General features: G+C 34.6%; 1 pseudogene; it reads right to left on the bottom strand.

The window, feature by feature from the left end:
• Positions 1 to 33864: 33864 nt before the first annotated feature.
• Positions 33865 to 50837, bottom strand: LOC149560009 (proteasome subunit alpha type-1-A pseudogene; annotated as a pseudogene).
• Positions 50838 to 72089: the final 21252 nt, after the last annotated feature.

Raw genomic sequence — 72089 nt, 5'->3', positions numbered from 1 at the left:
TTCATTGTTTTCAACATTGGGAAGGAGGTATTTCATGCAGCAATTTGTTTGTCATGCTTGTTGTTATTTTCAACTGCCTTCATGCATGGAAGAAAAAATCAACTTGTGAGGAAGGATAGCTATTTCAACAAGCCATTCAATAACTTTGTTTCATTTTTTGCATTGTGAATAAGTTGTACATAGTAGAGTAGTTTTTGTTTTTAGTTCTTTCTTGTTTTCAAAGAAGTGCATGAGCACATTTTCTCCTTTTCTAGAGTTGTTCTAAGCTTTCCAAAGCTCCTTGGAACTTTTTGTTCTTTGTTGGTTGCTGATTTTTCATTGGTCACAAGTGGGATAACACATCAATTCTTGGTAGTGACTCTATGCCCAATAGATTTGTTAAGGCTACTAGCCTATGCTTAGTAGGAAAGCATCCCCTCTGAGTCACCAAGAATGTTGGCCAATTTTTCCCCCCAATCAGCCCATCATTAATAACCAATCTGAGAGATCTTCAATGGGCTAGATTATTTGATGTGGGTTAACACACTTTTTGGTTGGTTTAACATCTTGTGTTAACACGGTTTCTTCATGTGTTGAGTTGGCTTTGTTCCTTCACGTGACGAGCTAGTTCAATTTCTTCATGTGTCAAGTTGGATCATTTTTTCTTCATGTTCTCAGCTGGTTCAATTTATTCATGTGCTCAATTGTGGGTTAATGTGCATTTTCAGTCAGGGTTAACATTTCATGTTAACCATTTTTGCTATTTCGAGAAGTGACTTTTCTTGCTTTCGTGAAATCACAAAATTGTATATTGTCTGCTCTACCATGTATTCGGAAATGTACCAACAAATGAATTAGTGCCAAGTGGTGGGTCAATTCCTTCACTACATTTTACTCACCATCAAATCAAGGATCATCTATGGTTGTTGCTATGTCGCTACACAAAGCTGTGAGGGATTTATTTCATGTGACATAGCGATGGTTTAACCTTGATTTTTCGGTGGAGCCTTCCTATCAAAACAACTAGACAATCATCAAAATATATTGGCATCTTCTTGGTTTCTCATTGGTCAAGATGTTGACTCCACAAAGAGGTGGGCCAAATTATGTTTTGTCATTCAATACAAATAGATCAAGGGTGGTTGCTTTGTCACTTTGGTGAGTTTCTTGATCTTTAGTTATAGCGAAAAAGTGATGAATTGACACATGGCATGTGGGTCCTTCCATTTTATGGGTTGTAGTGTGGTGGATCTTTACCTTTCTAGGTTTCTTTTAGTTAGATGGTGGTCGTATTTTTGCATTATTGTCCTTTTCTCTTATGAAGATACAATGGCCATTGGATCTGGGTTGCATGCCATGTGATGGGTCCTTCTTATGTAGGTTTTCTTTAAATGGAAGGTGGTCATATTTATGCATAATTGTTTGGCTCTCTTGCAAAGATATGATGGCCATCAAATTTAGATGCATCTTTGGAATACTTCACTTCATCTCAGTCATCTATGGTTATAAAGGAAGATCTTTGATCTATGGTTGTGTTTTATTCCTTGGTTAGGGATACTTTTGCAGCATCTAAGCCGTTCATTTTTAATGAAGATCTACATCGAAAATTTGCATCTTTTCTAGGAAAATCAAATTTATTCCACAAGGGTCAACTCTATTTTTTTGTGGGAAATTAACTTTCATGTCATCCCATCCTACATTTTCTTTGACAACAATGCAGAATTATTCATTACGGCCATGACCTGTTACAAAGATTGTTTCCCCAATGCTAACCAAATTTTTGGGCCTTGTCCCATGGTGTTAATGCACCTTTATGCCTCTTAATTATTGTAGTGATCAGATCTTTTGGGATTTGATTTATTATAGCTAGATAAATTGATTTTGGTCACTATTTCATCTTGAGTTTTTCAATGATCAGATTTCCTCTAAATTTGCAATTACTACTAGGTTTATTGGTTGGGTTTATGTTTAGGGGAAAAATTATCTTAGTTATGTCTGATTTATAAAGGCATATTTTTTAATATTTTTTAGTGGTTGGACCCTCTCTATTTCTTTGGCATTGCTCTGGCTTGTCATTGTAAATCCCCTTTGCCTCTAAATTGTATGACACTCTACCTTATCTCCTTTAGCCATTGATGTATTGTACAAGAACTATTTGCCTCTCATTGGTGTATTGTGGATATCTACAATCTTGGATGATTGTATCTCTTTTTAGCCAATGAATGATATATAAGTGAATTCTCTTCTTCCTTGTGTCATTTATTTGGTTTTCTGATTTGCATGTGATTGTTTGATTTAAACAAGTTTGGATGTGTATATCTTTTAGTTTTATGATGGTTCAATAGTGCATATATGGGTCGATACTGGTTTGAACATTCTATTTTGGTGCATTACCTCCTTAGAATAGATTAGGTAGGTTTTTTTTCTTGCATCTCCTTCTCCCTTTTCCTCTCAAGAGTAGTTAGGTGCATCCTGATAGCAAAGGAACCTTGCCTTCTTTGGAGACTCAACCTCACAGTTCAAGTCCCATAACTTGTGGGTTGTTTCCATGCTTCACAAGGTTGTCCTTAGGTAAAACTTTGGACAAGGGTGCAAAATTTTGTGACAAAAATTTTTGGCATGCCCGGTGGGACAAACAATTTCAACTACATAAGTTTGCTAGAAGCAAATCCAATCTTCATGCATTGAGAATTTGGGTGTTATTCTTAGTGAAATCAGCTTTTGGAGGCATTCAATCAAACACCATGGTGACTCTAATGTAAATCCACTAGTTTCAAATAGACCCAAAGCTGGCATGTAAAGATCATTCTTGATCTTTTGGTGATTTTCATTTTTTTCTATGAAATTGTAGTTTTTATGAAACTCTAACCATGGACCCATTTCATAGAAATAGCTACTATTCTCCAACCCCCCCCCCCCCCTTATCATGAAATAATATTCCTCAGTGCTCATATAGCCAATTTCAACCTGAGACCCAAGCTAGTTATAGCTAGTATGCTCAAAATTATTACTCCCCTCCCACCCTTGTTCCACTAGTCCCAACATCTTGATATGAGAAGCTTAAAGATATGATGTTGGAGTTTGAAAGGTAGATTGACTCCAAGTTCCAAGAGAGGAGTGAGAATATGGACACATGGAATAGGAAAATGGATGAAAGTCATGAGAAATTGTTGGACCTTGATAGGTGGCTTGATGAGATTTCAAGGCAACAAGAGATTCAAAGACAATAGGAGGAGATGGCATATTAGGCCTATCTTGAAAAAGAAGAAGAAGAGAGCAAGAGATAGAGACATTTTGAGGAGAGTCTTGCAAGGGAAGTTGTTGCAGCAAGAGAGGAGGTAATGAGGCTACATTTGGCTTATTTTTAGACCAAGGAAGTAGAGGAAACCCCTTCTCCAAAACATGTCATTCTAATCTTTTAGAAGCCCACTCCACTACAAAAGCCTATTATTGCAACTTCTCCACTCCCTATTTGAGAAAACTAGTTGGGTCATGAGCCTTCCACACCTATCACCATTTCACTCTTTAAGGGTGGGCCAGTTGTATGGACTCCTAATGGCCCAAACATGGAGCTTTGGGAGAGTGAAACAAAGCCCAAAATAATGCCAAGGGAGGAGTTATAGCCTGCTCAGGATGAAAAAGGATTTCTATTGAGAAGAAGGAAGAGGATCCAATCCTCTTATTTGAAGAGTTTCCTTCTTTTGTTGAGGAAGAAAAAGAAGAGAAGGTTGTTCTTTTATTTGAGGAAAAAAATCATAGCTTTTGAGCCTTTAAAAGAAGATGTGGATCTATTGTTGGAGAAGGAAGAAGATCATTTGTTGCAGCAAACAATCCTCCATGATTCGGAGGATGGAAAAGAGACCCTCAAGGATAGCTCTATCCTTGAGGAGGAACATGTTGATATGCATGAGGTTGTCCCTCAGCCTATGCATATTATTGTAACAAAGCAAGAGGATTCTAATGAGGAGACTTTTTGGGATGAGCTGGAGATGTTTTGTTCATTCTTGGACATGAAATAGTCTGCTCCTTCATCAAAAGATCATGAGTTGTTGTAGCAATAAGTGTGGATTCACAACATACTAGAAGCTCCCAAGGAAGTGGTTCATGAGCATCTTAAGCAAGATGTGGAGATGAGTTCTACACAAAAAGAGGAGGTGCCACTTCCAACTAGTAGGATACCAAAGTTGCAAAGCATAAAAATGTGGTCAAGAATAATTGCTCAGACTCAATTCCATTAAGAGGATGCCCCATAAGGCATCTAGCTCTACAAAAAATCAACAAATTGTCCTCAATCATTCTCATTCCAAAGCATGAGGACAAAGATCAAAAAGAGGAGCAAGTATGTTTTTCTCCAGAAAGTAATGCCCCAGTGCTAGAAGAATTCATTGTTTTCAACATTGGGAAGGAGGTATTCCATATAGCAATGTGTTTTTCATGCTTGCTATTATTTTCAACTACCCTCATGCACAAAAGGAAAAATCATCTTGTGAGGAAGGGCAGCTATTTCAACAAGCCAATCAAAGGATTTGTTTAATTTTTTGCATTGTGAACAGCTAGTACATAGTAGAGTAGTTTTTATTTTCAGTTATTTCCTATTTTCCAAGAAGTGCACACACACATTTGCTCCTTTTCTAGAGTTTTTCTAAGCTTTCTGAATCTCTAGGAAGTTTTTTGTTCTTTGCTAGTTGCATGTTTTTTGTTGGTTTTAGGTGGGAGAATGTGTCAATTATTGGTAGTGACTCTATGCCCAAAGAATTGCTTAAGGCTACTGGCCTATGCTTAGTAGACAAGCATCCCCTTTGAGTCACCAAGAATGTTGGCCAATTTTTCCCCCCATTCAGCCCATCATTAATAACTAATCTATGAGATCTTCAATGGGCTCGATTCTTTGATGTGGGTTAACATTCTTTTAGGTTGGGTTAACATCTCATGTTAACATAGTTTTTTCATGTGTCGAGTTGGCTTGGTTCCTTCATGTGCTGAGCTAGTTCAATTTATTCATGTGTTCAATTGGATCATTTTTTCTTTATGTGCCAAGTTGTGGTTTAATGTGAACTTTTTGTATGGGTTAAAATTGCATGTTAACCATTTTCACTATTTTGAGAAGTGACTTTTCTTGCTTCCACAAAATCATGAAATTGAGTGTTGCCTCTTCTACCACATATTGGGAAATGTGTCAACAAATGAATTAGTGCCAAGTGGTGGGTCAGTTCCTTTAGTGCATTTTACTCTTTGTTATATCAAGGATCATCTATGGTTTTCACTATGTCACTACGCAAAGTTGTGAGGGATTTATTTCATGCAACATAGTGATAGTTTGACCTTGATTTTTTGGTGGACCCTTCCTGCTAGAATTGTCAGGACACATTGGCATCTCATTGGTTTCTCATTAGTCAAGATGTTGACTCTACAAGGAGGTGGGCCACTTTATGTTTTTGCAACCGATGCAAAAAAATTAAGGGTGGTTGCTTTTCACTTTGGGGAGTTTCTTGATCTTTAGTTATAGTGACAAAGTGATGAATTGACACATGGTAGGTGGGTCCTTCCCTTTTATGGGCCATGATGTGGTGGATCTTTTCCTTGCTAGGTTGCTTTTAATCGGATGGTGGTCATATTTTTTCATTGTTTCCCTTTGCTCTTGTGAAGATACGATGGTTGTTGGATCTGGGTTGTGTGCCACATGGCAGGTCCTTATGTAGGGATGCTTCTAATTGCATAGTGGTTATATTTTTGCATCATTTCTTGGGTCTCTTGTGAAGATACAATGGCCATAAAATTTAGATGCATGTTTGGAGATTCCTCACTTCATCTCAGTCATTCATGATTATAAAGGAAGATCTTGGATCTACAGTTGTGTTTTATTCATCGATTAGGGATATTTTTGCAGCATTTGAGCCATTCATTTTGAATGAAGATCAACATTGATGGTTCACATCTTTTCTGGGAAAATCAAATTTATTCCACAAGTGTCACCTCTATATTTTCATGATAGATTAACTTGCATGTTATCCCATCCTGTGTTTTCTTTGACAATAGTGTAGAATTGTTCATTGTGGCCATGAGATGTTACAAGGATTGCTTCTCCAATGCTAACCAACATTTTGGGCATTTTTCCATGGTGTTAATGCATCTCCATGCCTCTTAATTATTGTAGTGATCAAATCTTTTGGGATTTGACTTCTTATAGTAGGATGCATTGATTTTTCTCACTATTGCATCTGGATTTGTTCCATGATCAAATTTCCTCTAGATTTACAGTAACTGCTAGGTATAGTGGTTGGGTTTAGGTCTAGGAAAAAAAATATCTTAGTTATGCCTGATCTATAAAGGTAGATTTTGTAATCCTTTTTAATGGGTGGACCCTCTCTACTTCTCTAGCATTGCTCTGGCTTGTCACTTTAAATCCCCTTTGCCTCTAAACTATATGACATTCTTCCTTATCTCCTTCAGCCATTGATGTATTCTATAAGAACTATTTGCCTCTCATTGGTGTATTGTGGATATCTACAATCTTGCATGATTGTATCTCTTTTTGGCCTATGAATGATAAATAAGTGAATTCTCTTCTTCCATGTGTCATTTATTTGGGTTTTCTAATCTGCATGTTATTGTTTGATTAAAAAAAGTCTAGATGTGTATATGTTTTGGTGTTATGATGGTCAAATAGTTCATATATGGGCATAGATTGGATTGAACATTCTATTTTGGTGCATCACCTCCTTAGAATAGATTAGGTAGGTTTTGTTTCTTGCATCTCCTTCTCCCTTTTCCTCTCAAGAGTAGTTAGATGGATCCTAATAGCAAAGGAAGTTGGCCTTCTCTAGAGACTCAACCTCACAATTCAAGTCCCATAGCTTGGAGGTTATTTCCATGTTTCACAAGGTTGTCCTTAGGTAAAAACTTTAGAAAAGGGTACAAACTTTCATCGCAATAGTACCTTTACTCTGATTACCTCCATTATCATCTATGGAATGAGCTTCTTCTAACCTACTTGGGCCTTTTCCCCTTCCAAATTTACCTCTGCCTCTGAACCCCTAGTGTTTGTTCATCTTTTTTTGGAATCATGTCTCCTTGTATCCTTCTCCTCTACTCTTAATGCTAATTGAAAGAATTTTTTCATGTTGTCAAGGGCCATCATACTGATCTCATCTTGGTCTCCTTGCCTCAACCAATTAAGATACCTTGCTACCTTTCTATTTACTCCTCCTATCTCCTTACCCTTAGACTCAACTTGTTGAATTCCTTAATGTAGGCACTTACTGTCAACTCTCTTTGCCTTAGGTTTTGCAACTTCTAATACATTTGTATCTCATAATAAGTGGGAAAGAATTGTGCCCTCAACCTAATTTTCATCCTATCCCAAGAAGCTATTTTCTTCTTCCCTATTGTTACTCCATCATCTTTCAGCCAACCCCTTGATCCTAGCCTTGGCATAATTTAATATATTCTCATCTAGCACTTCTTTATAATTAAATTGATTTTCTATGGCCTCTGGCCAATCCAACAACTCTTCTCCATTCAAACTGCCATGATAGTAAGGAATATGTTCCATATTTTCCTTATTATAGACTTGAAGGAATCTAGGAACACTTTCTAGTCCTTTTCCATTTCCACTTATTTTCCCTTGTCAGATGTTTCTCATGTATGACTTCATCTTCTTCCTCACTCTCATCTCCCCATTTAGTGAGTCTCCTCTTACTCTTTGCTTCTGCCATATTGGCCTTTTTCTAATAGTTCTTAGACCAATTCCATTATGGCACCCTTCATTATTTCCTTGGGTAGCATACTATCAACCTCTTGACTCTCCTCCTCTTCAGACATACACCAGATTAAACATAGTTCAGGCTCTGATACGACTCTAATGTAGGGGGTCTAGTGTTCTAGAGCTTATCTACTCCTAGTTAGGGTTTAATCCTTTGAAGCATCCAAAGGTTCTTTCCTTCTATGTCCTCTCCACCAACCTTGGTTTCCAAGATCCTCACTTCAGCTTCCCTCCTAAGTATGTTGGGTTGATGCAAGAACAAAACCTCCTTATTTAGGAACTAGTCCTACTAGCCCTTGTTTACCTTGTTCCTTACACTAGAACTCTAAACCCTTTCTTAGGATCTTTTCCACACACTTCTTAGGTCCTTACTAGTGCATTTCTTACCTTTCATACCCTTTCTAGACCTTTCAAAAAATTATGGTCAATGTTAGCAATCACTTAGCTATCACCACCCATGAGTAGGACTAAATAGGCATAATTGTATTAGGTTTGTTTTCACTATTCTGGTCAATTACTCAAAATTATTTCACACAACTACATGGAAGACCATATCATTTTAAAATCTATCACCTAGCAGTTCAATAATCCCAAATTACAAAGCTCCAAGTCACCCACAACCCTATTTTCTCTTAGGCCCTTGTATCTTTTAGGCCTTTGGACTAGTCTCAAGAAAATGCTTCCTAGAAATCTTCAAAATTCATACCAACCCTACCCTAAAATCACTTGGTCCTTCAAGGGGACATTCTAGGGCTTCCAATCATTCCATTAAATTGATCATGTCAGATCATAGGTGTGCTCTTCAAATACATCTTCTTACTATTCTAGCTCACCTGCACTAAGCAGTTAGCCTAGGGCATCACTCCACAATTAAAAAATCATTTACAAAGACAAAAATAAATATAAAATGAGTATCTACAAGTTCTAACCTATCATTCGACAAGGTTTCATATATTTTCAATTGTGGATGATCAGTTAGGGCCATTTTATTTCCTGCAACTCTATAAATAGAAACCACAACCTAGTCACCTAAAACACAATATAACTCTTCAACCTCACAACTTGGAAATAGATGTAAATATATAAAATAAAGATAAACCAAAACTCTACATTTCCATCAAGTCATATTATGCAATCCAATCTATACACAGTTGTACAAGAGTGCAAAAACTCTATAAATGCAAGGAAAAACTCCAAAAATGTCCATATAGGTTATTCACACATGTGGTCTAAAATTGAAACCATTCTAAATTCAAAAAATCTTCATCCCATGCTAATATACCCGAGCATGGGTGGTTGCAACTGCCCATTTCTTCATTTGCAACTTTCTTGAACTAGTTTATTGAGCAACTTTTGAGCATTTTTGTATTTTTGGGTGTTTTAGCTATGTGGGTGCTTCTAGACCTATCCTAGGACTTTATTTAGGACCCTTAGGATCCTATAGAAGACCAAGTATCCTATTTTCTCAATCTTAGAAACTTTTGACCAACTTGACAATATTTTGACCCTATGAACAACTTTTTCCCTTACAAAAAAATTAGGACAAGTTTGGATCCAAAGACCATTGGATCTTATTAAACTCACAGAAAGACTCTTAACTAACCCTGAAAAACATCTAAACCAACCATCAAACCAAAAATGGAGGTTCTTTACACCACTCATGGGCCTATTCTATGTACATTATTAAAGGATGACAACCTTTTATAATGAAATGTTGACTCTAACATTATAAGGTGATGACTTTATAATGATTAGTTTACTATCATGATGAATAACATGTGACTTGATATTTATGGACAAGTCATGATAGTTAAAAGGACATATTGATAGATATCATGTGACATGGTATATGTAGAACATCATTATGTTCTCTTATCATGGTGGATATTATGAGATGTAATATCTATGGATATACCATGATCTCTTATGGTAGACATCATGAGACTTGATGTTTGTGCACACACCATAACTGAGAATAATATCATGAGAATTGATGTACTTGATCATATCCTCTTATATCACAATTTAGGTGATATAATTATTCAAAATAAGGAGAACTTATTGATATATATGTATTTTGTCTTCCCTAGCTAAGATGATATATTCAAGTTTGTAGATTTAGTTAGACAATATCTCTAACCAATAATAGAATCTATACATGTCTGTGTGTGTATGTATGAGTACATACTGATATATATACACATGTATATATCATCTAAATTTATTGATTCTTTATTTGTTGATCTCTACATCATAATCGATATCATATATATATATATATATATATATATATTCTGATTGTATCATAGTAGTATCTTACTTGTACCAATCCTTATTTTGAATCAATATTAATTTGAATGCTTCAAATCGGGTTGCAATCAACACCATATTGGTTATTGATATCGTTATTGATGGTAAACATGTAATAATCTTTGATTGGTGATTATTACTTGTTAATTATGATCAAGTATGACCATGAATGGTCATGTCTCTAGTCAGAGACATGCCCATTTACTATCACACCCTCTCATGATATATGTATATTCAATCACTCTAGTCTTGATAATTATCGAGATATATTAATACAAGGAAGAGTTGAAGGAGTGTAAATCAAATTTGAAGAATATTATGACATGTACATTCTGAACCAATTCATTGCCATTCAAACCTACAATCAAATATATCAACTATTAGCATTACACTAAAATTAAATAACTATTATGAAATATAATAGATACTTTATAGAGAATGTTACTAAAAAGAGAAAATCCCCTTTCTAGCTTGGGATTAGGAATATTCTCCTTAAAAAATTAAGATTCCAAGGTTACAAATTTGGATATGCAAACAAGGCTTTAGGTGCAAATATTTCATGGGAAATATAAAGTCTCCTTCTCTTAACTGGTGCAAACTTATGAGGGATAAATATCTAGATAATTTTGATACTAAGTATATTTTTATATTATCAAATCTCCCTAAAGAATTTAAGCCCTTGGACTTTATTAGTTTATGTCAAGATGTTATTCTTGGCACTTTTCTTGGTTGATTCATGATAGATCTCGAGCTCTTTTTTGGGAGGATTATTGGAATAATCATCTACCTTCATCCTTCATTATTAAATTGTCACACATTTCTAAGGTTTTAAAGGTCCTTTGGGGTAGTAAATTGAGGGATTATTGGATTCTAGATTGTTCTAATAGCACTCCATTTATTATATGGAAAAGTATTAATTTTATAGACTATCCACAATATATCAAAGATACATTTTCTTTATATTTGAGTAGTAATATGGAGTTTTCTCATAAGGGAGGTGAAATTATTCAAACTAAATCAATATCTACGATTATTTTATCAAGATGGATATAACTCTTTAATGCATGATAATATTGTGCCTAATTGGCTTGTGAAACTACTTTGGGGTTCACTCCTAAGGTTGGGGAATCTACTTGGCTTGCCATTCAAGAGTGTGTTCTGTCTGGCATATGATTAGATAGATTTGGTATTACAATGGGCTTCCCTTATTTTTCTATGGTTATTTCATGAATCATCCAATCATTTATTCTTGCATTGCTTATTTTCATAGCAACATTGTACTAGTTATTTAACAAGTTTAGGATGGTGTTATTCCATCCCTTCTTCATTACTTCCCCAATTCAAAGCTAGCCTTTTTTATTTTGATCATAAACACTAGCATATTTTTGGGATATTTTTCTTTCTCTCCTTATCTATAATATTTGATTGGAAATATATATTAGGATTTTTAGGAAAGAATTTAAATATTCTTCTCAAATTTTATATCATATAGAGAAAAATATTTCTTGTTAATCAACCCCCTTGGTTTGGAACTATTATGGGATGCACTTGTTTTCCTTATTTGTGGATTCTTTTTCCTCTTGGTTCTTTCTCCTTTGGGGTTTCCTCTAGTTACCTGTATTATGAGGTGAAGACCTCCTCTATTTGGTGGTAGAATCTAGTTGATCAAGGTAGTCATTTCAAGGCTTCTGATACATGTGTGATGAAGGTGTCCTATGTTTTGTTCTTTCACTTTCTATTTTCCTATTGAAGTTGAGGACCCTATTGAGGTGGAGGAAAATCTTATGGAGGTAGTTGGTTACTATAGGGAATCGATGGTCAATGGGTTCAATGAGTACTCTCCTTCTATTATTTGTGAGTGTATCTTTCTTATCATTAGAGATATGGCTAGAGAGAGCATATGTGAAATGCACTAAAAGGGGACAACTCCATAGCTAAATGCTTTGATGTGAAATGCAAAGAGGTGTATATGTACTATGTTTGCCAAGGCTGAAGGTATAGTCTTGTTTGGTCCTATATTTTTTCTTAGATTTTTGAAAAGTTTGGATGGCTTTAGTTTGTTCCCTTATTGTTATGGTGATTTCCTATTTTAGTTTTTCTTCCCCTTATGATCGAGTGACTCCTAGTTGTTTGTGAGGGCACACTCTAGTCCTTTTTTGTTTTTTTTGGTTTTAGTCTACAACTATTGTGGGGGCTTGTCCCAAGTAATTCATTAAAAGAGTTGAACATGGTTGTTGGGTCAATATTTTGCTAGTCTTTGTCTTTGATAGAGGGAGATTTGATTATTGCATATTTCATTACTAGGTGTTGGAAATTTTGTTATTGGTGTCTATCATTTTGGTTGTACTCCGAGTTAGCATGCATTAATTGCTACTTTTATTAATAAAAATTTACCTTTATAAGACTATGAGTAAGAACTGGAGCTTCTCTTGTTTGGACAAAAATCTATTGAATTCTTGACAGTTATTGTACAAGTTTGTAGTTCTAGGATATATCTCTTTTGTTCAATCTATAAATACACATGTTGTATTGGAATAGAAAATCTTTCTAACAATATATTTCAGTTAAATTTTGATGGGGCCTAATGAAGGAATCCAGGGGATTGTGGAGTTGAAATTGTCATTAGGAAAATCCAAGGTTCTATTGTCAAGCTTTCATGTACCCACATTGGTAGTAGCACTAATAACTTTGCGGAATTCATGGCTTTAGAGAATGGTTTAGAATTGGACAATTCATTAAATATTAGGAAGCTCAAGATTTTAGGTGACTATTATAATTTTTCAAGCTATCACTTCTAGTAAATCATGTACTTGGTTATTATAGTATGTTTCAAGGACATTATTAATCTTTTTCTTCAAACTATTTTCTATTATGAAATCCAACATTGATATATGGTGAATAATAGTATAATGGATTAAATGGATGACTTTTCCTTTGATAAAGAAAAATCATACTTAGAATTTGATAGTGACGCTACATTTTTAGTATGATTTAAGACATTGCATGATTGTTAATTCTAACCCCTGACTTTGGCTCTTTGTTTCAGTTTTTCCTCATTGTCATGTTTGACCCTAAGGACTTGTTTCTTTCAATTATTTTTTATTGATCTAGATAAAATTGATTTCATTCTAATTCATGTTGGTTTTATTAGGAGAAGACAAAATAATTTTGTGGCACTTGGTTTTTACTTTGTACACTTTATGATGTGGACTTGGAAATCTAATCATGCAAAATCTTTGATTAGGTAGTAAGCATTATATTCTTTATTTTATGTTCTTCACTTTCTTTGTTACTTATGAGATGGCATCTTTCATTTTGATGAGATTTGACCTTTATATGAAAAAGGATGTTTGATTATTGATTTGATATGCCATTAGTTGGGAATGTGATCATATACTTATTAGGATGCATATTCTAGATTTGATTGTGTGTCATGTTTTTGCATCAACGTTTCGGATCACACTCAGTGATCCATCATCAGGATGAGAAGCAAAATGTTGATGCAAAAACATTGCACACAATTGAATCAAAAATATGCATCCTACTATGAATGATTGTGGAAATTTGTTCAAGTTAACATATCCTTGTTTCTATGTTCTTTATTTTTCATTGGAAATGTTGGGGGAATAATAATGACTTCTAAGATTTATATATCAATTCTTTATTATCTATGTAGGGTCAACTAATTTTTATATATTGGATGGATTTTCTTCTTATATGTTATATCACCTATTATTTGTGAGTGATCTAGTGAACAAAATGTAGGTTAATAGACTTATTTTTCTATTACTTCCATAGAAACTTAGGATTAGCTCTTTTATTGTCTTTGAAGTCTTTTATCTACTCTTGTCTCATCTTTGAATGAATGAATTGGATGAATATCCCTTTGGATGAGGTAGATTGTTCAAATATCTCTTTCAAGAAATAACTATATCCTTTTATAGAGAATCTTGTAAAGTTTTCTTTCTATAGTATGTACAGTTGTTACCATTGTAATTCATCATTTGGATGTAATCTTGGTTGTCTCCTTAGTTTGTAACTATTAAGACTTTTTAATTTAGATTTCTTATGAATAAGACAAGTTGTTTTTTATTTCAAAAAAATAAAATAAAAACTTTATATTTATGATGACTTGTCAAATTTCCAAATATGTAACTTCTATCAACTTAAGTCTTTCAAATATATAAGTAAAAAAATTCAATATTTTTTCTATTAGAAATTTTTTATCAATATACTATTACTTTTATTTTAAAATTATTTTTACAAAACAAAACATCATTTTTGTCAAGATGAAAAATTTGGAAGTCCTTCAAAGTAAATTAATCATTTATAACATTTTTGGTAACTTTAACTTACCAAATCTATAGCTTCTCTCATTTTGAAATTTATTTATGAAATCAAGAAATCATTTTTATAAGCATAAGAATAAATAATAAGTTTTTCAATAAATTTTTTAAAATAATTTATTATCCATTCTATAACTTCTTTCACTTAAATTTTTTAATATAAAAATCTACAAATCATTCTTATCAATTTCTAATCAAACATGTCATCTTTATTTTGAATTATCCCAATATATTCTACAAAAAAAATTTCTTGATGTATTCAATAATAGATAGTAAATTGATGGTAGATTTAAAGATATTCTTAAAAATAATAGTAACGTCCTTACAATTTTCTAATGTAAAAAGATAAATTTGACAATAATAATTAAATGTTAATTATAATTGTAGAGAATTAATATTAGATTAAATAGATTGAAAGAATTCCATGAATAGATTAAAATAGATGAACTATTAAAAAGATTATATGTTATAATAATCTTAACCATAAATATTTCACTAAAATCAAAGGGGGGAAATGTTAAATAAAAAGATCAAATCTATATGATAATCAATATTAGATTTTAAAAGGTTATCATTACATTTGTAAAAAAATAATTGTATTATTATTATATATATCTATATAATAATAATAATAATAATAGTTTATGAACATATTTTCTATCAATATGATATAACTTGTTAATCTATCTCTTTAGTGTGGAAGAAAATGAATTATGAGAGAAAAAAGAGTCATATGAGACAAAATCAAAATTTTAAAATTATTTCAATTTAAAAAATAGTTGTTGGTGATAGTGAACCCTATTTAAATAGTTTTTTAAAAATCTGATAGAAATTTGAGTTTACTAAAAATCATTTAAAAATCTAATTTTCATTTTAAATTTATTTAAAAAATTATGATATTGGGTGAAAAAATTAGAGGAGATGAAAAGAGGGTCTAGAAATTAAAACAACTCACATGCAAATAGATTGTTATATATTTGTCATGTGCTCTTCATTTTTAAAATTTACAATCTATAATAATTAATTGTTGAGGAGACAAACAATTTGATTATGTTAATGTTTTAGGATTTTCTTTTTTAATGAATTTAATCTTATGTTAATATTAAATCAAAAAGAGTTGTCAAAAATTTAGATATATATTAAACCAAAAATGAATTAGTCCTACTTCCATCTGAAATCTATAACATAATCAAATAGTTTGTCTTCTCAATAGTTAATTACAAGGTGTGTAAATTTTAAATTTTTTAGAGCACATGGTTTGATATTTAATATTAGTGGTCTTACATGTTTATAGTCAATTCTGGTTAATCTTCTAAGTTTTTATAATTATGATAAAAATTGATTCCACAACTGGCATGTTGATTCAATATTTCAGTGAAAAACTAATTGTAAATGAAAAGCACTGAGCAAGTACAATGAATATAATTTTTTTTATAAAAACTAATTGTAAATGAAAAGCATTGAGCAAGATGCGGTAAATACAGATGATGCCAGACTAAATCATAATGTATCTTTTCTGTATTAAATTTAGTTATTTAAAACATTAAAAAATAATTTGAACATACTAATCAAAGGCACGTCAATGAAATCAAATGCCATGTATTTTAAAACCATTCCAGTCACAACTCAATAAATTAAATAATTAATATTTTATTTTAAAACTATAAAAGCAATCAAAAGGCATTGGCTATTTGACCTAATATTTAGACCGGCCTTATAGCCAGTGCTAACCCTATAGCCTATAGCTATCAAATCAACACACCAAATGCCTAACCATATCTGTCTGTCATTCATGACTTGTTTCATTTTTTTTATACTTCAATTTCTTTATATACTTAATTTTCTTATAGTTGGCCAATACTTTATTTAAATGTGAATATGAGAATAGTAAATTCTTACCTATTTAAAAAATTTATATTTAGTCTAAATTTAAAAGAACTAGATTTCTGTTTTATCTAATTTATATCATATTTAAAAATAAATATAAAGAATATAAATATAAATTGGATTTTAAAATATATATTATTGCTATTCAAATTAAATAACATTATACTAATAAATATTTTAGTAATATCAATTAAAATCTAATTAATTATCTTTAATAATAAACATATAAATTAATTAATTTTAATATTTAATTTTATTAAATCAACAAATCAAGTATTATAATAAATTTTAGTTTAGGATTTAATAATCTAAATCTAAACAAATAAATGGATTTAATTTCTTAATTTTAATAAATTGTACTTATTAACATTTTTTTATAAAGTGAAACACATAGAAAATATTATGAAAGTTTCTTTAATTTTTAAATATACATAAAGAATTGAACTTGTGAATGTATGTAATTAAAGTTTTGTAAATAAAATTTTTTATTGAGAAATTTATTTAAACAATTTTTTATTTATCTATTATACAAATATTACTATTATCTACTATTTTAGGTTGGAAACATGTAATATTTAGTGTTATAGTTTTAATTTAAATTTAGAATTACTACAATCAATTAAAGTTATAATAATGTGTATGGTTGTATATTTTAAATACTTTTTAATTTAATATTGAAGATTAAATTTTATTCATTAAATAACTTTTTTATAAACTTTATTTATTTAAGTATATTTTTATTTTAAGATTATTATAGGAAAATTTCAATGATAAGTTTGAAATCTTTTAAATAGATTATAATTTCGTTTTAAAATAAAAAATAATATTAAATAAATACATTGAGTTGATCAACTCTTTCTTCCATATATTTTATTAAACATAGATTTATATTATTTATTTTCTTCTATTTTGATCATTTCAATATTCAACTATGTCATGTCATTTGCATTAATTGATTTATTCTAATATTTTCAAATTTCACATTTACTAATTTAAAAAACAAGTTTTTTTAATCATAAACAAATAAATAAATGTAGCAATTTTTTTTTTTAAAATATCGTTGTTAAATAAAGCATCCGCCAACAAGAATATAAGACAAGTAAAAAGACTTACCATAAAAAACAAAGCCAACAATAAAAATAATTGAAATAAAATAATTATTTTAATAGTACTTCCTGTCCCAAATGACTTTTTTGGTCCAAGAATAGGGACAAATACATACGATCAGTCAATAGTATATTGCATGGGCATTTGGTTGCTTGATTTAATAAGATTTTTTATATAATATGAATTATAAGGAATCTACGTAGTTTTCATGGGTTCATAAGCTTATCTTTTCCTTTGAACTTATGTGGGTCATTTCATTTGCATTAATTGATTTATTCTAATGTTTTCAAATTTCACATTTACTAATTTAAAAAAACAAGTTTTTTTTAATCATAAACAAATAAATAAATGTAACAATTATTTTTTTTTTAAATATCATTGTTAAATAAAGCATCCGCCAACATGAATATAAGACAACTAAAAAGACTTACCATAAAAAACAAAGCCAACAATAAAAATAATTGAAATAAAATAATTATTTTAATAGTACTTCCTGTTCCAAATGACTTTTTTGGTCCAGGAATAGGGACAAAAACATACGATCAGTCAGCAGTATATTGCATGGGCATTTGGTGGCTTGATTTAATAAGATTTTTTTCTATAATATGAATTATAAGGAATCTATGTAGTTTTCATGGGTTCATAAGCTTATCTAGCCTTAAAAAACCTAAAAAGTAAATATTAAAAAACACCAATAAGTTATGGGAAATAAGAAATAGTGGACCCTTAGTAGAAGAAATAAATGAAGCCTCTCTAATTCGACAGCTAACTAGGCCTTTTCACAAGGCAGCGTATACAGAAGTTCATAAATTTCCTTTATAACACTTATAAGTTACCTAACACCATCTATTTAACTTGTACCATTCACATTCTGTGACATATGTGGCAACAACCTACTTTACACATGACAATGATAGGATCCAAAATTCTAACCTAATACCCTACCATCATCTAGCCACCCTTTTGTTTGTTCTCAAGAAATCCACTTAATAATTGCATCTTGAATTATGTTCAATTCGGTTTACACCTCCAATCATTCTTTATGACTTCCTCAAAATAAAAGTGGAAACAAATTATTGTAAAATTATTTGCAAATAACTTCACCCATCACAAACTCTTGTTTTTTGATATTTTTATGAGGAGCCCACGTATCGTGAATGAGATATTTAATAAAACTATATTCGGTTGTAAAGTCAAGCATATATGTCAGATGAGCCATTTCAAATTCAGTGAGAAAGGAAACGAGAAGAGAAATTCTTGAAGGAAATTAGCACTGCTAGGGTTTTCTTGCTTCATGCGAACTTTCAGTTTTTTTGCGTACGGCCCTTCGCTTGCACTCCCCTTCTGTCGGCACTTGTCATACCGCATTTACTGTGGGAGCTTTAGGTTAGGATATAATGGCTCTGACCAGCAGTGAACCAGTTGTTTCTAGTGTTCATGCTACTGCTTTGGACTGCCATGGCGTCACCACCGAACAAACACCCGCGCAAGTTTGTCCCAAAGGTTTTCCATGAGGTAATCTTGATATTGTCCTTCCTTTGCAAGAATTTGATGCTGCATGTGACTGGTTAGAACAACATACCTTGATAGGGTATTTTATTAGTAGGACTCCCCCTGAAGCTATGCTCAAAGAATGGGTCAACAAAAGCTAGACTCCTCATGGAGTCCGCCTTGACACTGTTCAAAACCTTACCAAAGGTTTTTTTTTATTTCACTTTGCTAACCTGTCTCAAGTAGACGCAATTTTTACCAATGGCCCTTGGTCTATGCATTCCTCTCTGCTTATTTTTTAGAAATGGTCTCGAGACTTCTCTGTCTTGGATGATAAAAAGCTTAGGGTTCTTGTTTGGGTCAAATTCCCAGGTTTACCCTTGCCCTACTGGCCTTTTATTGAGTCCATTGCCCAAGCCCTTGGCAAAGTTGTTACCAAGGAGCTAGAGAAATTTTTTAATGCTCGCCCTCAGCAGCGTGTTTGCATTGAAGTTGATCTTTCTAAAGATCTCAAGGATTCTGTGGAAATCTAGATTGGCGCTCAAACCTTTGCACAGAAGGTGCTTTACTTGAACCTACCTAACACCTGTTATAGGTGCCAGTTTGTTGAACACAAGATCAGGGATTTCCCTTTGGCTATGCCTAAGGTCAAACTCCAGCCTAAAGCGACACCTGTCAAACAAGTCGAAGGAAAAAAAGAAGAATGGGTTACTGTTGGGTGCAAAGGAAAGCCTGCCTTGAATCCTTTGGCCCCTAAGCCATCCTATGCGGTAGTTAACATGATTCCTCCTGCTTCCACTAAAGTCTCAGCGCCTGCTAGCGTGGAGATGCCAGCGGCTTCCGTTGCACTTGTTCTAGTTTCGTAAGTTTCAAACCCTGCTAGTTTGCAGGGGATTAAGGCAACCACCAGGGCCTCATCCTTGGCTGGAGCTCGTTCTCCTCTTGTAGTCTCTTCCATAGTACCACTAGCAACAAGGAATTCTCACAGTCCTCTTGGACGTCTAGAGATATCAGGGGTCAAATGGTAGGCTATAAGTCCAGAGGATTTCCCGTCTGACTTCCACTCGGTTTCTACCTTTTTGCAGAATAGTTACTCCTCTCTAGAGGATGAGGATGGTATGGAAGAGTTCTCATGAACTTCCTCTCTTGGAATGTTCGAGGTCTTACATACCTCCCCAGAAAGTTCTATGTCCAAGATACCCATCATAGACTTGGGAATTTAGATTTTCTTTGCCTACAAGAAGTTAAGATTTTTGGTTTCATGCTTTCTATTGCATGCCACATCATTTCGTAGGATAGCATCATGTTTTCTTCTCAACATTGTTGGAGTGAGGAAAGCCAACTCCAAAGATGCCAAGATCACCTGCATGCGAGAACCTGTCAAAGAGAAGCCATAGAAGGGGAGAGCATGGACCAAGGGCAAAAACCCTAAACGGACATGAGAGCCAAAAATGCAAACACAATAAGAAATGTATTTACAATGAAATGACTTGATATTGTGATGATAATACAAAGAGGAGAGCTCGAATATAAAGAGCTCATGGAAGCTTGTAGAACAAGCTGGAAAGTGGTAGAAGATAAGTGTGACAACTAGAAGGGAACAAACTCTCGTGTTGTCACCAACTAACCACAACATGCATTAAATATAAAATATTAAATAAATGCATTAACCTAAGTAAGCTTAAGCAATAGAATAAATAATTAACAATTAATTATTTACTCTAACACCCCCCCTTAAGTGCAACTTAGGGAAATGCCTTAAGCTCACAAAGGTAAGATGAATGCATAATGGGTCCCGGCAACGAGGCCATGTTAGGTACCCATGTACAATGCAAGAAGAATGCAACCTCTGTAAGCGAGGAAAGAGAGAAAACCACATGGGAAAAACTCTCCCCCAAAAAGAGGTAAGAACCTAGTGAAGAATGGAAGAAGTCTCCAACTAGGGAAATTGTCCCCTAAAATAGGAACAAGAAGTGATCATGAAGAAGCAGCATCACTGAAGCATGAAGAACCACAAATCTACCAAACTGCTGATCAAAAAAACCTCCATGGAAGAAGAAGGCATGAATCGAGCATGTCTATATGGTAGATGATCCATCTCACCGAAATGCATAGGTAGCCAGCCACTGCAATCGCCTTGTATATAGGATCAACCACTGAATACATAGTTCACACTATCGAACCATCGAACCATGGATGCATTAGAACATAGCATAACCCCCCCTTAATGCAAATGGGGTGTGATGACAAGCAACTGAGAAGGTGGGCCAAAGTCTCCTGCAAACGAACCAAGAACGAGGAGAGAGGGAAAGAGGTACAGACACCGATAAAGACACGGTCTAACTGACTCTACATGGGGCTAATGTCGTGGAAGGGACACTCACTTGACAAAGGGAGAATGCCTAAAACAGCAAACAATAATCCCCCCCATGGTGCTTTATGAAAATAGTGCAAGTACACCTGACTCAAAACAACGTTCATGACTCCCGAAATGCAAAAGTGACACTTTATCTCAGTGCGAAAATGAAAAATGCTTCAAAATGATAGCTACAATGATCAGAACTGAAAAAGAGCTAAACCAAGAGAAAGTACAGCCGAAAAGAAAGCAAACCATGCCAGGAAAATGATCCTCGGGCCTAAAACACTCAAAATATCCACCATAGAGAAAAAATGCCAAAACTATGATAGAAAGAGAAGAAGCCAAAAATGAAGAAAAAGGACTACATTTTTGAAAAGAACATAGAACCAACTTTTCAGAAATATAAAGTTTTCAAAAAACTGACATGGGACGCAAAAGATATGCATGCCGGAGTCAAAAATAGAACTTCGGACTTCAACAGAAAAATGAGTGATAAAAAAGCATCAAAACCAAGAAATACCTGCACCAAAATCTCCGTCTCAGAACCAGCTTCCGTCACTTCTTTTGGATCAAAAAAAAACCTCCGTATGCAAAAGTTATGGCCAAAAAACCACAAGTAGGTCCAAAAGAGAACTTGAAGGAGAGTGCAAGCAAGGATGATGACACAGGGATGACATCATGCTAATGTCAGCAGATCCCAAGCTTAAAATTGACGGTTTGGTGGCCGTCGTGGCAAAAAGGATGCCATGTGGCATAGCCACGTGGCAGTATGGATGATGATGTGGCAGGGGCCACGTGGCAATGTGCCATGTGGCACGCCCACCACGTGTCAGTCACAGGACGTAGCAGAAGATGCCATGTGTCACTGACTGTGCAATAAGCATTGCAGAGCTGGCATTGACTAGAGGCAGAGCTGTCAGAGCGGCGCTGGAGGAGGAGGTGGCCGCAGGGCGGCGAACACGGAGGAGCCGCCGGCGGAGGGCGGCGGCAGGGCCGCGGCGGAGTGCGGGTGACGCTGCCTGCTGCAGTCGCTGCGAGCTGCACGCAGGTGGCGTGGCGGCGGCCCCGCGGTGGCGCGGCGGCGGTGCGCCCCAAATTTTTTTTTTTTTTTTGTTTCTCTCAGGCCGTGCGTCCGTACGATCTGTACGGCAGCGACCCTAGAGGCCTCAAAAAATTGCCAAAATTGTCCTGTGTCCAAAAATGAAAAGCTTTATATGAATCCTGACTGCAAATGGCCTTTCGGATCCATTGGTGATGTCCGTTTGGGCTGAAAATGCTCCAAAAATTTGCTGACCCCCTGATTTGAAGAAAAAATACACAAACAAACTAGGGTTTGTGACTTCAAATCATGGCTTCAAAATTCTTCAACAAAGTTGCAGCAGAAAGGCTCTGATACCATGTTGGAGTTGAGGAAAGCCAACTCCGAAGATGCCAAGATCACCTGCATGCGAGAACCTGTCAAAGAGAAGCCATAGAAGGGGAGAGCATGGAGCAAGGGCAAAAAACCTAAATGAACATGAGAGCCAAAAATGCAAACACAATAAGAAATGTATTTACAATGAAATGACTTGATATTGTGATGATAATACAAACAGGAGAGCTAGAATATAAAGAGCTCATGGAAGCTTGTAGAACAAGCTGGAAAGTGGTAGAAGATAAGTGTGACAACTAGAAGGGAACAAATTCTCGTGTTGTCACCAACTAACCACAACATGCATTAAATATAAAATATTAAATAAATGCATTAACCTAAGTAAGCTTAAGCAATAGAATAAATAATTAACAATTAATTATTTACTCTAACAAACATAAAGCTGGACGAGGTGGTGTAGTTACTCTCCTATCACCTCGCCTTCATTCTGCTATTATCTTGCACAGTTCTGACCCCACACACCATATTATTTGGCTTTTTCTTTCCATTAACAATCATTCTTTTGGAGTCATTAATGTTTATGCCTCCAATGATGCTGTGGAAAGGGCACAAATGTGAGTTTGGCTTGCTGACAACTTGCCACCAGCTACTTGGGTCCTATGTGGGGACTTCAATATGGTTGAAGTGGCCTCTGAAAAAGATGGCATTCTGCCTTTCCGTTGGACAGCTAGGGAAAGAGAAGCCTGGTTTTGCATGCATCATAAATTGGGCATTTTTGATCCCAATACTAGCCGTTGTTATGATAGTGGGGCCTAGCACACTTGGTCCAATTTTCAAGCCGGTCCTGACCGCATATTGAAATGTCTTGATCGTGCTATGATCTTGGCGTAATCTTTTTTTTCCTTTTCTGAAGATCGTGATCTACCTGTCATTCCCCTAACAGATATGACATTGTCAAACCACTATCCCATTTTTTTTGGCATTTTTTGGCAAACAGCTATCCCCAAAGTGGCCAAGTCTCAATTCTTCCTCAACACGTCTGTGCTATTGCATGCTTCCACCATCTCCCACATACAACGTGTCTGGAATTTGGAACCACATCCACATTCCCATCAAGGTTGGATTTAATGGTGGAATGATGCCATTACCAGAATGGCTCAATTTTTGCGCATCTACGGGCATCAGCTGGCAATTTTCATAAAACAATCTTATGAAGCCAACACCCTTACCCTCAAAAAAGCCTTTGAAGCACTCCCCTTCAACCCATTTGATGTGGATCTTCAAATTCAGCTTGCCAAGCTTCACCATGAAAAGCAAATTGCTAATAACTATGCTGCCCAAGGAGCTCAAATCAAAGCCCGTCTCCACTACTTGGAGGTTGGCGACAAAGCCTCGAAGGAGTTCTTCCAGGCTCTCCGAGCCCGTCATACCAGTGTTGGGATTAAAAAGATAAAACAGGGAACTGATGTTCTTTCCAGTCTGCCTGACATCCTACAAGCTTTTGTTCTTCACTATGAGAATGTTTTTGCTTCGCACGGCCACTCAGTTGCTTAGGAGGAGGCTCTCAAAAAGTGTATTACTGTTACTCCAAACTGCCTCACAGTTGAGCAACGCACTTTCTGTGAGAAACTTCTTTCCCTCTGAGATCTTAAAGAGGCAATTTACTCCATGGCGGATGACAAATCCCTTGGGTGTGATGGATTTCCTTGTGAATTTTACAAACATCTTTGGGAGCAAATTGGTCCTAATCTGCACATAGTCTATCTTGAAGCATACCATTCTAAAAGCATAGGAGCGATCATAAATAAAGGCAATATTAAATTCATACCTAAATCTGGTGATCCTGAGGACATCTACAACTGGAGGCCCGTTACCCTCCTGAATATGTCTTATAAGATCATTGCTAAGGCGCCCTCTCTCAAAATCTGCCATATGCTTCCTCTAATTAGGCAGCCTGAACAAACTGGCTTCATCAAATCCAGGTATATTCTTGACAACATCATTGCTATCTGGGAAGGTATGGAATGGGCCCATAAGTCCAAGCAGCAGGCTATCTTTTTAACGATAGATTTTGCTAAAGTCTATGATCGCATTGAATGGCCTTTCATTTTTGCTATGCTTCAAGCTTTGGGTTTTGGTCTGAATTTCCTTCAGTCCGTGGAGATGCTCTTTGGTGAGGCTAATGCTTGCATCACAATCAACAATTTTTAATTTGAAGCTTTTGGACTTTTTCGTTCCATCAAACTATGTTGTTCGCTAGCTCTAGCGCTTTATATCCTTGCTGCTGAAGGTTTTGGTTATTGACTTGCTCACTCTATGTCTTCAGGACTAGTCCATGGCATCTCCTTGCCTGATTCTTCCTCCCAATTAGTCAATGGTAATTTTGCTGATGATTCTTTTCTTACTCTTCTTGAAGATGAAGAAAACATCAAAAATGCTTTAAATTGTTTGGACACTTTTTGTCAAGCCTCTGGCTCTGCCATTCAATGGCATAAAATGCTCTGCTATTGACAATCTTTTTTGCCAGCTTCACCTTGGCTCAGCCAATTCCAATGGAAATGGGTTACTCATGGAGAAATCTTCTTCTTTCTTGGCATTCCCTTTGCTTTCCAGGCTTCCCCTGTGGAACATTGGAATGTTGTGCTTACAAAGATTATCAAAAAGCTTGATAATTGGATCACTAAGCCGCTTTCTCTTGCTGGTAAATTCCAGATTTGTTCTAAGATTTTGGCTACCACCCATGTGTATTATTCTTCTTGTTGGGCTCCCTCCAAAGCTTCCTATCTCAAATTAAAATGTTTGCTCAAAGATTTTCTTTGGGCCTCTAGTTTTGACCATCATGGTTTTCACAGAGTTTCTTGGGATTTCTGTTGTCTCCCAAGGGAATCTGGGGGTCTTGGCCTGCTTTCCACTCGAAAGCAAGGCCTTGCCCTCTATGCTAAATGGATTATTAGAGCTATTTCTGGAGATGAAGCCTGGAAAATTCTTGTCAAGCATTGCATCTCTTCAGGATTCCCTGCTAACAGACCGACGTGGAAGGGGATTGGTTTTCAGACCCTTCTCATTATGTGTGAACCAGTGGTCATATAGGGCTCTTTTTTTGTAAAGAGCATTTGGAAAGCCTAGGAAGCTTTTAAACCTTGGCTTTTTTGGGCTGGTGATGAGTTTTGCAATGGGCTATCCTTAAATCAATAGAACATTTGGTGGTCTCCCCTGTTTGCCTTCTAGGGTAGTCCTCTTGCCAAGATTCAAGGTGCCAGTTCTCTGCGTTTCTTTAAATGTGGCATTCACACTACCAAGGACATTTTTTCAAGAGTCACCATGAATTTTAGGTCATGGGAGGATATGCAAGTTCAATACCGCCTTGTTCATGCCAATCGCCAGACTTATGACCTTCTGTTGTCTTCCATCCCTGTGCACTTACTTCATAAAGTGGGGATTCAGTCTATTCCTTAGTGGTATGATTGGAAGTGGTTTTCTGCCACTCCATTTACCAATTATAAGCCCAATATGGGATACAGATGGCTTTTGCCCCACCTTTCGATCATGGACATGCTTAATCAATAGTGGCATTTGCATTCTTCGCTTTCTTAATGGAGAAAATGGTTCGACACCATTTGGAGTGCCATTACAAAACCTAAGATTGCTCACTTTGCTTGGTGCCTTGCCTTTCAAGGTCTTCCCCTAGGGCCTCGGCTCAAGCACATTGGGGTTCCTGATCCCAAATACCCCTTCTATGGCCAACTTGAGTCCTTTTTTCATATTTTTTGTTTTGCAAGCATGCTCAAAATTATTGGCAATGGATTCATGATTTTTTCAAGCCTTTCAGGCCTGAATCTTTTTCATGGCACATGATCCTACTAGGTGATTCCCCCAGATTTCCTTGAAAGTTCTCCCAGATTTGGCATACTTTTGGGATGGAAATTTTTTTTTCTCTATGGAAATATAGGAATGCATTTTTATTCACTCACAACTTTTTGGATGTTAACATTGTAATGTACACTAAGGCATGCATTTGTAACAATGTCATTATGTAGATACAAGTGCAAGCTAATAAAGTTTCCCTGGAGGTTACCCACTTATAGGAATTGTTAAATCATTGGGGTAATGCTCCTTGCACCATTGCCAGAGTGCCTCTAGATGCCTCGGCCGATGCCTCCTCATCTCGCAATCGTCGTTCCCGATGCCAGTCCTCTGGCCACCATTCACACACGTCGCACTCCCAGGGTCCCCGCCACCACTCTCCCAGCGGTGGTCATGGCAGTTGGAGATGCCGCTCCGCTTCCCCACCACGTGGTGGTTCTGGGTGGTCCCCGGCTCCCCCCCCGAGCGGGCTCCTAGCTGGTCTCTGGCTCCTCTCCTTGGACAGGTGCACTTTAGCAAGTTTCCTCAGCTGGCCTTGGCAATTTCTCCTCTCCAGCCAGACAAGAAGGATGTGGAGACTACAACTACGCCAGATCCTGCAGATGCTACTGATGGATGGACTATTCCTAGTCCGCCTCACAATCCAATTGATGCATGGGGATTTCCTGATAAAGATGATCCTCCTCCCTCTGCTGGTACTACCTAGGCAACTTGAGGTTGTTTAAAATGTTTTTTTTTGATGAATAGTTTATAGTTTCTGGCTACGGCCATGTTGTTTATTCTGGCTTCGATTGTTTGAACTCATTCGTGGGGTGATCCTATATCCCCCGGACCCTTTTTTGTGAATTGTAATCTTAGTAAATTTTATTAATTGAAAAGGACTATTCATCTATAAAAAAAAAGGCATAGATGCCAAATGAATGACTGAATGATTGTGATTTTGATATTAATCTAGGGATGAAAGAGTATATGAAATCTTCAGATAATAATAAATTTTCTTTCCAAACAATTGTTTTCAAAGTATGCTAAAATATGTCCAAGTGGTATTGCATCCCGCATAAGTTCAAAGGAAAAGATAAGCTTATGAACCCATGAAAGCTACATAGATTCCTTAGAATTCATATTATATAACAAACATGAGAAATATATTTGGTCAAATAGCTACTACCTAATCTAAAGGTGTAGATGACTTCTTATTAAGATTTTTCATAAATAAATTATAGTGATTCATATGTTTTCACTATTTTATACATCAAATCATTTGGTGCATCACAGAAATCAATGCGTTATCTTTTAAAATTGTTTCAGTCAATAGGAAATTCTACATCATGAAATGTTTCTTGTTTTCATTCTTTATTTTAGTCTTATATTTGGCATTGTTCATTCAATTTTATATATAAATTCAAATTAGATTCGGTTCATGTGTCACACCAAGTGGTGTCTTTAAATACATGATATCTATTTAAATATTCTAAGAATGGTCTTGGCTGCATAACTTTTGAAGAAAATATTTATCATCAGAACCTAAATACAATGCCTAGAAAGATTTTCACATACAGTCCTTCAAGGAGGTGTTATGGCAGAAGAGAAAGAGGAGAAAGCTATAACGAATAGGAAAGTAGAAAAAGTCTTTTTCTCAATCCCCCCCTTGAAGCCTCAATAGTCCTTAAGTTATATTCTTTTACTCTCACCAAGAGCTGACCAAAAGTATAAAGTATCTCAAGGAGAAGAAGAAAATAATTGAATCCTAATGAGCATGTCACAAGACCTAAGTGATAGAGTCTGGGATAGAAAAGAGGAAATACTAGACAATGCAATATTTTTTTTCATTTATGCAATATTCATTTGTTAAAAAAATATAAATCTTTAAACTCATTTGCAAAGTATATGAAAATAGATATAACACATTGTGATTTGTAATAAAATAAACTCTAGGTTATTAGAAATAAAGATTCAATAGCATTAGATGCAAGGGTTTATGTGCATGGTGAAATTGTGTGGAATGTATAATTTATTTATAAAATTGTTTGTTGGTAATTGCTTATGGATTAGACTGGAATCACACTTTGTTTCCCAACACAATCTAATCCAGAAGCAATTACCAACAATTTGAATAAATGTGAATATTTGAATGTTATTATTTTAAAATTAGTGTTGAAACTTATGAAGATCATAAAATTGATTGTATAACACTCATTTGTATTTTATTATTTTTATTTAGATTCTTACTCATATATATTTGTCATGATTTTATATATATATTTTTTGGTTTACATGAATTATTTCTTCTATTCTTCTAAGATTTTATTTTTATATTATATATATTTGTTGTTTTATGTTTATCTTAATATGTATTTTTTTTTTTGTAATATATATATGCAGTTAATATTTTTTTAATGTGTTCCCCTCACATACATACAATAATCTTTTTAATAAATGGTATTTTTAGTTTGAAATGACTTATTTATTATTTTCTTTTTAAATATTTTTTAACAATTTTTTACATTTTTTTATTATTTTTATTTTTAGACTTTATTAGTTTTGTTTATTTTAGTTTTTTGGTTTTCTTTCTCATCTAATTTATTTTGCTTGCCCTTGATTTTATTAAAAAAAAAATCATTTTTACTTGTCTTGCCTTGACTTCATGTCCTTGTCTTTCCTTTTAGTCTCCTCCCTCTATCTCCTCGCTCAATATTGATTAGGTTCTTAGTGTGCAATCCCTCATTTTTTGACTTTATCTTATTTATTCTAATTTTGTATTCTTATGAAAAATCATAGAGTATGAGTCAAAATATTCGTGACAAAAAAAGATCACACAACCAAGATTAGAAGCTCAAAGAGCATAAACATGGACTATAGAAATCTTATGACTTTTAATGGTCTTCTTTAAAGTCATTTTTGTAGAAGTTAAGATTTATATTATATGTCCAACTCAAGTATTTTTGTCATCAGTGTATGTGTTAGGGTAATTTGATAATTATTTACTATCACTCTGAATGGATAAACCCCAAAGAAGTGTAAAAAAAAACCCTTGATGAATCATATTAGTTTAGATTTAAAAAGTACTTTAATAAGCATTCAATTATTCTTTGCAAAAATATTGGTCTAGTACAATTGACAACATATACATCATCTTCCAAGGTAGTTCCATAGTCATATATATGATTAATTAAAGAATACATGTTATAAATTACATACAATGACATCTAGAGAATATATTGTTGGAACTACAACTATGAAACAATTGTTATGTTGTCATTGATGTCAAACCTTACTAGTAAGATATTTACTAGTAGTGTAGAGTGTCATATCATTTGATTGATGAAGAGGAATTGAAAAGAATAGATCATGAGATGACTTAGTAAAAGGTTGAGTTGAGATTTGAAAGTGTGATGGAATGACAATAGGAACTTGATAAGTTAGTACTTGACAAGATAATATGTTGTTTATTCATTACAATAAGCAAGAAAGAAAGATCAGTTGAGAAGAAAAAAGAGTTAATTGAAGAAACCGAGTATCTCAAGTAGAAGATTAAGGAAATTAAGCATTGTCAAGCATAACAATGTTGGCCAAGTATCAATATTCACCCAATGATAGAGAATGTTGAGTGATAGTGATGATCAAGTCACATAGTGCAAACCGAGCAAGATAGTTTAGTGATGACCTAGTGATTCAGTAATGATCGAGCAGTAGAACATAGTTATGATCGAGTGTTAATAAACTAATAGTTTGAGAAAGAATCAAGATTTGTGGTTGACATAGTTGAATTCTTGAAGTAATCAAAATGTGTTGATGATAAGAATTGATGAGCTAGGTTATTAATGCATGAAAAGGATTAGTTAAGTGATCAAAGACTAAGATTTGAGGAAATATTTCTAGAAGTTTGAAGAAGAAAGAAGAAGAATAAAAGATGGCTAGATCCATTGAATCTATTGAATCTAATCATAACTCTAAGATCTATAATTTGTAAGAATTTGGTATAGCTTTGATACCATGTTAGAATTTTCCTTAGGGAAAAATGACACCAAGATCAAGAAGCTCAAGAACTTAGCATAATATGGACCAATAATGTTTAATCATAATAACAATATGGAAAATGAATAATTGATGATACACACTAGAAGTCCCTATATATAAAGGCATCTAGAATGACTAGGAGTTAGCAAAGTGATAAGCCTCAGAACTAAGCACATGTCCACCAAGAGTGGATTATCCTCCATTGAGCACGAGTTTTTCTACATGACAACTCATATGACAATGCATACTCCTAGGTGTCTACATGAAAACTAATATAATAATGCATTAACCTAAGTAAACTTAAGTAAAGTGTAAATAGTAATTAATTATTTACACTAACACCCTCCCTTAAGTGCAACTTAGGGGAATGCACTTAAGCTCACGAAAGCTATGATAGGTCTCGACTACTAGGCCATGTTAGACCCTGTACCCATGCACAAATGCAATGTTGTACATACAATGCAATGCAATCTCTCAAAAAATGGAGAAAGAGGGAAAACCTCATGTGCCCCCCCCCACCCCCCAAAAAAGAAGAAGAAGAAGAAGATAGATAAGTACAATAAAGAAAGATGCATGGATGGATGGAGTAATCAAGGCCCCCCCCATTATGACATATATCATGCATAACAGAGAATGGAGACAAAAAAGAATCCAATGCCTACAAACAACATTTCTCCCTTTAGGAAGAAGACACAACAAATATAGGTGCACGTATCCTTCACATTGTAGATAGGAAGATGTAGGAAGAGAAGCAATGTAGCCTCCCCTCAATGATGAATGCACACCCATGAAAGAAGCTCCTTGATGACTAAAGAAGTTGCACCATGAAATTTTAATGAAGTTCCTCCTTGTAGGAAGAAGTGGTGCCATAGGTGTAGTAGAGAATGCTCCCCAACTAGTAGGAAGAATCCTCAAAAGATATGATGCTTGAGGAAACTGGAATACAATCTCCAAAGACTGATATGTCTCCTTTGAAGTAAAAGAGTCCTTCTCCATTTGTTGAAAAGAAGTGTCCACAATCATTTCAGTCTCAAAAGAAAGATCAAGTGGTTAAGGGTTAGAGTGTTCCCTCTCAACAAGTGAAGAAGAAGTCTCCTCAATAAATAGAACGTGGATGTCATCAATAATGTCTCCCACATCTTCAATGTAAGACTCAACAAACAACACTGCAATCTCTAGAAGGAAGTCATCCCTTGAAGCTAAAATACGAAGACATGGTATTTCCTGCTACACTAAATTAGGAGCATTTGTGGCTAGAACTAGATCAATAGAAGTAATAGGAGCATCAGGAGGTAGGATTTCAACTAGAGTTGTAGGTACCATAACTGGAGTGACTGGAGCTAGAATGTCCTCTAGGAATGGAGGGACTTGTGGATCTCCATATGCTCCAAAGACACGTCCAAAGGTCATAAGGTTCACTTTCCTAGTTCAAAGTATAACAAAAAAATCCATACTGATATTTATAAAAATATCTTGAAGAATTATGCTAATAAGTGACTAATTAGTGTAAGAGGGCAGTTCTTTAGAACATAGATAAGGAAATACTTATGTTCTCTTAGATGATCAATCATCAAAGCACTCCATTTTTTATAGTTCCTTTTTGTCAACTTCAATTTTAAACCAAACTGACACTTGTGAGATGATTCCATGAGATCAGCTAATGTGTGCACCCCCAAAATGCAAAAACAATTAAAAAAAGCCACCCAACCCCCCCCCCCCCCCCAACCAGAATGTATGGTTTGGCACTTTATATGTAGTGTGATTACAATAGTCACTTGCCAATCTAGGGCCTAAGTGGACTTCTTATTTTTCTATTTACAACATCCTCTTGGAGTTCAAATCTAGTAATTAGCAATGTAGCTCAAATATACAACAATTCTAAAGTTTAATTAAAGAAATACAATGCAAAAAAGAACCTATTTTTGAAAAAGGTATTTCTATCCACACAAGACTATAATCTAATTGTAGATGTAGAAAGCAGACAAAAAATTATGCACTTTCAAAAAAAATGAAACCTAAAAAATGTATCTAGATGAGCCTATACAGAGCATATGAAGTTGCAAAATGTAGGATTAGATAGGTGTAGTCACCAAAAACTAAATTTTTTGAAAAATTCATGGACCAAAACTTGAAAATAATAGCACCACTAAAATTTTTAAGAAATTCTAGCCAAAATAAAGAAAAAATAGACCTAATTTGGAGTTCGGATTACTGAGATATGGTCTCCCAAAGTTGGACTATCAAATCAAAACTTCATATGGTGAGGGGTCTACCCTAATGACATCAAGAAAATATGAGGTTAAATTTAACATCCAAGCAACCATCATGGTAGTGTAATTTGGCCTACTCATGACAATCAAATGGCTATCAAATTTAAGCTCATGGTTGTGATGACATCAGCAAAAAAAGGCCCAACTGGGTGATGTGCTAGTCTGTACAATGACGTGTCAAATTCGTATAGTGCTAACATGGTAGTCATATGGTAGATTTTGTGTTGATGTTTGTGGGTGATGTGGCAGAGGACGTGTCGGTTGTGCCTGATGTCAGTGATGAGGAAGCTATCGTCTCATATCTATTGTGGTGGCTAACACAGTCGAGGCTCGAACATGGGAGCTAAGCTATCATCAAAAGGGATTTTTCAATTATCAAAGGGGAAGCTGGTAGTTGCAAATGGTGGTTGCTGATGTCGAGAAGCCAACGGTCAGAGGTCAACGATCGACAGGTGCAATGTGGGAATTAGTCCCACATGCACCAAATGTTTTTAAATAGACGTATTTAAAAACAATAAGTCATAGAGGGTAAAGTGGCTTGAAGGCCATCATAGTTGTTGAATGTCATCATCAGGTGTGATGTATCAGTTAATGTGAAGTTTGTCAATTATAAGGAATATGTCAGCGGTATAGTAGAATATTCTCCCTGAGACTAAGTTGTTTAGTGTAGAAACCATGTTACTTAGTCATGATCGAATGCATTGAAGGAAATGAAGCACAAAAATAGGCAAGAAAAACATAACTATCATAACCAATTGCAACATTGATAAACTTTGTCACAGATTTATCAAAAGTGTTTCTTGCCCTCCACTAATAGCATAACTAAATAAAAATCCCTTTTAGGAAAGTCATTTCTTTTGAATATGTAATTAAAAAGCACAATTTTGAGGATTCAGAGACGGATTAACAACATAATGTAGAAGGAAAAGAATTATTAGATATAATAAGACAATTATAGCAACTACAATAGAAAAGTTGAAAATGATAACAAAATGATGTGTCAAAAGAAAAATCTTATGAGAAACTTTCTTTGGTGGCTTTGGAAACACCTGCCTCACATTTTCAAAAGAAGGATATCAACCAAAATGTTCTTCCTAAGATTAGGTCTCCATAGGAGTTACACCTTGATAAGTATCGTCTTGTGTAGCACCTTGTTCACCTTCAATTGGAGTTACATAAGTTGGAATTTCATCTTTCTTATCCTCTAGCAAATCAATGATGTTGTGAACTATTTTATGATCAAGAATAGTGAATGCCTCTCCAAGTCCCACAATAGCAACATTATTGTTAGCACCATTTATTTTTCCTTCTTGCAAGAATTCCTTGACTAACATTATACCATGTCAAAGAAGTTCATCGCTTGAGCAGTTTGGGAATGTCTTGAATCTTCTTTTCGAGTAAGTTTTGCTTGCTTGGAAATGAGCACCAATGGCATATGCTTGATATTCAAAATAATTTCCAAAAGGGTAGTTCTAGTAAAGATGAGGTCTTGTTTCATCTAATCTAGCAACCAGTAAACCCACACCATATGGCTACTTCCAAGATCGCTGAGTGCATAACTGCTAAGAAATGTAACATAATCAGATCTTGTTTTTGTTAAATATAGAAAATTGCCAATACATATTATAATCCAAAAATAGTACACATATCATATGGACACATAAAATGAATGGAGTACTTGATGTTCTAAATAAAAGCCTTCTTAAATTTGTTGAAATATTTGAAACGTGAACGGTTGTCCCCAAAGCCCTACATCCACTTGTTGGAAATATAACATAGCCTAGGTTACTGAGAGGGGAGGGGTGAATCAGGAACCAATAAAACTCAATATTAATTCACCAATAAATCCTTCATATGTATTTTAACCTAATCTGCCAATTAATCATTCATATGTGTTTTAACCAGCGGCTGATCTCTAATCTGTAAGTTTGGTTTGCTAGTTGAGATTCCTTTGGAGTGTAATGATCACCTTGTTGTGAGATATAAATCTTTGCTTCTTCTTATATTGTTTTTATCCTTCTTACTTTGCACTTCTCCTCTTAATGCTTCCCATATATATTTTTCTCTTTCAATGTGATATAACACATTACATATAGACCAGTTCAAATTAAAATTCATCAAAGTCAGCTACAATTCAAGTTTCACCAAAATACACAAAGTCAGCCCAACTACTAGAACTTGGGTTCTGAAGACAAACTTGGTGAGGTTCTAATACTTGGCATCCATTTTCAACACTTGGCATCATCATGCTCTCAATAGAAGTATAAGCTTAGTTCATACAAATCACTTCCAAGTAGTTTGAACTTGGTCAACATTGGTGACTCAATGAACATTGTGAAACTTAGCATATAAATAGAATCACTTGGTTAACATTGCATAGCTCAGTCAACACTATCACTGTGAGCTTGGTATAAACTAAATTACTTGGTTAACACATCCTAGCTTGGACATTACTAGATTTACATCACTAATGGTGTGAACTTGATAAACACTGGAGAATTTGGTTTGCACTGTGCAACTCAGTAAACACTATGAAGCTTGATTTACACTTATAATCATCAACTCGGTAGTAACTACTCGGTACAAATTGAATACTATTTCTAGAACTTCGTAGCGACTGTAGAACTTAGTAGAACTTGAATTACTTGGTTAACATTGTAAACTGCAAGATAAGCTCAGTTGTTGCTAACCATTTAATTAAGTGTTGGTCATTAATAAAGAAATTTTACTATAATATAAAAAATCTACCCCTTTGGCATTAGTGAGAAAAACACTTATCAATCAAAAACTAAATTCTCAAAATTTTAAGTTCAAAACAATCTTTAGTCTCCATCCTATGTGTTTAACTCGATAACATACTTTGGTTTTGAGATTTTTCAAAATTGCTTTTGTTAAAAATGTCTTTTGATTATGTGTACATGTATATGTATAATATTATGATGCTCCCCATACATATATATACATTTTACTTTACTATATATCTGATGTCTTCATATTACATCTTCTCTTTTCATCTTCTCCCCCTTTATTGCATCTTATCATTTTCTCCCCCTTTTTGACATTAATGCCAAAGGTGTATGCTATATGGTAATGCCAAAATCTGACAAGAAGTCAGAGTGTACTATTAAAATTAGTTACATTATCTTGTCCAAATTTTCTTGTAACACTTTGCTTGCATGTAATGCAATATTTACTTCTACTGATAACTCCATCATGTGATCAACTATGGAGAAGTTATTGTCATGGATGAGTGTTTTGGCATGTGCAATGTGTTTCTACAATGCATCCATGTTCAAAATAATCATGCTTTGCATGTCTACAAGTGTGACCCTAATCCTAGCTTCTTCCCTTAATAATTTTGCCTACATATTAGTCAAAAATTTGATCTTTGAATAATGAGCTAAACTATAGCTTGGGTCAAGTGACGACTGGTGTGCACTTGCCTTCAAATCTTCATCTAGCTTAGATAGTTTATCTTTGATTTACTTAGTCAAGATAGATGTATCACATAACTTTCTAAACAACAAAGTAACATTGTTGGCAGAGGTTTCTAATGAGCTAAGAATAGTAGACAAGTCTACTTGATATATTTCAATTTGCTATGCAACAAGCTCCAATAATTTATTTTCAAATTTCTTCTCTGCTCTTTGCAAGAACTTTACTTTCCCATTGAGATCTCCATTCAATTTCTAAACAACTTCTTCTAACTAAACCAAAATAGGTTGAGTACTATCAACCCCAGTATTGAGTGCATCTACAAGTATGTTCTTCTAGCACTTAGTTTTTGCTATTTTACTCCTCTATAGGCCTTTGTTGCTTAGCTTTCTTCTGCAATAGTTCACCTACTATGTGGATTTGATTAGGATTCAAAGTAGAGATATCCCAATTTGAAATAACTATATCCTCATCAAGATCAATGTCTTCTTCTTTACCTTTGTCCTTCCTTGAAACTTTGGTACTCGATTGAGGCTTGCTCTCAACTATCTTTGTACTAACTATTTGTACACTTAGAATTGTAATAATAATAGAAATAGAAGGACTAGAAAAAAAAGTAGATATTTCACTGATACTAGAAATACCTAATCATTGTGTAACCAAATCTGATGAAGGAGGAAGCACTAGTTGCTTAGTAGATGAAGTGCTAATCACTTTAGTCAATGTAGTACTTAGTTGAATAGGTGCAAAGATTGGTTGGGTGCTTGGAATTGTAGTGGTTGCCACAACCAACTCAGATGAAGCTTTCTATGAGCTTGATGGATTTAAAGATTTTCTTGAAGAGCGAGGAAATGAGGCCATAGTTTCCTCAATACTTTGAATCTCAAGGAGATTCTCCTTAGTAGCTTCCAGTTCTTGCTCCTCATCATCCAGATTAACATCATCTATTTCTATATCTTCCTCATCATTAATGTCATTTTCATCTTTTTCATCTTCATTGTCATCTTTATCACTAACATGAACAACAAAATCACTCTTTTGATGAAGATTGTAAATATTCTTCTATATAGTTGTATTTTTCTCCACTACATGTTCAATGTCATTAACCAATATCATGCAAGTGTTGAATATTAGAGTAATTTTTTCTTCGTTCCTCTTCATAGAATCTTTTACTTCTTTATCATTAAGACTCAACATGAGCTACCTCAAAGTCTATTCAAATATATCTTTTCCAGTCTTGTTAGCATGCCCCCATCTTTTTTTGATTCTTTCCATCAATTCATTGGGAATTTTTTGCACAAGTTGATCAAGTAAATATTTTCATTTACCTAACTTGAACATAATCATGTCTTCAACTTTTTTCCTCTCTTCTACATTCCTTGTCTCATATCTGAGAGATTTAAAGTTTTCCATGCCAACTCTTGCATCAATCTCCTTTAATTTCTCCTAAAATGTAGCTGGAGGCCTTTCAAAAATAACATCCTCTACTTCTTCTTCACCTAATTTTAACTTATTTCTTGATTTGGATGCTCTTCTAGTGAATACTATAGTATATGACTTGGTAGGTGTGATTATGATAACCTTACCTTTCTTCTTGATTGGTTCTTCTTCTTCTAATTTAGTTTCTTCTGCCTCATCTTCTGCATCATCTTCTTCAACATCATCTCTTTTTCCTTCTGTCAATAGGAGAGTAGAATTTGCTTGCCTCAATTTTGTTATCCTCTTCTTTCCTTTGCTAATTACTTGAGGAAGCTTTATTTCAATTTCTATTATGGCTTTGGCTTCATCATAAGTAACGAAATATGTAGCCTTGGGATCCACAAGTTCATTCAATAGTGCCTCAATGATGTCCTTGGTGCCATCAATGTTAACCTCATAGCTTAGAGGCTTAACCCACACCACTCTAGGTTTGACTACTTGAATGAATACCTTATCATTGTCTACCATGAAACAACATCATTGTTGCAATCTTCTACAATTTTCTTAGGAATTTTGAATCTATTATTCATCTTTTCCTTGAATGAATCAAAATAATTGTCCATGATATTGACAAAGTCCTCACCCATCTCTGCTATATACTCATTAATATGGTATAATATTGGTACATCTTTTCTCCATATGATTGAGCATTTTGAAGGGAAAAAAAATTGCACAAAGAAGAATAAATAAGTTAAAATTGAATCAAACTTACACAGGTTATTCTTCAAAGTCCTGATGCTCTCCATGTTTTTGTTGAATCAATTTAGCATATGCTCGGCAAGGTCAAAGGACATGTTGTTCTTCACCACCTTGAGAACCAGATCAACTGCCTCATGTGACATGTTTTTGAGACAATTGGAGCTATAGATCTTATGTGCTATCACATGGATTCCAAATTTTAACTCCATGTCAATTATACACTTGATCTTCATGCCTCTTCCATCCCATTCAACGAGAGTTTTTCTCTCCAGTTCTAGTTGACTTAGGGTTTTGGTAATCTTTTCCTTGTTCAACATTAGGAGCCCTATGATTTGATGAATCATTTTCTTCAGTATTGGAATACGTTGCTCCAACCATAGTTTTCTATTGTGTACATAGCTAAGGATAAACCTTATCCATTTTATCTGGAAGTCTTGGGGCATATGTGGAATGTGGGTTAAACCCTTGGTCTCTAAGTGTTGATGCTCAAGTTTCAACACACCATTCACACAACTTTTCCAGAACCTCATTCATTTCTAGGGTTCGAATGTCTTGAATTGAACAATAGAAATATGAGCTAATATCATTAATTAGTAGTACCTTTGGTGGAATCTGTGATTGAGCTCAAGTTAGATCAAGAATTTCCACATTTTTGGAATTAACTTGAAATCTAGTGCCTTCCAGTCAACTACTTGAATGAACATCTCAAATACATTCTTGTTTTTGTTGTTGGAGGATGCAATTCTTAGTAGGGTTTATGAAAACATGAAAAATATTCAGCAACAAATCACACAGATTGCTTGGAAGTATAGGAATTTCTCTCAACAAATAGATCTTTTAAAATTCATGGTGATAATGAATTAAATTCATTCCCTTTTAACAAATTTCACTTTTCAATCACCATAAATGCTTGGTATGATCGCTTACTTAATGAAAGACTGTCTACCACTTGAGTCAATCTTAGTGCTCGATAGAGTCAATCATGACTCAGTGTCTACATAGTGATTAGTTACTCTTGACCTTGCTCAGTAGGATCTTACAACCCAACCTAGCTTAGTAAGCTCTATAATTTCCTTAGACACTCAATGATCCCTTTGCATCTTGAATGTTGATAAGGATCTTTCCTTCTAGTATGGTAACCTTGGGACATAATTAGATCACATCTTACAAGGACTTCACTGAGAGGCTCAAAGAGAGATTTGATACTAGGGATCCTGAATTATAGTTTAAGGAGTTGGCACAACTCGAGCAATGGGGATCAGTTTAGATGTATATCAGTGAGTTTTAGAGGTTAGTTATGTTGGTCATAGATATTTTAGAGAGGAGGTTGTTAGTGTTGTTTATGGATGGACTCTCAAAACCCTTGCGAGGATGGGTCAAGGGGCATGACCCAGCTACATTACAGGAGGCCACTAAAAGGGCTTGTGACTTAGCACCTTCTTCATTAAGAAGTAGATTTCAGCACAGGGATTCTTATATAAAAAAGGACAAGGAGAAGGACAAAAGAACTTTTCATAAGGATGCTCAGCCAAAAAGAGATAAGTTGCATAATGACAGCTTGAATGATTTAAGGAAGAAGAAGTTATGTTTTCATTGTAGAGAGCCTTGGGATTTATCTTGTAAGTGTCCTCTCAAGGCTAAGGTAAATAAAATGTAGTATTTCTCAACAAAAGAGTCACAGTCAAAGAGGGAGGATCAACACTTTGATTTAGATGAGGATAGCACTACAGGGGAGAGTAGGATTCCTAAGGATGAGAAGTCATTAGCATGATTAATGGGGGCTCAGAAGGTAGTCACATTTAAGGTCAGAGGTACTATCCAAGGGAAAAAAGTGATCACACTCATTAACACTGGGGCTACACATAATTTTATAGATGCACAATTGGTAGCCAAGAGAGGTCTACAGACTAAGGAGCACAATGGATTTAGAGTTATGGTAGCTAATGGTGAAAAACTATTATGCACTCAAAAGATATATAATCTTCACATCAGGTTTGGAGATGGCTATGAGTTGGAAGATGAGTTCTATGTGGTAGACAAGGGAGACTATGATGTCATCCTCGGCATGGTATGGATGGCCTCACTAGTAGAGTTCACACTTAACCTAGCAAAATTGGAGATGAAGTTTCAACATGATGGAAGAACTATTGTACTTAGAGGACTTTCAAATGGGATTTGTAGAGTAGTTTCCCTGAGAAAAATGTAGAGACTTTTTTGGCATAATAACATAGAGTGGGCAGAAATTTTTTTCACTATGCCAACTTCACAAGAGCCACAAGAGAAGAGTCATCCACCATATATCTAGGAAATACTTGACAGGCACACTAAGGTATTTGGTGAGATTTTGCATGGGGTTCCTCTTGACAGGGGAATAGAGCATGTTATTGAGCTTGAGGAGGGACCCAAACTAGTCATGATTACTCCCTATCATCATCCTAAGAAACATAAGGATAAGATAGAGAAGGAAATTATGGAGTTGTTGGAAATTGGGCATATCAAGCCTAGTAAGAGGCCCTTTTCTTCAATAGTAGTGTTGATAAAGAAGAAGGATGGGAGGATGTGCATGCACATCAATTATAGGGCATTAAACAAAAAGACCATTAAGAATAGATATCCCATCCCACAAATAGACGAGTTGATTGATGAGTTACATGGTGCATGATTTTTTACAAAGATTGTTCTATGGTCAGGGTATCATCATATTAAGATGAGGGAGGAGGACATTGAGAAGATAGCTTGTCAGTATCACTATGGCCACTTTGAGTTTTTGGTTATGCCATTTGGGCTAACCAATGGCCCTGCTACATTCCTGAGTTGCATGAATCAGGTATTTAGGGAGCAGCTTAGGAGATTTGTCTTGATTTTCTTTGATGACATTTTAGTCTTTAGAAAGACTTGGCAGGAGCATTCACAACATCTTGAGATGGTGCTATCCACTTTGGAGAAAGAGTCACTATATGCCAAGGAATCTAAGTGCGAGTTTGGGATGACTAAGCTACTATACCTTGGGCATATCATCAGTGCAGATGGAGTTTGGGTAGATCCTAAAAAGATTAGAGCTATTATTGATTGGTCTACTCCCACAAATCTTACACAACTTGAGGTATTCCTTGGTCTCTGCAAATTTTATAGAAGATTTGTTAAAAGATTTTCACAGATCACTACACCCTTGACAAACCTTACAAGCAAAGGGGCCTTAACATGGATAGAGGTAGCTTAGAGAAGCTTCGATCATTTCAAGAAGGTGATATCATCATGTCTAGTACTAGCTCTACTAGATTTCACAAAGATATTTGAGCTTCATTCTAATGCATCAGGAGATGAGATTGGGGCAGTCTTGATGCAAGAGAAGCATCCCATTGTTTTTGAGAGTAGGAATCTTTGTGGAGCAGAGGAGCTATTCCATCTATTATCGGGAGATGTTGGCTATAATGTATGTATTGGCTAAGTTTCAGTCCTACCTAGTTTGGAGAAAGTTTTTTATCAAAACGGATCACAATAGCATAAAATACTTCATGAGCTAATGTGATCTGAATGATAGACAACAGAAGTGGATTACAAAGTCACAGGCCTATGACTTTGACATTGAGTTTGTCAAAGGTAAGAAGAATGTGGTGGCAGATGCTTTATCTAGGAGACCTCATATTTGTGCTCTAGCTAAGATTACAGGAGATTGGAGAAATAAGATCACAGAAGAGTATGCAAGGGACACTTGGGCTTCTAAAGTAATTATAGGTACCATACATGATGATTGTTATGTGGTGATGGATGGATTGACAAAGTTTTAGGGTAGGATATATTTGATTCCTTCATCACAGTTTAGGGAGGTAATACTAAAGGTATTTCATGATGTACCTACAGCTAGACATCCAGGGATCTTCAAGACCTATAGGAAGATCTGTGAGTAGTTCACATGGAAAGGGCTCAAGGATGACATTCAAAAGCATGTCAGGGAGTGTGAAATTTTCCAACAGAATAAGGGAGAGCACACATATCCTGAAGGGTTGTTATAGCCTTTTCCCATTCTGGATAGGAAATGGGAAAGTATTTCTATGGACTTCATCACCGAGTTACCACAAGTACAAGGGAAAGATTGCATCTATGTGATAGTTGATCAACTGAAAAAGTTTTCTCACTTCTTTGCTATTCCATCCACTTAAATAGTAGCATAGGTGGCCGATTTTTTCTTCAGAGAGATATTCAAGTTACATGGGCTACCTAGTTTCATTTTCAATGATCGAGACAATAAATTCATGAGTACTTTTTGACAGGAACTGTTTAGGTTGTGTGGTACAGATCTTACACCTAGCACTAGTTATCATCCACAGATAGATGGGCAAACAAAAATTGTAAATAAATGGGTGGAAGGATATCTAAGGAACTATGTGATTGCATAATAGACAGTTTGGCTCAAACGGCTACATATGGGAGAGTACTGCTATAACACCACTTATCATATGTCTATCAAGATGACTCTATTCATGGCACTATACAGTTATGAAGCACCTAGTTTCATGGATTTAGTTTTGGGGGATAATAGAGTGCCCAAAGCAAAACACTTCTTGTAGGATAGTCAGGGTATTTTGAGGGTGCTTAAGGAGAATATACAGCAAGCCCAAAATCAACAAAAATTGTATGCAGACTAGCACCAGATAGAGCATATTTTTGAGGTTGGGGATATGGTTTATGTGAGGCTGCAACCATACAAATAGTCATCACTCAAAAAAAGTAGAGTAGAGAAGTTGAAGCCTCAATTTTATGGCCCCTACAGACTGATTCGCAAGGTGGGGAAGGTTGCTTACGAGATTGAACTTTCAGAGGGTAGTCAGGTACATAATGTGTTTCATGTGTCAAGGCTTAAGAAAACCATTGGCCAGAGAGTTGTTTCTTGAGTAGAATTACCACCATTAGATGAGAAGGGAAAGCTTGTATTAATTCCTAAGGCTATTCTAGATACTAGGGAAAGGACTCTGCAAAGCAGGTTGATTAAAGAATATTTAGTCAAATGGAGATATCTACCAAAGGAAGATGCTACTTGGGAGAGTGAGCAGGTGCTACAACAAATAGGAATGAGATTACTTAAGGACAAGCAATTTCAAGGAGGGCGAACTGCAATGACCCCATTTTAGCCTTCACATTCTCAAAATTCTAAGTGGAGTATAAGAGGAAATCAAAATTAATTTCTTATAAAGTCATTAAATAAATTAAAATTAAAAATTAAAAGGTGACTTTATATTTAATTAATTTAATTAATTATTGTATTACAAGGGAGAAGCTTCTAGAGTGTGTATTAATTATTGGAAAGGTGGAAGCCACTAGTAATTTAATTTTCTAGAAGCACAATTAATTATTGTATTACAAGGGAGGATTTTCTAGAGAGTGCATTAATTATTGGAAGGGGCAAGCTTCTAGCACTTGCAATTAATTAATGTTTTAGTTCCTTCTACAAGGGTGAAGGAAAAGGATAAATACAGGTGAGAGTCTCATTATTGAGCATTAAGTTTTTGTGAATGGCATTTAATAAGAGCTTGGATGTGGGAGTCACATATATTTATTAGCAATAGAGGATCTTCATCCTCTATTGTAACATTCTAGACATCATTCTCTTGGGGTTTTTTCTTTGGAATACATAGTTTTGTACTTGATTTTATCATTTTGAGAACTAATATAATTTCAGCATCGGTTCAATCTTCAGTTTGCATAAAAAATCTATTTCAGCAATTGGTTCAGTTTTAGGGCATTTCTAGGGTGCCCATTACTCCATTCAAGAGTATGTTCTGACTAGAATATGATTGGATAGATTGGGAATTCCAATGGGCTTCCCTTTTTTTTCTATGGTTATTTCATGAATCATCCAATCATTTATTCTTGCATTGCCTATTTGCATAGCAACATTGTACTAGTTATTTCACAAATTTAGGATGGTGTTATTCCATCTCTTCTTCATTACTTCTCCAATTCAAAGATAGCTTTTTTTTATTTTGATCATCCACACTAGCATGTTTCTGGGATATTTTTTCTTCTCTTCTTATCTATAATATTTGGTTGGAAATATATATTAGGATTTTTAGGAAAGAATTTAAATATTCTTCTCAAATTCTAGATCATATAGAGAAAAATATTTATTAATCAACCCTCTTGGTTTGGAACTATTGTGGGATGCACTTGTTTTCCTCATTTGGGGATTCTTTTTCCTCTTGGTTCTTTCTTCTTTGGGCTTTCCTTTGGTTGCCTATGTTATGAGGTGAAGGCTTCCTCTATTTGGTGGTGGGATCCAATTGATTGTGGCGGTCATTTTAGGGCTTCTGATGCATGTGTGATGAAGATGTCCTATGTTTTCTTCTTTCACTTTCTCATTTCCTATTGAAGTTGAGGACCCTATTGAGGTGGGGGAAAATCTTATGGAGGTAGTTGGTTACTAGGGGAAATCGATGGTCAATGGGTTCAATAGGTACTCACCTTTCTATTATTTGTGAGTATATATTTCTTATCGTTAGAGATATGGTTGTAGAGAGAATATGTGAAATGCACAAAAAAGGGATGACTCCATAACTAAATTCTTTGATGCAAAATGTAGAGAGATGTATATGTACTATGTTTTCCAAGGCCAAACATATAGTCTTCTTTGTTCCTATAATTTTTCTTAGAGCTCTGACAAGTGTGGATGGCTTTAGTTTGTTCCCTTGTTGTTATGGTGATTTCCTATTTTAGTTTTTCTTCCCCTTGTGATGGAGTGACTCCTGGTAGTTTTCGAGGGCATACTTTAGTCCTTTTTTGTTGTTTTTGGTTTAAGTATGCAACTATTGTGGGGACTTGTCCCAATTAACATTAAAAGAGTTGACCATGGTTGGTAGGTTAGTTTCTTGTTGATCTTTGTCTTTGATAGAGGGGGATCTAATTGTTGCATCTTTCATTACTAGGCATTGGTAATTCTATTATTGGTGTCTATTGTTTTGATTGTACTTCAGGTCAGCAACCATTAATTGCTACTTCTATTAATAAAAATTGACCTTTATAAGACTATGAGTAATAAGTGGAGCTTCTCTTGTTTGGACAAAACTCTATTGAATTTTTGACAGTTATTGTACAAGTTTCTAGTTCTAGGATATATTCTTTTGTTCAATCTATAAATGCACATGTTGTATTGGAATAGAAAATCTTTCTAACAATATATTTCGGTTAAATTTTGATGGAGCCTGACAGAGGAATCTAGGGGATTCTGGAGTTGAAATTGTCATTGGTAAAATCCAAGGCTCTAATGTCAAGCTTGCATGTACCCACATTGGTAGTAGCACTAATAACTTTGTGGAATTCATGGCTTTAAAGTATGGTTTAGAATTGGCCTATTCATTAAATATTAAGAAGCTCAAGATTTTAGGTGACTCTATTATAATATTTCAAGTTGTCACTTCTGGTAATTCATGTAATTGGTTATTATAGTATGTTTCAAGGACTTTATTAATATTTTTCTTCAAATTCTTTTCTATAATGAAATCCAAAATTGATATATGGTGAATAATAGTACAATGGATAAAATGGCTGTCTTTTCCCTTGATAAAGAACAATCATACTTAAAATTTGATAGTGACCCTACATTTTTGGCATGATTTTAGACATTGCATGATTGTTAATTCTAACCCCTGACTTTGGCTCTTTATTTCAGTTTTTTCTCATTGTCATGTTTGACCTTAATGACTTGTTTGTTTCAATTATTTTTTATTGATCTAGACACAATTGATTTCATTCTAGTTCACGTTGATTTTATTAGGAGAAGATGAAATATTTTTTGTGGCACTTGGTTTTTACTTTGTACACTTTTTGATGTGGACTTGGAAACCTAATCATGTAAAATCTTTGATTCAATAGTAGGCATTATATTTTTTATTTTATGTTCTTCACTTTCTTTTTTACTTATGAGATGGCATATTTCATTTTGATGAGATTTGACCTTTATATGCAAAAGGATGTTTGATTACTGATTTGGTATGTCATTAGTTGGGAATGTGATCATATACTTGTTTATATGTTCTTTATTTTGTCATTGGAAATTTTGGGGTAATGATAATGACTTTTTGAGATTTTCATATCAATTCTTTATTATCTATGTAGGTTCAGCTAATTTTTATATATTGGATGGATTTTCTTCTTATTTGTTATATCACTTATTATTTGTGAGTGATCTAGTGAACAAAATGTAGGTTAATAGAGTTATTTTTCTGTTACTTCCATAAAAACTTAGGATTATCTCTTTTATTGTCTTTGAAGTCTTTAATCTACTCCTGTCTCGACTTCGAATGAATGAATTGGATGAATATCCCTTTGGATGAGGTAGATTGTTCAAATATCTCTTTGGAGAAATAACTCTATCCTTTTATAGAGAATCTTTTAAATTTTGGTGTCTAGTATAGTTGTTACTATTGTAATTCATCCTTTGGATGTAATCTTGATTGTCTCCTCATTTTGTAACTATTAAGACATTTTTATTTATATTTCTTATGAATAAGACAACGTGTTTTTTATTTCAAAAAAAATAAAATAAAAACTTTATATTTCTGATGACTTGTCAAATTTTGAGATATGCAACTTCTCTCAACTTAAGTCTTTCAAATATATAAATAAAAAATTCAATATTTTTTCTATTAGAATTTTTAATCAATATATTGTTACTTTTATTTTAAAACTAATTTGTACAAATCAAAACATCATTTTTGTCAAGATGAAAAATTTGCAAGTCCTTCAAAGTAAATTAATTGTTTATAACATTTCCCATAACTTTAAATAACCAAATCTATAGCTTCTCTCATTTTGAAATTTATTTATGAAATCAAGAAATTATTTTTATGAACATAAGAATAAATAATAGATTTTTCAATAAATTTTTTAAAATAATATATTATCTATTTTATAACTTCTTTCACTTAAATTTTTTAATATAAAAATCTACAAATTATTCTTATTAATTTCTAATCAAACATGTCATCTTTATTTTGAAGTCTCTCAATATATTTTACAAAGAAAAAAAAAATTTGATGTATTCATTAATAGAAAGTAAATTGATGGTAGATTTATTAAAGATATTCTTAAAAATAATAGTAACTTTCTTACAATTTTCTAATGTGAAAAGACAAATTTCACAAGAATAATTAAATGCTAATTATAATTGTAGAGAATTAATATTAGATTAAATAGATTGAAAGAAAAAATAGATGAACTATTAAAAGATTATATGTTATAATAATCTTAACCATAAATATTTCACTAAAATCAAAGGGGGAAAATCTTAAATGAAAAGATCACATATATATAATAATCAAAATCAGGTTCTAAAAAGTTATCATTGTATTTGTAAAAAATAATTGTATTATTATTATATATATCTATATAATAATAATAATAATAATAATAATAATAGTTTGTAAATATATTTTCTATCAATGTGATATAATTTGTTAATCTATCTCTAAAATAGTGTGGGAAATAATGAATTATGAGAGAAAAAAGAGTCATATAAGACAAAATCAAAAATTTAAAATTATTTCAATTAAAAAATAGTTGTTGGTGATAGTGAACCCTATTTAAATAGTTTTAAAAATATATAATAGTAATTTGAGTTTACTAAAAATCATTTAAAAAACTAATTTTCATTTTAAATGTATTAAAAAAAATTATGATATTGGGTGAACGAATTAGAGGAAATGAAAAGAGGGTCTAGAAACAGAAACAACTCAAATGCAAATAGATTGTTATATATTTGCCATGTGCTCTTCATTTTTAAAATTTATGCTCTCTCTAATAATTAACTAGTTGAGGAGACAAACAATTTGATTATGTTAATGTTTTAGGATTTTCTTTCTTAAAGAATTTAATCTTATATTAATATTAAATCAAAAAGAATTATAGAGAATTTAGATATATATTAAACCAAAAATCAATTAGTCCTACTTCCATCTAAAATTGTACACTTAAAAAGAAAACCCTAAAACATTAACAGAATCAAATAGTTTGTCTCCTCAATAGTTAATTACAGTGTAAATTTTAAAGTATTGCGCTTATAATCAATTCTCACTAATCTTCTAAGATTTTGTAGTTATGGGAGAAACTAATTTCATAAGTAAACAACTAGCATGTTGATCCAATGTTTTAGGAAGGCTAGATAAGTCAATTAATAGAACCTTTTAATACAAATAAATCAATTAAAAACTATTTGTAAATGAAAAGAATTGAGGAAGTACAAGGGAAGATGTGTTCAATACAGATGATGTCATACAAAAAATTTCAGACTAAGTCATCACATATCTTTTCTATATTAAATTTAGTTATTTAAAACTTTAAAAATAATTTGAACATACTCATAAAAGGGCGCATCAATGAAATCAAATGCCCTGTATTTTAAAACTATTCTAGTCAATTATTATCCAAACAATTGCCATCTTGATCCACTACCTACGGTAGGCTCAAAAAAAAAAAAATCTAATATAGTGGAAATAGATTTTTTTTAAATTAATTTTTAAAATGATAAAAGTAATCAGAAGGTATGGACGAGGACACAGTCCATATAGATGACTTTGTATTAAATCATTTGGTGCATCAAAGAAACCAACGCATTGTTTTTTAAAATTGTTTCTGTCAATTGAAAAGTCTACATCATGTAATGTTTCTTGTTTTCATTCTTCGCTTTAGCATTATATTTGACATTGCTCATTCAATTTTATATATATATATATATATATATATATATATATATATATATATATATATATATATATATATATATATATATATATATATATATATATATATATATATATATATATATATATATATATATATATATATATATATATATTTAAAACTATTCTAGTCATGGCTCAATACATTAAATAAGAAATGTTTTTTTTTTTTAAAACTATAAAAGCAATCAAAAAGCGTTGGCTATTTGGCCAAATATTTACGTCGGCCTCATAGCAGTACTGAACATTTGGCACTTCTGGACACAAAATATGGTTAAAGAATTATTTTCTTTCGATTTTTTTTTACTTTACTTTCTTTATATACTTAGTTTTCTTATAGTTGGCCAATAGTTTATTTAAATGCAAATATGAGAATAGTAAATTCTTACATATTTAAAAAATTTATATTTAGTCTAAATTTAAAGAACTAGATTTTCATATGAGATGTATTATCTAATTTATATTATTTTTAAAAATAAATAAAAGAAATTACAAAAGATATATATATAAAATAACATAAAATAATAAATATTTTAGTAATATTAATTAAAAATTAATAGCATCATATTATTATCTGATTAATTATCTTTTATAATTAAACATATAAATTATTAATTATAATATTTAATTTTAGTAAATTAACAAATCAAGTATTCTAACAAATTTAATTTAGGATTTAATAATCTAAACCTAAACAAATAAATGCATTTAATTTTTTAAGGTTTATAAATTGTACATATTAACATTTTTTTATAAAGCGAAATATATAGAAAATATTATGTAAGTTTCTTTATTTTTAAAAATACACAAAGAATTTAACTTGTGAATGTATGTAAATAAAGTTTTGTAAATAAATAATTTTATTGAAAAACTTATTTAAATATTTTTTAATTTATCCACTATACAAATATTACTATTATCTATTATTTGAGCTTTGAAACATGTAATATTTAATGTTATAGTTTTTAATTTAAATAACTTGTGAATGTATGTAATTAAAGTTTTGTAAATAAATTTTTTTATTGAAAAATTAATTTAAATATTTTTTATTTATCTACTATACAAATATTACTATTATCTACTATTTTAGCTTTGAAACATGTAATATTTAGTATTATAGTTTTTAATTTAAATTTAGAATTACTAAAATCAATTAAAGCTATAATAATGTGTATGGTTTTATATTTTTAATACTTTTTAATTTAATATTGAAGATTAAATTTTATTCATTAAACAACTTTCTAGAACATTTATTTATTTAAGTATATTTTTATTGTAAGATTATTATAAGAAAATTACAATGATAAGTTTGAAATCTTTTAAATAGATTATAATTTTATTTTAAAATAAAAAATAATATCAAATAAATACATTGAGTTGGTCAACTCTTTCTTCCGTTAATTTTATTAAACATAGATTTATATTATTTATTTTCTTCTATTTCAATCATTTAAATATTCGACTTGTTGTTTCATTTGCATTAACTAAATTAATTGATTTATTCTAATATTTTCAAAATTCACATTTACTAATTTTAAAAACAAGATTTTTTATCATAAACAAATAATAAATATAACAATTAGTTCTTTAAAAATATTGTTGTTAAATCAAGTTAGGTTGAACGAGTTGAAAAATGCGCTGCTAGGGTTTTCTTGCTACATGCGAACTTTCAGTTTGTTTTGCGTACGACCCTTCGCCTGCACTCCCCTTCTATCGGCACCACTTGTCATACCGCATTTACTGCGGGAGCTTTAGGTTAGGATATAATGGCTCCAACCAGCGATGAACCAGATGTTTTTTGTCTTCTTGCTGCTGCTTCGGACTGCCATGGCGCTGCCATCGAACAAATGCCCGTGCAAGTTTTTCTTGAAGGTTTTTCATGAGGTAACCCTAATATTATCCTTTCTTTGCAAGAATTTGATGCTGCATGTGACTGGTTAGAGCATCATACCTTGATAGGGTATTTTGTTGGTAGGACTCCTCCTGAAGCTATGCTCAAAGAATGGGTCAACAAATGTTGGACTCCTCATGGAGTCCGCCTTGATGTTGTGCAAAACTTTACCAAAGGTTTCTTTTTATTTCGCTTTGCTAATCCGTCGCAAGTAGAAGCGGTCTTTAACAATGGCCCTTGGTCTGTGCGTTCCTCTTTGCTTATTTTTTAGAAATGGTCCTGAGACTTCACTGTCTCAGATGATAAAAAGCTTAGGGTTCATGTATGTGTCGAATTCCCAGGTCTACCCTTTCCCTACTGGCCTTTCATTGAGTGTATTGCCCAAGCCCTTGGCAAAGTTGTCACCAAGGAGCCTGAGAATTTTTTTAATGCTCGCCCTCAGCGGCATGTTTGCATTGAAGTTGATCTTTCCAAAGATCTCAAAGATTTTGTGGAAATCCAGATTGGAACTCAAACCTTCTCATAGAAGGTGCTTTACTTGAACCTACCTAACACCTATTATAGGTGCCAGTCTGTAGAACAAAAGATCAGGGATTGCCCTTTGGCTATGCCTAGGGTCAAACCCTAGCCTAAAGTGGCGCCTGCCAAATAGGCCTAAGGAAAAAAAGAAGAATGGGTTACTGTTGGGAGCAAGGGAAACCCTACCTTGAATCCCTTGGCCCCTAAGCCATCCTATGCGACAGTTACCATGATTCCTTCTACTTCCACAAAAGTGTCAACGCGTGCTAGCGTGGAGATGCCAGTAGTTTCCATTACACTTGTTCCGAGGATTTTGCAGGTTTCAAACCCTACTAGTTCGCAGGGGATCAAGGTGGCCACCAGGGCCTCCCTGTTGGCTAGGGCTCATACTCCTCTTGCAATTTCTTCCATAGTACCATCAGAAACAAGGCATTCTCACAGTCCTCCTGGACGTGTGGAGATATCAGGGGTAAAATGGTAGCCTGTAAGTCCAAAGGATTTCCCATCTGACTTCCACCCAGTTTCTACCTTTTTGCAGAATAGCTACTCCTCTTTGGAGGACGAGGGTGATATGGAAGAGTTCTCATGAACTTCCTCTCATGGAATGTTCGAAGTTTTACAGACCTCCCCAGAAAGTTCTATGTCCGGGATACCCGTCATAGACTTGGGAATTTAGATTTTCTTTGCCTGCAAGAAGTTAAGATTTCTGGTTTCATGCTTTCTGCTGCATGCTGCATTATTTGGTAGGATAGCATTATATTTTCTTCTTAGCATGAAGCTGGCCGAGGTGGTGTAGTTACTCTCCTATCACCTCATCTTCATTCTACTATTATCTCGCACAGTTTTGACCCCACACATCATATTATTTGGCTTTTACTTTCCATTAACAATCATTCTTTTGGAGTCATTAATGTTTATGCCTCCAATGATGCTATGGAAAGGGCACAAATGTGGGTTTGGCTTGCTAACAACTTGCCGCCAGCTATGTGGGTCCTATGTGGGGACTTCAATATGGTTGAAGTGGCCTCTGACAAAGATGGCATTCTTCCTTTCTGTTGCACAGATGGGGAAAGAGAAGCCTGGTTTTAAATGCAAAATAAATTGGGCCTTTTTTATCCCAATACAAACTGCCACCATGGTAGTGGGTCCTGACACACTTGGTTCAATTTTTGAGCTAGTCCTGACTACATTTTGAAACATCTTGATTGTGCTATGATCTCAGGGCAATTTTTTTTCTCCTTTTCTAAAGATCGCAATTTACCTATCATTCCCCTGACAGATGTGACGTTGTCAGACTACTATTCCATTTATTTTGGCATTTCTTGGCAAACAGCTGTCCCCAAGGTGGCTAAGTCTCAATTCTTCCTCTACACATCTGTGTTGTTGCATGCTTCCACCATCTCCCACATCCAACGTGTCTAGAATTTGGAGCCACATCTACATTCCCATCGGGGTTGGATGCAATGGTAGAATGATGCCATTACCAGAACTGCTCAATTTTTGCACATCTACAGACATCATTTGGCAATCTTTAGAAAATGATCTTATGAAGCCAACACCCTTGCCCTCAAAAAAGCCTCTAAAGCTGTCACCTTCAACCCCTTTGATGTGGATTTACAAATTCAGCTTGCCAAGCTTCGCCATGATAAGCAAATTGCTGATAACTATGCTGCCCAAGGAGCCCAAATCAATGCCCATCTCCACTGGTTGGAGGTTAGCGACAAAGCCTCGAAGGAGTTCTTCTAGGCTCTTCGAGCCCATCATACTAATGTTGGGATTAAAAAGATAAAATAGGGAACTGATGTTGTTTCTAGTCTACATGACATCTTGCAAGCATTTGTACTTCACTATGAGAACGTCTTTGTTTCGTAGGGAAATTCAGTTGCTCAGGAGGAGGCCCTCAAAAAGTGTATCGCTGTTACTCCAAACCACCTCACGGTTGAGCAACGCACTTTTTGTGAGCAACTTCTTTCCCTCCGAGACCTTAAAGAGGAAGTTCTTGATGGATTTCCCTATGAATTTCCCCTAGGTGTGATGGATTTCCCTATGAATTTTACAAACATCTTTGAGAGCAAATTGGTCTTGATCTGCACAAAGTCTATCTTGAAGCATATCATTCTAAAATCTTAGGAGCAATCATAAATAAAGGAAATATTAATTTCATACCTAAAGTTTGTGATCCTAAGGACATATGCAACTGGAGGCCCATAACCCTCCTGAATGTGTCTTATAAGATCATTACCAAGGCGGTCTCTCTCAAAATCTTCCATATGCTGCCTTTAATTGTGTGGCCTGAACAAACTAGCTTCATCAAATCTAGATATATTCTTGACAACATCATTGCTATCTGGGAAGGTATGGAATGGACCCATAAGTCCAAGCAGCAGGCTATCTTTTTAAGATAGATTTTGCTAAAGCCTATGATTGCATTGAATGGCCTTTTATTTTAGCTATACTTTAGGCTTTGGGTTTTGGTCCCAATTTCCTTTAGTCCATGTAAATTCTCTTTGGTGATGCTAATGCTTGCATCACCATCAATAATTCACAATCTGAGGCTTTTGGAATTTTGTGCTCCATCAGGCAAGGTTGTCCACTAGCTCCAGTGCTTTATGTCCTTGCTACTGAAGGTTTTGGTTATTTACTTGCTCACTCTGTGTCTTCAGGACTGGTCCATGGCATTTCCTTGCCTGATTATTCCTCCCAATTAGTCAATGGTAATTTTTCTGATGATTCTTTTCTTACTCTTCTTGAAGATGAAGAAAACATCAAAAATGCTTTAAATTGTCCAGACACTTTTTGTCAAGCCTCTGGCTCTACCATTCAATGGCATAAAACACTCTGTTACTGCCAGTCTTTCTTGCCAGCTCCACCTTGGCTTAGCCAGTTTCAATGGAAATGGGTTACTCATGGAGAAATATTCTTCTTTGTTGGCATTTCCTTTGCTTTCCAGGCTTCCCCTATGGAACTTTGGAATGCTGTGCTTGCAAAGATTAGCAAAAAGCTTGATTATTGGATCACTAAGCCGCTTTCTCTTGCTGGTAAATTCTAGATTTGTTCTAAGATTCTAGGTGCCACCCATGTGTACTATTCTTCCTGTTGGGCTCCCTCCAAAGCTTCTTACCTCAAACTAGAACGTTTTCTCAGAGATTTTCTTAGGGCCTCTAGTTCTGACCATCATGGTTTTCACAGAGTTGCTTGGGATTTTTTTTGTCTCCCAAGGGAATTTGGGGGTCTCGGCCTGCTTTCCACTTGGAAACAGGGCCTTTCCCTCTATGCTAAATGGATTACTAGAGCTATTTCTAGAGATGAAGCTTGGAAGATACTAGTAAGGTATTGCATTTCTTCTAGCTTCCCTATTAACAAACTAGCATGGAAGGGGATTGGTTTTCAGGCCCTTCTCACTATGCATGAACCAGTGGTCATATAGGGCTCTTCTTTTATAAAGAGAATTTGGAAAGCCTGGGAAGCTGTTAAACCTTGGCTTCGTTGGGCTGGTGATGAGTTTCGCAATGGGCTATCCTTAAATCAACAAAACATTTGGTGGTCTCCCCTGTTTGCCATCCTGGGTAATCCTCTTGCCAAGACTCAAGGTGCCAGTGCTCTACGTTTCTTTAAAGCTGGCATCCGCAATACCAAGGATTTTTTTTCAAGAGTCACCATGAATTTTAGGTCATGGGTGGATATGCAAGTTTAGTATTGCATTTTCAGTTCCAATCGCCAGACTTATGACCTTCTGTTGTCTTCCATCCCTATGCACTCAGTTCATAAAGTGGGGATTCAGTCTATTTTTCCTTGGTGGCATGATTGGAAGTGGTATCCTGCCACTCCATTTACCAATTATAAGCCCAATATGGGGTACAGATGGCTTTCGCCCCACCTTCCAATGGTGGACATGCTTAATCAATGATGGCATTTGCAATCTTCACTTTCTCAATAGAGAAAATATATCGACACCACTTGGATTGCCATTACAGAACCTAAGATTGCCCACTTTGCTTGGTGCCTTGCCTTCCAAGGTCTTCCCCTTAGGCCTCAGCACACTTGGTCCAATTTTCGAGCCAGTCCTGATCACATTTTGAAATGTCTTGATCATGCTATGATCTCGACGCAATCTTTTTTCTCCTTTTCTAAAGATCGCAATTTACCTGTCATTCCCCTGATAGATGTGACGTTGTCAGACCACTATCCCATTTATTTTGGCATTTCTTGGAAAATAGCTGTCCCCAAGGTGACCAAGTCTCAATTCTTCCTCAACACGTCTGTGCTATTGCATGCTTCCACCATCTCCCACATCCAACATGTCTAGAATTTGGAGCCACATCCACATTCCCATCGGGGTTGGATTCAATGGTGGAATGACACCATTACTAGAACTGCTCAATTTTTACTCATCTATGGGCATCAACTAGAAATCTTCAGAAAATGGTCTTATGAAGCCAACACCCTTGCCCTCAAAAAAGCCTCTGAAGCTCTCACCGTCAACCCCTTTGATGTGGATTTAAAAATTCAGCTTGCCAAGCTTCGCCATGGTAAGCAAATTGCTGATAACTGTGCTGCCCAAGGAGCCCAAATCAAATCCCATCTCCACTGGTTGGAGGTTGGCAACAAAGCCTCGAAGGAGTTCTTCCAGGCTCTCCAAGCCTGTCATACCAATGTTGGGATTAAAAAGATGAAATAGGGAACTGATGTTCTTTCCAATCTACCTAACATCCTGCAAGAATTTTTTCTTCACTATGAGAACATCTTTGCTTCGTAGGGCAATTTGGTTGCTTAGGAGGAGGCTCTCAGAAAGTGTATCGCTATTACTCCAAACTGTCTCGTGGTTGAGCAAAGCACTTTCTGTGAGAAAATTCTTTCCCTCTAAGACCTTAAAGAGGAAATTTACTCCATGGCAGATGACAAATCCCCTAGGTGTTATGGATTTCGCTGTGAATTTTACAAACATCTTTGGGACCAAATTGGTCTTGATCTGCACAAAGTCTATCTTGAAGCATATCATTCTAAAAGCTTAGGAGTGATCATAAATAAAGGAAATATTAAATTCATACCTAAAGCTGGTGATCCTAAGGAAATATGCAACTAGAGGCCCATCACCCTCCTGAATGTGTCTTATAAGATCATTGCCAAGGTGCTCTCTCTCAAAATCTTCCATATGTTGCCTTTAATTGTACAACCTGAACAAACTGGCTTCATCAAATCCAGATATATTCTTGACGACATCATTTTTGTCTGGGAAGGTATGGAATGGGCCCGTAAGTCCAAGCAGCAGGCTATCTTTTTAAAGATAGATTTTGCTAAAGCCTATGATCGCATTGAATGGCCTTTCATTTTGGCTATGCTTCAGGCTCTGGGTTTTGGTCCCAATTTCCTTCAGTCCATGGAGATGCTCTTTGGTGACACTAATGCTTACATCACCATCAATAATTCGTAATCTGAGGCTTTTAGACTTTTTTGCTCCATCAGGCAAGGTTGTCCGCTAGCTCCAGCACTTTATGTCCTTGCTGCTGAAGGTTTTGGTTATTTACTTGCTCACTCTGTGTCTTCAGGACTGGTCTATGGCATTTCCTTGCCTAATTCTTCCTCCCAGTTAGTCAATGGTCATTTTGCTGATGATTCTTTTCTTACTCTTCTTGAAGATGAAGAAAACATAAAAAAAGCTTTAAATTGTTTGGACACTTTTTGTCAAGCCTCTAGCTCTGCCATTCAATGGCATAAAATGCTTCGTTACCGCTAGTCTTTCTTGCCAGCTCCACCTTGGCTCAGCCAGTTTTAATGGAAATGGGTTACTCATGGAGAAATCTTCCGCTTTCTTGGCATTCCCTTTGCTTTCCAGGCTTCACTTATGGAACTTTGAAATGTTGTGCTTGCAAAGATTAGCAAAAATCTTGATTATTAGATCACTAAGCAGCTTTCTCTTGCTGGTTAATTATTGATTTGTTCTAAGATTCTGGCTACCACCCATGTGTACTATTCTTCTTGTTGGGCTCCCTCCAAAGCTTCCTATCTCAAACTAGAACATTTTCTCAGAAATTTTCTTTGGGCCTCTAGTTCTGACCATCATAGTTTTCACAGAGTTGCTTGGGATTTTTGTTGTCTCCCAAGGGAATCTGGGGGTCTCGGCCTGCTTTCCACTCGAAAGCAGGGCCTTGCCCTCTGTGCTAAATTGATTACCAGAGCTATTTCTGGAGATGAAGCCTGGAAGATACTAGTAAGGCATTCCATTTCTTTCGGCTTCCCTATTAATAGACTAGTGTGGAAGGGGATTGGTTTTTAGACCCTTCTCACTATGCATGAACTAGTGGTCATACAAGACTCTTTTGTTGTAAAGATCATCTGGAAAGCCTGGGAAGCTGTTAAACCTTGGCTTCATTGGGCTAGTGATGAGTTTCACAATGGGCTATCCTTAAATCAATAGAACATTTGGTGGTCTCCCCTGTTTGCCATCCAAGGTACTCCTCTTGCCAAGACTCAATGTGCCAGTGCTCTACCTTTCTTTAAACGTGGCATCCGCAATACTAAGGATTTTTTTTCAAGAGTCACCATGAATTTCAGGTCATGGGAAGATATACAAGTTTAGTACCACCTTTTCAGTTCCAATCACCAGACTTATGACCTTCAGTTGTCTTCCATCCCTGTGCACTTAGTTCATAAAGTGGGGATTTAGTTTATTTCTTTAAACGTGGCATCCACAATACTAAGGATTTTTTTTCAAGAGTCACCATGAATTTCAGGTCATGGGAAGACATACAAGTTTAGTACCACCTTTTCAGTTCCAATCACCAGACTTATGACCTTCTGTTGTCTTCCATCCCTGTGCACTTAGTTCATAAAGTGGGCATTTGGTGGTCTCCCCTGTTTGCCATCCAAGGTACTCCTCTTGCCAAGACTCAATGTGCCAGTGCTCTACCTTTCTTTAAACGTGGCATCCGCAATACTAAGGATTTTTTTTCAAGAGTCACCATGAATTTCAGGTCATGGGAAGATATACAAGTTTAGTACCACCTTTTCAGTTCCAATCACCAGACTTATGACCTTCCGTTGTCTTCCATCCCTGTGCACTTAGTTCATAAAGTGGGGATTTAGTTTATTCATCCTTGGTGGCATGATTGGAAGTGGTATCCTGCCACTCCATTTACCAATTATAAGCCCAATATGAGGTACAGATGGCTTTCACCCCACCTTCCAATGGTGGACACACTTAATCAATGGTGGCATTTGCAATCTTCGCTTTCTCAACGGAGAAAACATTTCGACACCATTTGGAGTGCCATTACAGAACCTAAGATTGCCCACTTTGCTTGGTGCCTTGCCTTCCAAGGTCTTTCCCTCGAGCCTCAGCTCAAGCACATTGGGTTTCTTGATTCTAGATGCCCCTTCTATGGTCAACCTAAGTCCTTTTTGCATATTTTCTGGTTTTGCAAGTGTGCTCAAAATTATTGGCACTAGATTCATGATTTTTTCAAGCCTTTCAGGCTCGAACCTTTTTCATGGCACATGATCTTGCTAGGTGATTCCCCCAGAATTCCTTGAAAGTTCTCCCAAATTTGGCATACCTTTAGGATGGAAATTTTGTTTTCTCTGTGGATTTATAGGAATGCAATTATATTCACTCACAATTTTTTGGATGTTAACATTGCAATGTACACTAAGGCATGCATTTGTAACAATGTCATTATGCAGATACAGGTGCAAGCTAATAAAGTTGCCCTAGAAGTTGCACACTTATAGGAATTGTTAAATCATTAGGGAAATGCTCCATGCACCATTGCCAAAGTGCCTCTGGATGCCTCGACCAATGCCTCTTCGTCTCACGGTCATCATTCCTGATGCCAGTCCTCTGGTTGCCATTCACATGCGCCACGCTCCCAAGGTCCCTTCCACCACTCTCCCAGTGGTAGACATGATGGTTGGAGGCACCGCTTTGATTTTGCACCGCGTGGTGGTTCTGGCTAGTCCCCGGCTCCTCCCCCTAGGCGAGCTTCTTGCCAATCCCTGGCTCCTCCCCCTAGATGAGCACAATCTGGCAAGTTTCCTCAGCTAGCCTTGGCAATTTCTCCTCCATGGCCAGACAAGAAGGATACAAAGACTGCGACTACCCCAGATCCTGCTGATGCTACTAATGGCTAGACTATTCCTAGTCTACTCCACAATCCCAATGATGCGTGGTGATTTCCTGAGAAAGAGGATCCTCCCTCTGCTGGCACTACCTTGGCAGCCTGAGGTTGTTAAAAGTTTTTTTTTGATGAATAGTGAATAGTTTCTGGCTGAGGCCATGTTGTTAATTCCAGCTTTAACCATGTGAACTCATTCATGGGGTGATCTTGTATCCCCCGACCCCTTTTTTGTGAATTGTAAACTTATTAATTTTATTAATTGAAAAGGACTATTCATCAAAAAAAAAAAAAAGCATTCACCAACATGAATATAAGACAACTAAAAGGACTTACCATAAAAAAGCAAAGCCAACAATAAAAATAATTGAAAAAAACAAAGTCAACAATAAAAATAGTTTCCTGCACGGCAAAACTAATAATTGAAATTAAATAATTATTTTTAAGTCGATAGACTTCACTCCTTAAGAATAATTGACTGAATTGTCTGGATTTCCTGGTAGTCTTACGTCGGCTAAATAGCTTGTGACATTTTGATGCCTCCTATATGCCACTTTTGATCCCTTTAGACACGCATGTCATTTTGGGAAAATAAATGATTGACCCGTGATGACTTTGGTGGTCAAAATTATTAAAATTATAATGATGTGTTTGGCGTATCTAGAAACTCATGGCTACTGTAGAGCTATTGATGTTTTTATTTTGCTGTAAAATCTCCAAATCATGACTCAAAAAAACAAAGTCAACAATTAAAAAAACTAAAATTAAATAATTATTTTTAAATCGATAGGCTTCACTCGAGCATCATTGACCGGATTGTCTGGATTTCTTGGCAGTCTTACGCTAGCTGAACAACTTGTGACATTTTGATGCCTCCTGTATGCCATTTTTTATCCCTACAAACACACACGTCATTTTGTGAAAGTAAATGATTTACCCGTGATGGCCTTGGTGGTCAAAATTATGATGATGTGTTTGGCGTGTCTGGAAACTCAAGGCTACCGTAGGGTTGTTGATGTTTTCATTTTGCTATAAAAGCTCTAAATCATGACTCAACATTTGAACAAAATTATTTGGTTAGATTAAATTTTTTTTTATAATATAAAAATTTTCTCCAAAAAATAAATTAAATTTTTTTTTTTTAAATAATATATAATTAGGTTCTAGTATAAAGATTTTCTTGAAAATGTAAACTAATATTATATAAATTTTAAAAATATAAATTAATAATATAAATTTTAAAATAATATTAATATGAAAATTGGTATAAAAAACTAGTAGTTATAATTGTCTATAACATAATAAAAATGAGTTATTATTATTATTTTTTAAAATAATCATTAATCTCATTTTTAGCTACACTAAAGAAAATGATTGAATTATGTGTGATATTGTAGAGAAAAAATGTATTCCCATCATAATAAAATATCACAAAGTCAGATTTTATAGAAAAATTAGAATCAACAAGAAAAACAATCCAAATCAATGAATATAAAATAGTTGTCAATTTTGTCTTCAAAATAATTGTATTATTTTGAATAAGTGTTTCACTACATGGGCATATAATGTTAACAAAGCATCTTTCAAAAAAAAAAATTGAAGGAAATGATCATATTCTCAAGGAATCAATGAGTGAATAGAAAATTTTCTAAGTGAATAGCAAATTCTGAGCGAGTTTTCTGAGCATCTTTTCATATGCAAAGTGATCTATTTTCTATGGCAATAGAAGTGGGGTCTGTGGAATTGGCCATCGGCATGGTGGCGTCATCCAGTGATTTTGATGGGGGTGGCAGAAACCAGTTGGGTGCATTGGTGCATATCCTCAAAATCTATGATATCTCTCCCTCCCTTACTCTTAATGATACTAACATGTTTGATGATAATACTCTTTGCAACAAGCCTGTACTTAGTACTGCATCTCTAGTGATTAATATTACTGATGTTAATGGCTTACCCTATCATTCTAACCCTCATAAAAATTGACCCAAGTCCTTCTCTGAGGCTATGGCTCACTCCAAAGAAATGAGCTCAAAAGCCAAGTTTGAGTTTGCCAACCCTTGCTCCAATAAAGCCTCCGAAAATGGTAAGATCGCCTTGGATACCATTGCTCCCTTTTCTTTTGTTCCTAATTTGGAAATGTTGGATGAGATTGCTAAGGAGAAATCTAGATTAAGAAACTCTACTATATTTTTTTTAGTTGTTGATTTGGATAAATGTCCTCCATGAAAATTTATGGATGATTGGTTTCATAATTTTTGGAATAATAAGCTAGGGTTTCACATATCATTCTATTGGCAAATACAAAAAGGGTTGTATGTGATTTTTTTTGTAAACCCAAATGCTCAAAAAGAGATCCTTAAGGAGCAATACTGGACCATGAGATCTACCTTGTTTAGGGCTCTAGCTTGGTCACTAGAAGCAGTGCACAATGAAGTTTTAGTCCTATCTACTTTGATGTGGATTCTGGTTAAAAATGTACCTCCTTTCATATGGCAATTTTTACCTCAGTTGATGGAACCTCTCGAGAAAATTATTCACATGGATGACTCTATGAGGTTGGTTCCTCATATGGATGCTAGAATGTTAATCTCTCTCCTTCTTGGAAAAGAAATCCCTGCTAATATTGCAATTAATATCCTTAATGAATCTTATCTCTATCTAATAGAAATCTTGGGTGGGCTTAATGCTCCTTTCCTCTATCATAAAGAGGGGCATATTAGGAAGGATTGCCCCATCATTAAAAAAATTCCTACTAAAAACCCAACCCCACTGACTCCTAATCCCCCAGCCAAGTCTGTAAGATCTGTTCCCACCTCTAATAAGATGAATGTACCTGAGGTTACTACTAACCCTACTCTTGCTTTGAAATTAGTTGCTTAATAGCCTCAACCCGGACCTCAAGTGAACCCCTCTAGGAATTTGGCTATTGAACTCAACTCGAATGATGGATTCGTCATTGTTCAAAAGAAAAAAAAAAAGCATAAGGGAAATAATACTTCACAACAAAAAGCCTTTTGTGCTGGTCCTAACAACACTATTGGCTCTCAAGGACCTCGATTTCCTTGCCCTATCATGGGTCCTAATAATTTAGCTGGTCATCAGGGCTCTCAAATTATTATCCCTATCATGGTGTAAAACAATGATAATCCACAAAATGTGGTCGCTAGTATTCACTCCCCTTCTAAGGATTCCTCTCGGAAGATCCCTCAGAAAGTCTTCAAAGAAATTGAGGATGGTCGTATCCTCAAAATTATTCATGCTATGCCTCTTCTTAATGGCTCTTCTAGTATGCCATCTATGGAAATTAACTCCCAATCCAAAAATGATGAAGTTCCTAGAACTGATGCCCTAGCAGCTAAACAAAGAGGTAGGCCTCCTAGTTCCAAAAACAAACCTTTTGGGAAGGAGCTAGGAGAGTCCTCGAATAAGACTTCGCTTTTGACTGATGTTGTTCTGTGTTCTACCCCTAGCAATTTTTCCAAATAAATTGCTTATCTTGGAACGTTAGGGGGCTCAAGTCTCCTAATAGAAAGTTTGTTGTTAAACATCTGATTAAATCGTTTCATTCTATAGATATTTTTATGATGCAAGAAATTAAAGCTATTGGTTTCTTGCTTGAATATAATCTTAATTTTTTATAGAAATATTCCATTAAGTTTTATACTAATCATGATAGAGGAAGAGGAGGTATTACCCTTCTTATTAACCCTAATTGGGGAAAATACATTATTGAGAATAGTTGTTCCCCTTGTCAGAGAGCTATTTGGTGTATCTTCCAACAGGATAATAATTTTTTTTGGTATTTGTTCCATATATGCCTCTAATGACACTAAAGAAAGAATTTCTTTGTGCGATTGGTTGATCACTCTTCCTAATATTCCTTGGCTGTTTGGTGGAGAATTTAACATGATTGAGTCTTGAGATGATAAAATTGGGGGCAACCACTTTCACTGGAAAGACAATGAAAATTTTTGTTGGACCAGATTTGTTAACTCTAAAAAATTGTTTGACCCTATTGCAAGTAATAAAGACCATAATGTAGTACAACTTTCAACAGAGTCAGTCTAGGATCTACTCTAGACTTGACCATTTCTATGCTAATAAACACTCATTCTCCTTTCTCCCTAATCGTCTTGGTAATACTGTTCAAGTCACTGCTACTACTCTTTCAGACCATCACCCTATCTTCACCCAAGTCAATTTTATCAATGTCCCTCTACATTCTAAGGTTAGTTGTCATAAGTTTATATTGAATTCTAGCCTCCTCCTAGATGGGGATGTCCTTCCTTCTATTCAGATCATTAGAGGTATCAATAAAGTTAACCTTCATCACCTTTCTAATCTAGATAGATGGAATTATAATCTCCCTGCCTGGAAGAGGTTCCTTCAGACTATTGGCCAAAAAAGTGCTAAGGACTATAGATATATTGAAAACCATCTAAGTACTTAACTTTAGAATGTTAAAAGAAATATTCAAGATAACTCTTCCAACCTTGATCTCCTCTCCCAAGTCATGGTGGCTAAGGATGCCCTTCAAAAACATCAATAGGTTAAAACTCAAGGTGTCAAGATAAGGGCTTGATTCCTAGATTAATATTGTGCCTAATTGGCTTGTGAAATTACTTTGGGGGTCACTCCCAAGGTTGGGGAATCTACTTGGCTTGCCATTCAAGAGTGTGTTTTGACTAGCATATGATTGGATAGATTGGGAATTACAATAGGCTTCCCTTCTTTTTCTATGGTTATTTCATGAATTGTCCAATAATTTTTTCTTGCATTGCCTATTTGCATAGCAACATTGTACTAGTTATTTCACAAATTTAGGATGGTGTTATTCCATCTCTTCTTCATTACTTCTCCAATTCAAAGCTAGCCTTTTTTCATCTTGATCATCCACACTAGCATGTATTTGGGATATTTTCCCTTCTCTCCTTATCTATAATATTTGGTTGGAAATATATATTAGGATTTTTAGGAAAGAATTTAAAGATACTTCTCAAATTCTAGATCATATAGAGGAAAATATTTCTTGTTAATCAACCCCCTTGGTTTGGAACTATTGTGGGATGCACTTGTTTTCCTCATTTGGGTATTCTTTTTCCTCTTTGTTCTTTCTTCTTTGGGGTTTCCTCTAGTTGTCTATGTTATGAGGTGAAGGCTTCCTCTATTTGGTGGTGGAATGTAGTTGATCGAGGCAGTCATTTTAGGTCTTCTGGTGCATGTGTGATGAAGGTGTCCTATGTTTTGTTCTTTCACTTTCTCATTTCCTATTGAACTAGAGGACCGATTGAGGTGAGGGTAAATCTTATGGAGGTAGTTTGTTGCTAGGGGAAATCAATGGTCAATGGGTTCAGCAGGTACTCTCCTTCTATTATGTGTGTGTATATCTTTATTATCGTTAGAGATATGGCTCGAGAGAGCATATGTGAAACACGTGAATAAGGGAAAACTTCATAGCTAAATGCTTTGATGTGGAATGTAGAAAAGCTGTATATGTACTATGTTTTCCAAGGTTGGAGATATAGTTTTATTTGGTCCTATTTTTTTTCTTAGAGTTGTGACAGGTGTGGATGGCTTCAGTTTGTTCCCTTGTTATTATGGTGATTTTCTATTTTAGATTTTCTTCACCTTTTAATTGAGTGGCTCCTAGTAGTTTTAGAGGGAACACTCTAGTCCTTTTTTTGTTTTTGGTTTAAGTGTGCAACTATTATGGGGGCTTGTCCCAAGTAATTCATTAAAAGAGTTGACTATGGTTGGTGGGTTAGTTGCTTGTTGATCTTTGCCTTTGATAGAGGGAGATCTTATTATTGCATCTTTCATCATTAGACATTGGTAATTCTTTTATTGATGTCTATAGTTTTGATTGCACATCGGGTCAACACCCATTAATTACTAATTTTATTAATAAAAATTGACCTTTATAAGACTATGAGTAATAAGTGGAGCTTCTCTTTTTTGGACAAAAATCTATTGAATTTTTCACAGTTATTATACAAGTTTCTAGTTCTAAGATATATCTCTTTTGTTCAAACTACAAATACACATGTTGTATTGGAATAGAAAGTCTTTCTAACAATATATTTCGGTTAAATTTTGATGGGGCAGGGCAGAGGAATCTAGAGGATTGTGCAATTGAAATTGTCATTGGGAAAATCCAAGGTTCTATTGTCAAGCTTGCATGTGCCCACATTGGCAGTAGCACTAATAACTTTGTGGAATTCATGGCTTTGAAGTATGGTTTAGAATTGGCCTATTCATTAAATATTAAGAAGCTCAAGATTTTAGGTGACTCTATTATAATTTTTCTAGTTGTCACTTATGGTTAATCATGTACTTGGTTATTATAGTATGCTTCAAGGACATTGTTCATCTTTGTCTTCAAACTCTTTTCTATAATGAAATCTGACATTGATATATGGTGAATAATAGTACAATGGATAAAATGGCCAACTTTTCCCTTGATAAAGAACAATCATACTTAGAATTTGATAGTGACCCTACTTTTAGAGCATGATTTAAGACATTGCATGATTGTTAATTCTAAGCCTTGACTTTGGCTCTTTGTTTTAGTTTTTCTTCATTGTCATGTTTGACCTTAAAAGGACTTGTTTATATCAAATTTCTTTATTGATCTGGGCACAAATGATTTCATTCTAGTTCATCTTGGTTTTATTAGGAGAAGATGAAATTTTTTGGCACTTGGTTTTTATTTTGTACACTTTCTGATGTGGACTTGGAAATCTAATCATGAAATATCTTTGATTCAATAGTAAGCATTATCTTCTTTATTTTATGTTCTTCACTTTCTTTGTTACTTATGAGACAACATCTTTCATTTTGATTAGATCTAACCTTTATATGAAAAAAGATGTTTGATTATTGTTCTGGTATGTCATTAGTGGGGAATGTGATCGTATACTTGTTTCTATGTTCTTTATATTGTCATTGGAAATGTTCGGGCAATGATAATGACTTTCTAAGATTTATGTATCAATTCTTTATTATCTATGTAGGGTCAACTCATTTTTATATATTGGATGGATTTTTTTTATTTTTTTATATCACTTATTATTTGTGAGTGATCTAGTGAACAAAATGTAGGTTAATAGAGTTATTTTTCTGTTACTTCCATAGAAACTTAGGATTAGCTCTTTTATTGTCTTTGAAATCTTTTATCTACTCTTGTCTCATCTTCGAATGAATGAATTGGATGAACGTCCCTTTCAATGAGGTAGATTGTTCAAATATCTCTTTGGAGAAATAACTCTATCCTTTTATAGAAAATCTTGTAAATGTTGGTTTCTGTAGTATGTATAGTTGTTACTATTGTAATTCATCCTTTTGATGTAATCTTGGTTGTCTCCTCATTTTTTAACTATTAAGACTTTTTTATTTAGATTTCTTATGAATAAGACAACGTGCCTTTTATTTCAAAAAAAAAAAAAACTCTATATTTATGATGACTTATCAAATTTTCAAATATGTAACTTCTCTCAACTTAGTCTTTCAAATATATAAGTAAAAAAATTGAATATTTTTTCTATTAGAATTTTTTATCAATATACTATTACTTCTATTTTAAAACTTATTTGTACAAATCAAAACATCATTTTTGTCAAGATAGGAAACTTGCAAGTCCTTCAAAGTAAATTAATTTTTTATAACATTTCTCATAACATTTTATGAAATCTATAGCCTATTTCATTTTGAAATTTATTTATGAAATCAAGAAATCATTTTTATAAACATAATAAATTTTTCAATAATTTTTTTAAATAATTTAGTATCCATTCTATAACTTATTTCACTTAAATTCTTTAATATAAAAATCTACAAATCATTTTTATCAATTTCTAATCAAACATTTCATCTTTATTTTCAAGTCTCTTAATATATTCTACAAATTTGATTTTTTGATGTATTCATTAATAGATAGTAAATTGATGGTAGATTTATTAAAGATATTCTTAAGAATAATAGTAACTTTCTTACAATTTTCTAATGTTAAAAGAAAAATTTCACAAAATAATTAAATGTTAATTATAATTGTAGAGAAATAATATTAGATTAAATAGATTGAAAGAATTCCATGTGTAGATTAAAATAGGTGAACTATTTAAAAGATTATATGTTATAATAATCTTAATCATATATATTTCACTAAAATGAAAGGGGAAGAATGTTAAATAAAAAGATCAAATATATATGATAATGAAAATTAGGTTTTAAAAGGTTATCATTGCATTTGTAAAAAAAAATTGTATTATTATATATTTTTGGTCATTTTTCCCTTCATTCAGCCAATAATGATAACCGATTTGAAAGATCTTCAATGGGTTGGATTCTTTGATGTGGGTTAACACACTTTTTGGTTGGGTTAACATCTCATGTTAACTCAGTCTCTTCATATGCCAAGCTAGTTCAATTCCTTCATGTACCGAGCTAGTTCAATCCCTTCATTGACTGAGTTGGCCCATTTTCTCTTCATGTGCCAAGTTGCAGGTTTACATGCATTTTTTGTTGGGGTTAACATTTCACATTAACCATTTTCGCTATTTCAAGAAGTGACTTTTCTCCTCTTTCTAAAATCACAAAATTGTTGCTATCTCTTCAATTGAATATTCAAGAAATGTGTCATCTTACTGTTGCATGCCACATGGCAGATCCTTCTTATGTTGGGTTGTTTTTAATTAGATGGTGGTCATATTTTTGCATTGCTTCCATTTGCTCTTATGAAGATACAATGGCCATTAGATATTTGGTGAATCTTTGGAAATTTTATGAGTGCATCTCAGCCATCTATGTGGTTAGGTGAAGATCTTGATCTATGGTTGGCTTTTATTCATTAGTCAAGGATATTTTTGCAACATTTGAGCTGTTCATTTCAAATGAAGATCTACAACAACGGTTCACATCTTTTCCAGGAAAATCAAATTTATTTCATGTAGGTCAACTTTTTATTTTCGCGGTGAGTTAACTTGCATGTTATCCCATCCTACGTTTTCTTTAACAACAATGCAGATTTTGTTATTGCGGCCATGACATGCTACAAGGATTATTTCTCCAATGCTAACCAACATTTTGGGCCTTGTTCCATGGTGTTAATGCATCTTCATGCCTCTTAATTATTGTGATGATCAAATCAAATGGGATTTGATTTTATTACAGCTAGATGTGTCAATTTTGGTAACTTTTGAATATAGAGTTGTTCCATGATCATTTTTTTTCCAGATTTGCAAGATTGTCCTCCACAATATTAAATGATAGTGGTTGGATTTAGGTTTAGGGCATAAAATATCTTAGTTATGCCTGAGCTATAAAGGAATATGTAAATTTTGTTAAAGGTCGAACCCTTTCTATTTATCTAGCATTGGTCTAGCTTGTAAATGTAAATCCCCTTTGCCTCTGAACTATATGACATTCTGCCTTATCTCCTTTAGCCATTGATGTACTGTTCAAGAACTATTTTCCTCTCATTGGTGTATTGTGGATATCTACAATCTTGCATGATTGTACCTCTTTTTGGCCAATGAATGATATATAAGTGAATTCTCTTCTTCCTTTTGTTATTTATTTGGGTTTTCAAATATACATGTGATTGTTAGGTTAAAACAAATATGGATGTGTATATCTTTTGGTGTCATGATGGTTCAAAAGTGCATATATGGGTAGAGATTGGTTTGAACATTCTATTTTGGTGCATCACCACTTAGGTTAGAATAGGTAGATTTTCTTTTATGCATTCCTTCTCCCTTTTCCTCTCCAAGTGTAGTTAGGTGCTTCCTGATGGCAAAAGAAAACAACCTTCTCTAAAGATTCAACCTCAGAGTACAAGTCCCACACTTGAAGGTCGTTTCCATGTTGCTTAAGGTTGCTTGAGGGTCATACCTTAAGCAAGGGGTATAATTTTGTGACAACATATATATCTATATTATAATAATAATAGTAGTTTGTGAATATATTTTCTATCGACACATGATATAACTTGTTAATCTGCCTATAAAATATTGTGGAAGAAAATGAATTATGAGAGAAAAAAAAGTCATATAAGACAAAATAAAAAAATAAAAATTATTTCAATTAAAAAAATTGTTGTTGGTGATAGTGAACCCTAGTTTCAAAAAAATCTAATAGGAATTTCAGTTTACTAAAAATCATTTAAAAAGGTAATTTTCATTTTAAATTTATACAAAAAATTATCATATTGGGTGAACGAATTTAGGATAATTATTTGGCTGACTCTAGGCAAAAAATTAACAACCACAAGTCCTCTACCTTCAACACTCATGAGCCTATCCAATGGAAGATTGCTAATATCCTAAGATTTCAGATTGATTTTCTCCCTCTAACTTACTTAGGGGTCCCTATTGTGGTGGTAAGATAGCATAGACTTTTCTAGCAAATCTTTCTCGACAAGCTTTGACAAAAAGGCAATCATTGGACTCATAGGTCACTCTGTACAACTGCCAAGGTTGTATTCTCCTATAATCTATGACTCAGGTCCTTCCCTATACAAAAGCATGGTTCAGGCTTCCCAGAGGTATTTTCTTAAGGAATTTGATGCTCTCTCTTGCCAATTTCTTTGGAGTGGCAATTTGAAAAATATTAAATGGAGCCTTATCAATTGGGATACTGTCTACAGGCCAAAAAAGGAAGGACACCTCAGCTTTCATTCTGCTATCTTGTGTAATCAAACTCTTGCTACTAATCTCTATTGGCATTGGTGTTCCAGTCAATCTCAGCTTTGGGCCTGTATCTTATCACACAAGTATTTACCTTGTGTTGAATCTTTAGATATTTCTAGGTTTTCTCTTGAGGGAAGAGGCTCTATGGTGTGGAATAACATCAAAATTGGTGCTCACTTGGTGAAGAGAAGTCTTTTTTGGGTTTGTGATAGACACACTGAGGCTCTATTTTGGATAATTCCTGGAATGGGAATCCTCCTCTCTTGTCCTCTCATCCACACTTGCAGCCTCCTTGTGATTTTTTCCTTTTTGATGGATGGAATAAGGTGGATCATTATAAGGAGGCTTATAACCTCGGCCTTGTTGTTGGTTGTAGATGGAAGAATTCTTCTAATTGGTCACTGGGTGGCTCTTTGGGGGATTTGTTGGAACTTTCCCAAGTATTGGCTTCTAGGGAGTGCAGATCTCTATAGGAACCTAATGTTTTGGCTTGGGGAGGTGCTTCTTCTGGCAAGTATTATATTTCTTCAGGGTACCTTGTGCTAATTAGGCAACTTTTTGGCAAGGTGGAGGTCTCTTGGTGGAAGAAAGTTTTGAATAGGTTCTCTTGGCCTAAGGGTAACTTTTTCCTCTGGATTCTAGTTTACAATCATTCTCTTACTTGGGACAATTTCTGCAAGAGGCTTTCAAGGGCCTTCCATCTATGTTTTATGTCATAATAATGAAGAGACTATTTCTCACCTTTTTTTCTAATGCCCCTTTGTCAAATAGATTTGGCACTTCTAGAGGAGTGTGTGGAGATGCACGTGTTGGCATGTCTCTTCCTTGTCTAAGTTTTGGGACCGTCTAGGTCATCCCCCTTCCAAGACCTTTTTTTTCAGGTTGCTTGGACTATTGGCCCTTCCCTTATTTTATGGAATGTTTGGCTTGAGAGAAATGGGAGGATCTTTCATGATGTGTAGTTTGAGATCAAGCACTTGTGGGGGGGAATTGCTAATTCTCTTCATGAAAAACTCTTGGCTAAATGTGACATTGGTGGAGGTTTGGATCCTAGCAATGCTAGTATTTTCTCACACCTTTCATTTCCTCTTTAGGGAAGCACTCCCTTGTTCCCGCATAGACACTCTGGGAATAGAGCTAGGTAGCACTCTTAGCATGTTAATCGTAAGGGGCATTGGACTCCTCCCAAGGCTAGAGTTTTTAAAATCAACACTGATAGTTCTTCTTGGGGAAATCCTGGACTGGCTGGTATTGGGGGAGTTGGGTGTGATAGCTCTCGTGATATTCAATTTTTTTTCTATATACAATGGATATCATACAAATAACCTCGTGGAAGCCCTTGCTATCTTGGTTGCAGTGGAATAGTGTTGTAAACATGGCTGGAGAAAATTTATTTGTTAGACTGACTCACAAGTGGTTGTGAAATTATTGAATAGACAAAACCTTGTGGATGTGGATTGGCATTTGGCTCTAATTATTCAGTAGATCACTCAGTTATGCAATTCTCTAGATTTTCTATCTTTTATGCATATCACTCATGAGTGGAATGGTGTGGCTAATTTTTTGGCTAAATGGGCATCTAAGCATGTGTCAGATTGGAACATTACTAATCATAGGATGGTTCCCCTTGATTTATCTCAAATGTTGCTTGTGGACAAGGATAAACTTTTGCAGTTCTCTTTGTTCCTTCTGTTGTTCTATTCTCCTCAGTTTTCAGTAAAAAATTTACCCCTCTTTTAGTTAAAAACTCAAATGCAAATAGATTGTTATATATTT

Source organism: Cupressus sempervirens, chromosome 4, assembly GCF_028749045.1.
Source record: "Cupressus sempervirens isolate cs-2001-9-10 chromosome 4, ASM2874904v1, whole genome shotgun sequence".
NCBI lineage: Eukaryota > Viridiplantae > Streptophyta > Pinopsida > Cupressales > Cupressaceae > Cupressus > Cupressus sempervirens.
This window is presented reverse-complemented; position numbering and strand designations above follow the sequence as displayed.